The 60,948-nt window shown below is 56.5% G+C and overlaps 4 protein-coding genes and 1 long non-coding RNA gene across 8 annotated transcripts; all 5 read right to left on the bottom strand.

The window, feature by feature from the left end:
- Positions 1-4,023: 4,023 nt before the first annotated feature.
- On the bottom strand, positions 4,024-19,415 carry ZNF696 (zinc finger protein 696; the record flags this gene model as incomplete). The annotated part of the gene is made up of 6 exons (XM_079146829.1): positions 4,024-7,601; positions 8,447-8,542; positions 9,411-9,700; positions 12,828-13,227; positions 15,801-16,048; positions 19,339-19,415. The coding sequence occupies 6 exons, from the start codon at positions 19,413-19,415 to the stop codon at positions 6,541-6,543; spliced, it is 2,172 nt and encodes a 723-aa protein (XP_079002955.1). The 3' UTR covers positions 4,024-6,540.
- Positions 14,898-24,353, bottom strand: GLI4 (GLI family zinc finger 4). Its single transcript, XM_079118577.1, has 4 exons — positions 24,089-24,353; positions 23,147-23,296; positions 21,091-21,186; positions 14,898-20,425 (listed from the first exon to the last, which is right to left on the bottom strand). The coding sequence occupies exons 2-4, from the start codon at positions 23,265-23,267 to the stop codon at positions 19,506-19,508; spliced, it is 1,137 nt and encodes a 378-aa protein (XP_078974703.1). The 5' UTR covers positions 23,268-23,296; positions 24,089-24,353; the 3' UTR covers positions 14,898-19,505.
- A 6,597-nt stretch (positions 24,354-30,950) lies between these two features.
- Positions 30,951-42,661, bottom strand: ZFP41 (ZFP41 zinc finger protein). 2 transcript variants are annotated; one of them, XR_013766224.1, is made up of 2 exons: positions 38,237-41,157; positions 30,951-31,783 (listed from the first exon to the last, which is right to left on the bottom strand). XR_013766224.1 is itself a non-coding variant. In XM_079153970.1 (2 exons), exon 2 carries the CDS (start codon positions 39,514-39,516, stop codon positions 38,920-38,922), a length of 597 nt encoding a protein of 198 aa, XP_079010096.1. In that variant the 5' UTR covers positions 39,517-39,652; positions 42,242-42,661; the 3' UTR covers positions 37,172-38,919. The 2 variants fall into 2 exon arrangements, 1 of the variants encoding a protein (XP_079010096.1); XM_079153970.1 differs by lacking the exon at positions 30,951-31,783 and adding an exon at positions 42,242-42,661 and having other exon boundaries at positions 37,172-39,652.
- Positions 42,662-52,169: 9,508 nt separating this feature from the next.
- Positions 52,170-55,476, bottom strand: GPIHBP1 (glycosylphosphatidylinositol anchored high density lipoprotein binding protein 1). Of its 3 annotated transcripts, none has more exons than XM_079112803.1 (5): positions 55,162-55,476; positions 53,771-54,004; positions 53,280-53,396; positions 52,723-52,839; positions 52,170-52,642 (listed from the first exon to the last, which is right to left on the bottom strand). In XM_079112803.1, exons 2-5 carry the CDS (start codon positions 53,820-53,822, stop codon positions 52,272-52,274), a joined length of 657 nt encoding a protein of 218 aa, XP_078968929.1. In that variant the 5' UTR covers positions 53,823-54,004; positions 55,162-55,476; the 3' UTR covers positions 52,170-52,271. The 3 variants fall into 3 exon arrangements, with proteins under 3 accessions (XP_078968929.1, XP_078968930.1, XP_078968928.1); XM_079112804.1 differs by lacking the exon at positions 55,162-55,476 and adding an exon at positions 54,363-54,495; XM_079112802.1 differs by lacking the exon at positions 55,162-55,476 and having other exon boundaries at positions 53,771-54,472.
- A 362-nt stretch (positions 55,477-55,838) lies between these two features.
- LOC306644001 lies at positions 55,839-59,637 on the bottom strand. The gene is made up of 3 exons (XR_013759138.1): positions 57,802-59,637; positions 56,333-56,435; positions 55,839-56,228 (listed from the first exon to the last, which is right to left on the bottom strand). It is a non-coding gene; the product is annotated as an uncharacterized lncRNA (long non-coding RNA).
- Between the last annotated feature and the right edge of the window lie 1,311 nt (positions 59,638-60,948).

Below are 60,948 nucleotides of genomic sequence, written 5' to 3'. Positions count from 1 at the left end.
ACTAGGGATTGCACCAGGGCCTTGGGTCTGCTAGGCAGGCTCCCCACCACTGGGCTGCATCCCAGCCCTTTTTTCTTTTTGAGGCAGGGTCTTGCTAAGTTTCCCAGGCTGATCTTGAACCTGCAGCTGTCTTGAACCTGCCTCGGCCTCTCAAGCGGTTGAGAGGCTGCACCACGGTGTCTGGCCTGTTACCTGTTCTGTCAGGGCCACGTCTACGGCGGCTGTGCCTGACCTGATGCTGTGGGATTGATCTCTAAGTTCTCTCCTAAAAGGGCCGTCGTTTTGGCTCCTAGTGTAGGTTGCCCTGCATTGGTTGGGGCAGGTAGTCGAAGCATGGGTCCAGCCTCACTGAGCAAGGATGACCACATGTCCCAGGTCCTGCCAAGGGACGGTCCTTCCCCTGCTGAGTGGCCCTGGTGTTCTCGTTGGAAGTCAGTTGACTGCAAACCTGTGGATTATTTCTGGGTCTTGGTTTCGCTTGGTTCCCGATGTTCTGAACCTGCACCCTTAGTCCTGTGCTGTGTCCAGCATGGCCAAACTCAGTTCCAGCAAGGGATGAGGAGGAATTGGAAAATAAATATTCACAAACACAGATCTTGAAGATTAAGCTGGGATCAGGTGGAGCTCTGCCCTCTAATGGAGATGCAGATCTAAAGAGTGACACCAGCAATCTTTATTTATATATGTTTCATTATCAGGTTAAAGACTATGCAAGCTTTATTCTTTGTATTCAGGAAAGTTACAGTAACTAGAACATCTATGTAGCTTTTCTGAAGTTGCAATCCACAGTTGCAAAGTGCAATGTTAGGAGCTTTGTGTAGCTCTCAAGAAAGTCCACTGTTAAAAGTTACTATAGGGGCTGGGGCTCAGTGGTAGAGCACTTGCCTAGCATATGTGAGGCACTGGATTCGATCCTCAGCAACACATAAAAATAAAATAAAATAAAGGTATCATATCCACCTACAACAAAAAATATTTTTTAAAAAGTTACTCTAAAGCAGTCAGGAACCAGAGCTGCTGAAACATTGCAGTTGTCTAGCATAAGAGTTCCTTCCTTCCCAGGAGCTGTGTGCCTGAGATCAAGGTCTGAGCTGATAGGACTCTTGCACAGCCTCCTCCTGCAGGGCATTGCTACAGTAGCTAAGCATCCTGTGCCCTTGCACAGAAACATTCTCAGGCACCAGGCATGCCACCGTCATGAGGTCATCAGAGACCCCCAATCTCAGTCACTGCTGTCCCATCCTCCGTCACCACTCTCCACAGTTCTGATTACCCTAAGTTTGGAGGTCAGGAAGTGCAAGTCCTCTTTTTCTCTTCAAAGATTGCTTTGGCTCTTTGGGCTCCTTTGAAATTCCACGTGAACTTTAGGATCTCCTTCTCGGTTTCTGCAAGAGGGATAGGGTTGAGTCTGCAGGGCATCTGGAGGAGTGAGGCTATCCTGCAGTGGTGCAGCTATATACGAGGTCTTCATAACCTAAGACTTCTTTAATTTCCTCTAGCAAAGTTTTATAGTTTCTCAAGAAAAAGTTTTGCCCCCATTTTAAGGTTAAATTTTTTCAGAAGTGTTTTATTTTCTCATGCAGTTGTAAATGGGATTCTCTTTTTCATTTCCTTTTTGGATCATTCATCACTAGTTGTGTTGAGGTCCCTGAGACCACCCCAGGCTCCATGGTTCACCAGGGTCACAGGGTTCACTGTACGGTGTATTCATGGCTGAGGCTTATTATTCAGAGGACACAGAGCAAAAGCCAGGAAGGAGAAGGTGCTGGGCAGGGTCCAGAGGCAGCAGGTATAGCTGCAGAGCCTCCTGGAGCCTGGTAGGTGTGGCACGTGACTCCAGAGGCCGTCGCTGCCCTGCCACATTGTGTGGCTCTTCTCCTCCCTTGTTATGAAATCAGTGTCCACATTCAGAAGCATGACTTTGTGCTTCCCTGCTGGCCCCCTTTCTCCCCCTGGCCCTTCCTCTGAACTGCTGGATACAAGAGGGACAAAGCATCCTCGCTGAAGACTGGAATCCGGAAGTTGGCCCCGGTGGGAGGGGGCAGGTGAGGTCCTGCCGACTTGGGCAGTGGTGTCTGGCAGCCACGCTGCCTTCCCAGGGAGGCCGTCAGGCTGTCGCGCAAGGCTGCACACTGCTCCACACTGCTCCACGCCCACAGGCGCAGCCCCACAGGGAGGCCACTATGCCAAGGCAGTGCGCAGGACCACAGGCAGGACACTGTGGTCTCCGTCAGAAACACTCATGGTTCTGGAGGTTTCTATCTTCCTGCAGGTTTGTCACTAACTGATGTTGGTGTCCAGCTGTCTGTGGCATCGTCACTCTCTGTGTCTCCATGCTGATGTCCCCACTCTTGGTGACGAGTGTCCCGAGGTGCAGAGGCGTCTAACGGTGGTGTGTCTGTGGAGCAGAGGTCACAGTTAGACCCTGGGCCCTGGTGAGGAATGTGGCCGTTGCAAACCCTGGACTCTGTGCCCTTGTGACTCTCCCAGAAGTGCCCTGCCCGGCTGTGGCCACTGTCTGCTGGCACTGTGTCTCCGTCCAGGCTTTAGGGGCAGTGGCTCACACTGGCTGCAGCGCCTGGGCCGGCCCAGCTTCTGGTTCAGGTATTTGCAGCAGGGGGCGCGAGGTCGGCCAGGGGCGTGGTGCATCCGTGTGTCCCACCGTCGCGGCTGCTGGCAGCCTGGTGGTTAAGGTGAATGGAGCACTTGTCTTTTCAATCTGCTTTTAAGAGGCAGGAGGAAGGCTGAGCACCTTCTCAGACTCTGCTGCACCCAGCCCCCAGCACTGCCTCTCACTGCCGGCTCACGGCTCCTTCACCACCTTCCACGGAGCAGCCTGGGCAGTGTCCTTCCTCCCTCTGCAGGCGCCTTGGGGCTCAGGCAGCATCTGCTGGGGTCTGAGGTGGCAGTGGTGTCGGTGGGTGTGTGGTTGATTCTGGCCTTTGATCGTGACTGCTCTGTCCCCTGGCTCAGTGACTGGGAAGATGACAGGTGTGTGGGAAAGCAGGCTGCCACAGAGGTGGTAGCCGCAAGCGTGGGCTCTGCTGGCCCAGTGGCACCGAGGCCTCTCCTTCCCCACTTCCTAGAGTAGAAGCAGCATCTGCTGGAGAAACTGGAGGGGCAGCTGGCCCGGCTGAGCACCCAGGTCGCAAACAAGAACAAGCTGGAGGGCCTGCACGTCCACGCTCAAGTACCTGGACCCCAGGATCACATGGCTTGTCGTGTGGGCCTGAGGTCAGCGCCACACATGCTTGTTTTCCAGGAGGCCCAAACTTGGTCCCACTGAGGCCCCCACCTTGTCATCCCTGGTGGGCACAGGTTCTTCCTGTGACAGGAACCTACCTGACCAGATGTCCCTGAGGCTGAGTTCCGTCTTTCATCCGCTTCCTGAGCTCTGGGGTAGCTTGGGGCGAGGCTGGTAGTGGGTATGAAGTCACGAGGGTGCTCAGCCTACCCGTGGGAGAGGTGGCAAGGTCCAGGGCTCTCTGAGTGTCCTATTGCTGGATGCCTGGGCTGCAGCAGGTGCAGTCTTGGTGCCCTGGGGTGGGGGTGTGCCACTGGCTGGGGGTCCCAGGAGCAGCAGGCCTGGGCTATGCACAGTGACTCTGCCTCCCAGCTACAGAGACCACTGCCCTCTTACTAGACCTTGGTCTTGGAGGTGGACAGATGTTGGGCTGACGCTGTTTCCCCACAGGTGCAAGAGGTCTGGTTTGCGTGCGGTGAAGCCTACAAGATGCAGAGAACACGCCTGGGCCCTGGACATGGCAGGCGAAGACTGGGTTCTAGGCAGCTGTCTTTGTGGTTTGTCACTATTGAAGTAATACTGGGGGACTACGTACAATAAAGTGTCTCGTGTGAGCACTGGGCATGTGGTGATCTGGAACCAAGACCCAGACGCAAGACTGTGTCCATGCACTCTGAGGACAGGCCCTGTGAGCAGACGCGGTGCCTCCTCAAAGCCTACTGCCTCCCCTTGGTAGGGTCTCATCTTCACACACCTGGTCCTAAGGCCATAGACGTCTTGTCCCTGTGCCCAGTGGCGGGCTCCCATCTCCCTTGAGCTGCCCAGGCATCCTGCATGCCGCGCTCACTCTACCATGGAGCTGCCCCATGTCCCTGCACAGATGCCGACTCATGCTGCCTGCCTTAGTTTCCCAACACTGTGCTCTTCCAGGTCGCACCCACCCTCAGGGGCCTGTCAGCTTTGGGGTGCTGGCCCCTGTGTGTTCCGTGCTCTTCTCCTCGACTCTCTCAGCCATGTGCTTCCTCAGTGGTGCTCACCCTGGGGCTCTACCCACCCATGCTTAAGCTAGGATCCCAAGAAGGTGGGCTCCAGTTCCCTGTGTGAGCCCCTGGTCAGCCCAGGGGGACTCTTGGTGGCTGCCAGCAGTCTAGCTCCTCAGAGTCCCTGAGGCGAACCTGGCTCCTGTGGTGGTGACCACTCTAGGAGCCCGAGCTGCCTTACCCTCTCGTGGAGGGGCCTTCCTGTGCTTGGACCGAGTGCAGCTGCAGGAAAGGTGTTTCTGGATGGTGGAGGTGGTGAGGACATTGGCGTGGGACCAGGCCCTGCAAGAGGAGCCAGCATTGAGGGCAGGCCTGACCCGTCTCAGTCTGACCTCACAGCAGGGTCAGGCAGGCCCCTGCCTCCTGTACAGATGAGACTAACTTCACACTTGGAAATGAAGCCTAGAAGTTCCCGGCTTGAGTTTGCTCTGTTCTCCAGGATGTGTGGCTTGAGCCCGCCCAGGACAGTGGGTAAGGCTGTGGGTCAGCGGGAGGGCTCCAGGGCAGAGGCCAGGCCTTCTCCTGCAGGGTTACACACCCTGGAGGCTGTTCCTGTGGTCAAAGCCCATGTGCGCACCACCAAGGTTCACCTTGCAGCTGCAGTAACTGCACTTGCCTCTTTGGCCTGCCAAGCAGAGGCTGCCAACACGAGGTTTGATGGTGGATTGTTCCTCATCAAATGTTAACATAAAGCTGGTTCCAAAATTGGAACAGTACAGCTGTCTCCCCACATTCCTATGCTGAAGTCCCAATCCCTAACATGATGGCACCGAGAGGTGGGGATCTGGGGTGCTCATTAGACCGAGAGGTGGCCAGGAGGGTGGGGCTGAGGCTCTCTGGGAGGAGGAAGAGCTCCAGGACTTCCTCTCCACCAGCACGCTGAAGGGAAGGAAGGGCCTCTACCGGCCAGGAAGCAAGTGTCACCGGGACAATCTGCTGGCACCCTGACCCTGGACCGCCAGCCCCTAGAACTGGGAGAAATAAACGTCTGCTGCTTAAGTCACTCAGCCTGTGGATCCATCACAGCCAAGACAGGTGTGGAAAAAGCCAACACCCAAGTCTCACAGCAGAAGAAAGCCTGGGGAAACCAGGCTCTTTGCAGTAGCAAAGAGGTGGGGAAACACTGCTTTCAGTCACCTGGGATCCAGGAGACCGGTGTGCATGAGCAGAGTGTTGGAAGTGTTTCCACTGGTACAGGCTTCAAGGAGATGTGAGCTAGAGAAGGAACCAGAATAGCTTGCAACCAGAATATAGTGACAGAGCTAGAGTTGATATGCCTCAGAAACAACACCATTTTACATCTTGTCTCTGGTCAGCAAGACTCTTGAGGTCAAAGAAGCAAGGTTGTGCCATAACACTCTTTTTATAAGGCCTCAGAAAGGTTTCAGATACTTCCTAGTACAAACTCCCTGAGCTAGACAAGAGGGTTTCTAAGAACTTGAAGGATGTTGTCCACAGCATTCTAACACACCATGCAAAACAGGAAATATTTACTCAAAATTTAAAGTGCATTTTTGTCTAATGGAGTTGACTGTAATTCTCTACATAGGAGACATGATATTTTTAAGGGAGCTGTGTCAGTCTGAGTGAAAAGGGGCTGAGATAGTTCAAAATGAAAAGAGGTCTTTGGATCCCAATCTTTCTACAGGCAGTGAGCAGTGTGAAAAAGTATTCAATTACAAATGAGTCTGTTCATCTTAATTTTTTTTATCATCTATCTTTTTACTTTTTTTGAATTTTCCTTTAAAAATAATAATCTGTTGTTATTCAATGGTATGGTTTCCTTTCAAACTTCTGGGCTCGAATAATTGTCCCACGTCAACCTCCCAAGTAGCTGGGACAACAGGTGCCCCTATCACAGTGGACCTCCTCCTTCATTTCTCAGGATTATGACTTAAAATTGTTTCTCAGATATCTATGAGAAGCAGTCTGGGGACATGTGCTTTGCATTCGCATAAAAGAATGAAACTTAACTGGGAGTCATGAGGGCACAGGTGAGGCGGGAGACCCGAGAGTCCTGGCACAGGACTACACACAGTCCCCTCAAGTCTCCACCTTGGGGAAACCTGCGGTTCCCATCAGGGACACTGGCCTTTCCTATCCTCCTTCCCCCGCTGGGCACAGACAGATAGAGGCTTTCAGAGGCCGAAACCTTTATTGTTCTCCTCACTGCACACGAGTGAGAACAGACCTGCGATGTCGGCCCCTCCGATCCTTTCCGCCACGCTTTCTGCCCCAACTCACCCCATCACAGGCTCACTCGGCATCATGCACTCGCTGGTGCTGGATCAGATGAAAGCTGAGGCGGAAAGCCTTGCCGCATGCGAAGCAGCGGAACGGCTTCTCGCCCGTGTGCACCCTCTGGTGCCGGAAGAAGCCAGACAGCGCCCGGAAGGCGCGACCACACTGGCCGCACTCATAGGGCTTCTCGCCGGTGTGGATGCGGCGGTGCTCGCTGAGGAAGGAGCTGCGGCTGAAGGCGCGTCCGCAGTCCTGGCAGGCGTAGGGCCGCTCCCCGGTGTGGACCCTCTGGTGCTGGATGAGGTTGGAGCTCTGGCTGAAGGCCTTGCCACACTCCTTGCACTCGTACGGGTTCTCACCGTGGTGAATTCTCTGGTGCCGGACAACATTTGAACTGTGAATGAAGGTCTTGCCACATTCGCTGCACTCATACAGTCTCTCTCCAGTGTGGATTCTCCGATGCTTGGCAGCATCTGACCTCTGGCTAAAGGACTTGCCGCACTCGGCACACTCGTATGGCTTCTCCCCCGTGTGGATTCGCTGGTGTCTGATGAGGTTGAAGCTCTGGCTGAAGGCCTTGCCACACTCCGTGCACACGTAGGGCTTCTCCCCGTTGTGTGTCCTCTGGTGTCTGACCACGTGTGAACTGTGGATGAAGGCCTTCCCACAGTCGCTGCACTCGTAGGGCTTCCCCCCCGAGTGGATGCTTTGATGCTTCACCACATCTGAGTGGCACTTGAAGCTCCGGTCACAGGTGTCACACTGATAAGGCCGCCCTCTGCAGCTGCCTTGCTGATCTGTTCCGTGGCCTGAGTTTCGTGTGATGTCTGATCTGGACGCACCATGCTCACCACTGTTCTGCCCTCTAGTTTTCTCCCCAGGCCTCTGTGCAGCATCCATGTGTTCACAAAGGTCACGAGATCCTGGTGCTCGGGGAAGCCCCTGCAGCAACCCCGGCACAGCCTCTTCAAGGCATCCTCCTGCTCCTGAAGTCTCCTGCTGTGGTGTCAGCCCCACAGTCTGCACTGCCTGCCCAGCAGCCAGTGCAGCACACACTGGAAATGTACCTTTCACAGCTGGAAAAGAGATCAGACATGCACCAGTTCAGACACAAGAAAACTATCACCATAATACGTGTGAATCTGAGATGGCACTAGCAAGCTATGGCGATGACTGAGGAGTATCACTGAAGTCCTATGCGGTGGATACCTATTATTTTGCCTGTTTAGTTCTTGCTTTCTAACATTCATGGTCTGGGCTTAAGGGGTGGGTTCTGGACAGTGCATTTGGTACTCCCAGGAGAGATGGGCATCTGTGTGTGGACACATGGTTGCCTCTGAGTTCTTGGGAGGTATGGGTCTGGTGTGTTGAGTCTATGTGTGTTCTGGGGGCCGCAGTTGGTTGTTTTGACTCAGGCTTCCACTAATTAAGAATTGGCAAACTAAGTGTGCAGGGGCTTTGATGGTGCACACTTCCTTACCAAGGGAAGACAGCATCATTCTGAGCACTAATTATATAATGTAACAGGAGCAACAATAATAAAGTATGAGTCCTCAACTTTTATGGACTTCAGATGTGGCCTTGCATGTTAGGGACAGAGAGAGCTTAGAACCTAGAGCCTGACAGAACAGCTGGCCAATAAGCACCTCACCAGCACCTCCATTCATGGAACTCTCCCTGGTCACCTCCTGAACCTAGGCCAACTAGCAGGCAAGGAGCCAGAAAGAGAGCATGAGACATGATGTGTGGCCAGGAGAGCACCTGGCAGAGGTAGCAGGAAGATGAGGGGCAGGAAAGTGAGCCTTGGCCACATCCTAAGTGGTTGGGCAGATGGGTGGGTGGGGGGCAAATTCCTAAGCTGCCCCCTCTCCCAGCAGCTCCTCTGAACCTCACTGTGGGCATGTCCCTTCACACCTCTCACCTGTGGGGGTCTCCATTGGGGTGTCCCTCTCCTTGACGTTTGGAGAGCAGGCTTGGCAGCACCTTGCAGAACAACAGGAAAGGGAACAATTCTTGCCTGGGTAAAAGAAGTAAAAATCAAAATGACAGCGAGAGCAAGGTACAGGGGAGGGTGAGGTGAGGTCAGAATGCTTTCAGAAAAGAGCCTGGGAACAGGCCCTAGGGGGTCCCGCGGGGCAACCCCACACCCCTGAGCCCACTCCCATCACTGGCCCTCCAGCGGGTCCAGGCCAAATGGTCACTGCAGTCGGTGTTCTGCCGCTGGGCTACCTGGCCGTGCTCCAAGACGCAAAGCTGATGGGTTGCTGCGGTTTCTCGCTGCAGTGATGTGCCCAGAACATCAGTCAGCCCCGGGAGTCTAGAGAAATCTCCATGGGTCCTAGCATTTTCTTAGTAATCATAAAAACTTGAACATAAAAACCTAAAACCACAAAAGGTTCTACGGATGGTGCAGGTTCGGGTTGAGGAATGACTTCTCCAAGCCTGACACTCGGGGTAAGGCGAGCAGATCTAACTGGTCAGGACGCTGAACGTGCAAGAACGGAAGGGGGACCACCACCGGGCCGCAGGGAACTCCCAAGGCGGGGACTGCGGCCGAGCCGGGCGGACCTCCGCGCCCACCTGTCGACCCACGCCAGCGCACCGAGGCGGCGCTCCTCCGCGCTCCGCGCCAGCTGCCCCGCCCCAACCCGGCGCGCCGGAAGTGCCGTCACCAGGCCCCGCCCTGCGGGAACTTCCGGGGCGCTCTGGGGCGCGGGAGGACTGTCGCTCTATGTCCAGCCCCGCCATCGCCTTCAAGACCTCAGCAGCTCTGGCTCGCACGCGAGCCGCGCCTCTGCCCCAACTTGCTGCCGCAACCTGCGGTCGGGGCATCGCGCGGGGGCGCCCTGGGCCCCACCGGCCAGTGGGCGCTGCAGCCTACAGACCATCTCCGGGAGCGGAGGAGGCGGGGGAGCTGATCCGCACAGGGAACCGAGGAGACTGCGAGCGACGGCGAGGTAGGATCCCGGCTGGCGGGGACTGTGCCACGCAGGGCGTGGCACAAAGGCAGAGCTGGAGCCGAGCTTCCTTCAAGCACCGCCACTGCTGTGACGCGAACTTGACACCTGTCTTGTCCAGTGGTTTTGTAAAGGCTCTCTTGGAGCATAGAAGTACACAGTGCGTCCCGGGGTCGTCGGGCACGCAAGCCGCTGTGAAAGGCTTAGGAAAAGAGAATCTGCAAGAGAAATAAAAGGGTGCACTTTCCCCACGTGATGGGAACCAGTGATTTCTTCCTTCTCTCTACGCTTCATTTTCGTTTCTCTAAAGTACACAGTGCGTATTTAATAGGTAAAATGTGTTTTATCAAAAAAGTGAAGTCTTGATAAACGGGTAAAACACGACATTTATAAACTTGTAAAAGTGTGGGGATGCTGGGTGTGGTGTACACCTGTAATCCCAGCTATTCAGGAGGCTGAGGCAGGAAGATCAGTCTGGGCAATTTATTAAGACTGTCTCAAAATAAAATAAAAAGGAGCTAGACATGGTGATAATCCCAGCCACTGTGTGGCTGTGACATCAGGATTGTAAGTTTAAGGACAGCCTGGGCAGTTTAGCTTCAAATAAATAAATAGGTCAGGGTGTAGCTCAGTGGTAGAACACTCGCCTCACATTCTTGAGTATATTCAAGTACCACCATACTCAGTACCACAGAAAACAAACAAATCGTGAATTTTTATTTTTATTTATACTTATTTTTTTTTTGTGGTGCTGGGGATTGAACCCAGGGCCCTGTGCATGCGAGGCAAGTGCTCTACCAACTGACCTATATCCCCAGCCCCAAATCATTAATTCTTTACAAAAGAAGAGAGAGAAATTAATAAATACGGGGAAAAGCTGTTTCATGTCTAAGCCCCAGCAGAGTATGTTCTTGGATCAAAGGATAGTGGACACCAGGATGCCTGAGAGAATTTTCTTCAAATGTGCCCATTTTTCTGTCATGCAGATGTGTTGCTGACATTTGTTCATGAAGATGCACAAGGCAGATTCATCCATGGGATCTGTTTTGGATTTTCCTTCCCAACAGTTCAGAGATGCATCTGGGAACCTGTTATTGGTTCTGTTCTGGCCCCTTCCTCACACCACCTGAAAACAGCATCCCCTCCTGTCTGGGATGGGGAATGCTCCCCTTTTCCCACCAGATTTTTCTGGAACTCTGCCCCTGCTCGTACCCACCCAGGACGGGCCTTCTGCCAGCCTTTCCCCAGAGACTGGGAGAGAGGTCTCCATCCTCTGCGGCCCAGGAGTGAGATGCTGTCAGGCCTGCAGCAGCTGGGGACCAAGGCCAGACAGTTTTAGAGATGAGAGACCAGGTTGCATGAAGGCTCTGGCCCCAACCTGAGAACCTGAAGTTCCTGGGTTCCTGAAATTCCTCCTCAGATCCCATGTGCTGCCCAGTGATTCAGAGGACACTCTGACACTTGATCTTTGCTTTGGCAGGTCCACCTGACTCCATGAGTTCAGGTTCAGAACACTCAGAGCTGGCAAGTTCCTGGAAAGGAGGCTGCAGGAATGCCAGGCAGTACTTGCGGCATGCACACAGGGAGCCATGTGTTTGCTGACTGGTTTGTGTCTCCAACATGCCATGTGGGCTCTCTTCCTCCGCTAATTCAGACCTCAGGGGCTGTTACAGGCAGAGGGTCCTCGTCTTGGCTTCCAGCCACCACTCCCCTTCCACAGTCCATAGCCGCGGCCGTCATCTTTCAATATTAGTAACCCCGAGAGTCTGTTTTGTAGATGAGGGTTTTGAGAGGGAGGACTGCGGGGATACCCCTCCTCAGCCAGGCTTTGCTGTCCTGAGACAAGTGGCCAGAAACTGGAGGCCCACTTCTCATCCATAGCACCTGGGGTCAGCAGTTGGCAGGCTCTAAATGGCCCGTCATTCCAGATTCATTCTGACAGGACAGTGTAACCCCTTAGGACATCACCTGCTAATGTGGAGAAGCCACTCTGGCTCTTCCTGTGTCCCTCTTTTAACAGCTGGAGCAAGTCCCCAGCACAGTGAGTTCAATGAAACCAGACAGTGGGAAACTGCTGCAAGCTGGAGAGAGATAGCTAACAAGTCTTTTGGCTGCCATTTTGCCCATGGTGGTCAATGGCAGGCCACTCCTTGCCAGGATAGTTTTCTGGTTCAGAAATAGCTTCCGAATGCAAGCTTTGAAGAATGCAGACAATAGGCCTAGGACCACAGCAGGGGCAAAGGGCGCCACCTGTGGGGTACCTGCCCTGCTCACAGTTCCCGGGCACTCATCCCCAGTGCAGAAGCCTGGGTCAGCCCCAGGGTGGCTCTTAGCCACCTGCTGTCTGCTGCCCTGGAACTGGGCTCCTGTACCTGCCTCCCGCCATCCCTCACCATTGTGTGCTTTCTCATTGTCTGCTGCATCAATAAAAACATCTGTGCATGCACACCCACCACATGCTGCATATTTAATTGTAACAAATTATGCAGCATTACAAAACATATAAAATCAAAACATCTAAAAGGGATGATCTACAAAGTATAAAAGCCCTTTCCTCCCCTCTCCTCTCCATGGAACATCTTATATTCCTCCTCCCTGGCTAGCTATATCTTCTGTTTGATCTTGACTGTGGCTGGCTGAAGCTACTCACCACCCACTGGGCAAAGTCCAGGCCCCTTTCCCTGGGCAGGAGTCTCCTCTTTCCTGCTCAGCCCTCTCCTGCTCCCTCCACCATGCCCGGCACCGGGCCCCTTTCACATTCCATCTCTCCTGCACCAAGCTGTGTGGCCCAGAGCCCTGTGGGGCCAGGCCTTTCCTCTCTCCAACTGCCAGGACCCGGCAAACAGCCCCTCCGCCTGGCGTCCTGGCCCCTGGCTGGCCCAGCATGTTCCTGGTCATTCTTGCAAAGGGAAGTAAACATACTTACTGCAGATTAATTCCTTTTTCTTTTAACACTTCACTGATGTCAAAGCATGGTTCACAGGAGGCGGTTCAAAGTCAGGTCCCATCGTCTCTAGCCCAGCTGCTGGTCTACAGCATTGTCAAAGGCCACCTGGAGGGCACGGCGGGGGGCCGCGGAGCCTAATTTCGGTGCAGGCGTCTGGCGTCCACGCAGGGTCCTCGAGTCTCGCTGGGCCCGACCCTGCCACCCCCGCGTCTGTCCGCAACTACCCCACGCACCCGGCCAGCCTCAGATCCTCTCCGCGGGCTCTCTGCGCTGCGGACCCGCCCGTGCTGCAGGAGGTGGGAGCAGAGGCGGAAGGCCCTCTCGCCCGTGGGCACCTTCTGGTGCCGGAAGAAGCCGGGCAGCGCCCGGAAGGCGCGGCCACACCGCCCGCATCTCACCGGTGCGGATGCGGCGGTGCTCGCTGAGGGCGGAGCTGCGGCTGAAGGCGCGTCCGCAGTCCCGGCCCGCGTAGGACCGCTCCCGGGTGTGGACCCTGCGTGCTGGGCGAGGTCGGAGCGCTGGCTGAGGCCTGGCCGCACCCGGGGCACGCCGAGGGCTTCTCGGCCGGGTGGAAGCGCGGGTGCTTCACCGCATCCGACCTCCGGCGGACCGCCCGTCCGCACTCGCCGCTCGCGTGCGCCTGAGCCCGCAGGCGCAGCAGGAGGGCGCGGGGAGGCCTCGGCCGCCCGGCCGGCTGCGCGTGCCCCGGAGGCGCAGGCAGGGCTTCCCGCCGCGGGCGCCCCGGGGCGCTGCCCTCCAGGCCTCCCAGCTTCGGAGCCCGCTCCTTGCTCTGCGCTCCTTGGGCTCAGGGTCTGAAACCAGAAAGGGAGAGGGCGAAGTCACCGACTCTAGCGGGGCCCCAGCCGTGCGAAAGCAAGAGGGTCCGTTTTCGTGAGTGCAGGGAGAAGGGAAATTCGGAGCTTTCTCCTGGATGCGGAGGGGCGCGGATGGGAGCTATGGGGCCGGAAAGAGCCGGAGCCCTGCACCTCCAGATGCTGACCCCACACCTAAGTCACCGCAGCTTAGCACTCCTTAAAGGTGACTGCAGGTGCAGGTGGGCACAGGACACCACAGGCTGCCTGCTCCCAGAACTGTCCACGCTCCCCTCTGTGGGCCTGTCTGCCCACCACTGCTCTTGGCACCAACAAACATTCTGCCTAAGCTCCCTGCAGAGAGGCCCCTGTGTCTCATCTGTAGGGCATACATCCAGGCAGCTGTGGTTTCAGGGCCTGCCTCTTGCCCTCACTGTGCCGCTGTGGCAGTGTGTCCCTAACAACTTCTAGAATCTCCTTGTTTTTTTCTGAAAAATAAGTCACAGAAGATAAAGAGCAGATGGCATTGTGATGTGGTCCTGCTCTCTGGTAAGTCTGGGCTGGAGCTGGCTGGACACAGTGCCCGCTGGGCAGCCTCTGAGAAGAGGTGGAGAATGCCCCAGAGGCCTAGTCTGACCCAGGAAGGGTTGTCTGTAGGCGGGAGAGGTGAGGAAGGAGGGACATGGGGCCACAGCTTAGGGAAGATATGGCTTCTGTAAGGGACATGGCAGAACTGGCAACACAGCAACCAACTCTCCTGCCTGTCTCTTGGGACAGGCTGCCTGTGAGGCCTGAGAACCCAAGGGAAAGCCCTAATCTGCACCAAACCATACTGCTCATCTGTGGGCAAAGGACTTTGCCTGCCTAAGACTAAGTCAGAACTGGAAGTTACCCAGGGCAGATTACAAGCTTCTGAGTTCATCCCTGCTCCCAGGCACACATGTGGACCTCTGTCCCCACCTGCCTTCCCCCAAGCCATAGGGAACTATCTGGCTCTTGGGAGTCAGTGCTTTTATCTCAGCACGCCTGGGGCCAACATGCTGTATTGAATTAGAGAGTGGGTAATGGTGTACAGGACAAAGTGACCAACTGCTGGAACTCTGAAAGTGGCCCACAGAACCAGACTCTGCAGCATCCTCCTGACTTGGAGACCTGCCAAGACCAGCTGCACTGGAATGCATGAAGCACACTTTGGCAATGCTTGGGGCCAACTGCCCAAGCAGTGTCACTGGCCAAGCCCCACCCCCTGTGTGGGGACACAACACACTTAGGGATAGCTCTCTCACTGGGGGTAAAAACTCCCCCAAAGGAACATGCGTGGGCATTCCAGGACACTGAAGAGGAGCCTGGAGGATCCTGCATGCACCTCTGCCTGTCTGATCCCCATGCAGGCATCCTCCTGAAAACACACCGTCCACTTACAGTCACAGCAAACTGAGGGAGGACAGAGGGTGGTGGGTGGGAGTGCAGTGTGAGCCCCAGAGTCCCAGCCCTAGGTTCAGCACATGGCCGTGCACAGAGTCTCACTGTGCCCCCATCCCCACTGGAGCCCCTTACCAGGCAGGGGACAGGGCTCCCAGGACAGCTCCTGGTAAATCTGAGACCTCAAGTCAGGAGACTATCTTAGGGGCGAGTTAAGTGTTGAGTTTTCTTTAAAAAACTAAGAACTGACTGAAAATAGGGCAAACACCCCCAGACCACAAACAAAATACTATTGGGAAAAAGAAATTTGTTAAAAACATGCTTTGTTTTGGATCTGACTTCAACTTTCCTTCCCGAGGTCTGAGGCTGACCAGGTACCTCCCACCCACCCAGTGGGCAGCAGGCAAGGCTGGGTCCTGGCAGAGCCCATGGAGGCTGCGTGCTGAGATGAGAGACTGCAGTCAGGGCTGAGCTGAAGGCCGAAGACGGCGCTGGAGAGGGAAGTACCGTGCTCTGGGGTCCTGGCTGCTTGAGGAGGAGAGTCTGGCCGGTCTCCCTGGGCAGGTGAGGCGGAAGGCAAGGTCAGAGCAGGTGCCAGAGCTGCCACTGGCGGAGACGTACACTTCCTGGTCCTGGGACAGGTCCCGAGGATCACAGAAAGCACTAGCCCAGGTGCGCTCCGATCGGCCTGCAGGAGGCAGGCAGCAGCTAGCTGACTGGCCAACAGACCGTGTCCAGGCAAAGTCCAGGAGGGTGTGTCACTTCTGGCCTCAACAGCAGGGGCATCCTTTTCATCCTGACTGGTATGCAGGAGAAGCTGACAGGGTCGGACGATCGGCGATCCAGGCGGGCCACACTTAAAACGGTCTGTCCCAACATTCCAGAATGCTTCCTCTCAGAGAGGAACACGCAGCGCAGCCTTTTCCTTAGGACTCGTTCAGGGCGCCCCTGCGGTGCGGGTCCCTGGCTCGGTACAAAGGACACGCTCCCCACGGCCACGGCTCCAGCCGGCCTCAGCGCACCGGGCGGACCCGGGCCGGAGAGGCCCTGGAGAATGCGCGGCCGGGCCGGATCAGGCGCAAGAGGGGCGCTCCGCAGACCCCGGAGGCCCGAGGTTGGGGCCACGCCCCTCCTGGCCTGGCTCCAGGGGCGCGCGCCTCGCGAACGACCGAGACGGAAGCGCGGCCCGCAGGCCCCGCCCCATGCCACAGGCACTTCCGGGCACTCTGGGCAGCTCGGGTGCTGGCTTGGGGACCGCTGGGCCAAGGCTACGGTCCCAGGCGCCCTGAACGCGGCAGCGCAAAGGCTGGGTCTGCGCGCCTGGCGCTGTCCGAGGTGCTGGGTGGATGCGGTGGTGGGGCAGAGACTGGACGAGCAAGGGGACCCTAGAGGCCATGTGAAGGGCTTGGGTGAGTTGGGGGCGTCAAAGAGCTCTGTGTGCAGGTGGCAAGAAAAAGGGAGCCCAACCCTGGGTTGGGGCTGTGGTACAGGAGAGATGGCAGTGCTTGAGCACATTACCGTCCAGCACTGGACCCAGTCCAGCCACCCTCTCACCAGCCACCGGAGCCCAGGGCTTAGAAAAGAACAGCTGGGGTGAAGATGGACTGCCTTCCACAAAATGAGTCAGACGAGCCGCTAGGGGTCTGCCAGCATAGACGTAGCTCCCAGGTGAGGAAGCCTTGGTACAGGTCCACAGCTAAACTGAGGCCACGACCAGATGAAGGAAGTACCCCTGGACGGCAAGTGCTCAACAACCCCTGGCCTCCTCAATCCCCCTTTAGGGCAGGGTTGCAACTGCTTTAGGACTGAACTACCAACGTACCCAAGGGCTCTCAAAATACTGAAAGCCCAACTACACATTACTAACCAAGGAATAGGTCAAGAGAAACTAAAAATTCATTTTACAGAGATAAGAGCTGTCCTTAACGTTTCAAAATTGATCTTCTTACACATTGCACCACAGGGGTGTTTACGTAGAATAAAACCCTCATGTCCAACCAGTCTCCAAATCCAGGGTTGATTTTGTCTGTCACAACCACGTGTAACCTGCCCCTGTACCCAAAGCCCTGGGTACAGATTCAGCTTGACTACAGTCATCTGAGTCTAACCTCCATGATTGCCCCAGAGTAAACCTCATTGGTTTCTCCTGCATAATTCCCCAGAAAACTATAGTAGACAAAACCACAGAATCATACTGTTAGCAGTGGGCAGGTAGTTAGGGGCAAAGGCCTCTGCTTCCAGGCAGAAGGGGTGAAGCAGGCAGCTGCTGTGCTGGGTAGCTTAATGCTCCCGTTTTCAGACCCAACTCTGCAGAGCCACTTACAAGGAACAGGCCAAACTTATCAGTGTTTCTAGGTGGCTAGGAGTGAACTTTGCTCATTGTAATACTAAATTCTCTGCCCAGAGGCATCCCCAGCTGCTTTTTTTTTTTTAAGGCTGTGCTGTGTGACCTCAAACTGAACGTGCCGGGCAGTGTGCTGTGCCCGCCTCTACTTGTGGCCATGAGTCTCCTAGGGGAACATGCTCATGTTTCCCCAGTAAAAGCCTCTTGCCTTGTTTCTGAGGGACACAGTGTTTTCTTAACTGGCTGTAATAACCCTCTCTTCACTCTTTATCTCCGGGTTGTGCCTAGTGGCTTTGCACTCACCAAGTGGCAAACACTGCATGAGGTAGTCCTTGGAGATTTACAAACTGACCCTGACTCCAGGGATGACCCGACTCTTCCATATTAAGACAAATCAGGTACAGTTCAGCCAGAATGAAGTCACTTTGGTCCTAATCCATAAATATGCCCCCTTCTGATCCAAACTGTGAGACTCCAACTGGTCTTGTCACAACCTTGCTTTTGTCCGTGAGTCCCACAGTAAAATGCACTGTGTGACCCTGGATACATCTGCCTCTGGTCTCAGGGCACCCTGAGACAGATCCTCACACCCTAACCCAGTGGTTCCAGGACGCCATCTGACTTGTCAGCTCACGTTCCTCCCTCCCTCCCCTTGTCTGCAGCCCCTGAAAATTTCCTCACAAAACCTTTTTCCTGCAGCTCCAGGCACTGGAGGGCTTAGTGCCCCTCTCTAGGACCAAATGCAGACACCGTGCTCACAGAAACTGTCACTTTCGGTTCTGATGCAGCCATTTCCTTTCACATGCAGCCATTTTCCTGGGCCATGCTGGCTTCCTACCCAAGTCTTTCACCTCTGCTGTGCTCAACCTGGCTCAAGGTGTTATTTTGCTTCGATGGTGTCAGATGTCCACTCCCACCCTCCCTGGGTGCGGACAGCCACTGCAGGAGCCCTTCAGAGATACCTGCAAGAGCTAGCTTGGACAGGATGCCTCCTGCGATGGATGCAGAGAATAAGCGTGAGGAGAGATGGTGTCCAGGTGCCTCTAGGGCACAGGGGATAAGAGAGGTGCCCTGATCAAATGGATGCTGACAGGGATGGGCAAGCTAAGGGGAAAGGCCCTGAGGAGCCCATGCCCAACTCCTGCCAGATCACTCTGCATTTCCTGGAATGTAGAGTGGAATCAGGAGGAACAACTGGGAGTCTGCTGACTGCCAGGGCTTGAACAGGACACTGGGGGAGGTGCAAATTCCACTTCAGCCTGTGTTGGTGGGTCCTGCTCAACAAGGCACAACAGCAACCTTGCCCGGCAAGCGTTTAGACCCAGCACAGAGGAGCTGCACTGCCAGCCACCTGCACCCAGAACTAGTCCTGGGGCACCTGGTCCTGCCCCACAAAGTGCCTGAGGAGGCTGGGACGTCTGGAGCACCACAGGATCTCCCCTAGATGCTGCTAGGTCCATTACTGCCGATGGAGCCCCTCCGTGGGGAGGCTGCGGGGCCGCCCTGCAGAGCCTGGTGCTGCCCACACACTCCTGAGGGGAGGGGAGGCAGGCAACAGCTTGACCTCCAGCCCTGACCCCTAGATTGGCTCTCAGTTGGCATGGGGATGTAGGGTGGGGGTCAACCTTCCCCAAGGGACTGCATGGGGCTCTGTGACCCATCAGGAGACCTGCGGTTGGTCATTGCTTGTGACATGGAGCAGGCCATGAGTCACCTCAGAACTTCCATGTCCTCTAGAAAACAGGCTGGCTGGAGGCTGATGACACAGCCATGAAGTAGGCTACTGGATGCAGCAGGGAAGTACTTCACAGGCACCACAGGGACCTGGGGCCAGCTAGGAGCCCTGGAAAGTCCAGCAGTGGGAACGGGCTAGGGAGGTCACACTGTGGCACTGCAGTCTTGGGAGGGGCTTGCCTTCCCTAGCTGTCCTGGAGGCAGTGGCTGGGGCAGGAAAGGTGCCTGAAACCCTGGCTGCTGACAGCCTGCTTTCTTCACCAGCCCTGCCCTCCCGTTTTAGGACCCTCAGGGCAGATCTTCAGAGGACAAGAGCCCTAATCCTGTGCAGCAACCTGCGCCAGGCCAGCCCTGACAACCCAGGGCCACCTTCTCAGAGCAGGAACAGCATGGGAGGCCAGGCAGGGAGAACACAGGACACACAGGTCCTCCCATGGAAGCCTGCTGGCCTTGCAAACCCTAACTGCAAGAGCAAGGGGGCAAGGAGACGGACAGGTCTGAGGCTGTGCGGGGAGAACATGCTACAAGGGGATCCCATGCCCAAGGGGGAAGGCAGGACCTGGAAGGCAGCCCTGTCCTCCCGCTGTGGGTCTCCACCCGTTGGTCAGGTCTGACCAGCCCTTGGCGTGGCTCTGGAAGGGCTGGGACAGCTCCTGGCCTTGGGCCCTTCCCATGGCGGCCCTCAAGGTGGGAAGCAGCCCGCCTCTCCCAGCAGAAGCCAGCTCCTGTTTCCATCCAGAGAATTTATTGGGGCCGGGCTGTGGCTACTCGCGGTAGTGCACCCTCTGGTGCTGGATGAGTTGTGAGCTCTGGCCAAAGGCCTTGCCGCAGGCACTGCATGCAAAGGGCTTCTCACCCGTGTGAGTCCGCAGGTGCCTGAAGAAGTGCGAGCGGCCACGGAAGGCCTTGCCGCAGTCGGCGCACTCGTAGGGCTTCTCCCCGGTGTGGATACGCTGGTGCTCGATGAGCACGGAGCTCCAGATGAAGGCCTTGCCGCACTGGCTGCAGGCGTAGGGCTTCTCCCCGGTGTGCAGCCGCTGGTGGCGCACCAGGTTGGAGCTCTGGCTGAAGGCCTGGCCACACTCACCGCACTTGTAGGGCTTCTCGCCGTTGTGGATGCGCAGGTGCTGCGTGAAGTGCGAGCTGTGGCTGAAGGCGCGCCCGCACTGGCCGCACTCGTAGGGCTTCTCCCCGGTGTGGACGCGGTGGTGCTGGATGAAGCCTGACCAGCCCCGGAAGCGCTTACCACACTCGTGGCAGGCGTAGGGCTTCTCGCCTGTGTGGATGCGCTGGTGCTTCAGCAGCAGCGAGTTGTACTTGAAGCTCTTGCCGCAGGCTTCGCAGCGGTGTGGCGTGATGCCCCGTGCACTGGCCTGCCGTGGACCCGGGCCCAAGCTGCATCCCAGCTCTGGAGCCTGTTCAGGGCTGCCCTCCATCCCCGAGGCTCCCTGTGGCAGGAGTGCCAGGCGCCAGGCACCCCTCCTCTGGGGACAGGGCATGGCCACTGGAGGCTTGTCTGCTGGCTGCTCCAGGCTGGACTTCTGCCCAAAGCTGTGCCCACACTTGGGCCTATGGGGAAAGCTCCTCAGGAGGCCCTCCAGTGACCCTCCATCTGGGTCCACCCTGGCTTCAGAAACATGCTGGTGGGGAGATGACGGAGCCTGCTCAGGCTCTGGCTCGGAGTCTGAAAGGAGAACGATAGAAACAGATGGTGCCCAGCTCCCAGCCCCACACTGGCATTCTAGGGACTGGGACCAAGGGAGAGCAGAACCTGGTGGAAGGAAGGAGGAAAGGGGCAGTGGCTCAGGTGTTTCACCCCAAACAGCTGTGATGAAACACAAGGTGAGGAGCAGCAGGACCCTGTCCCTGTGTAGGGGCCTTTGGCTGGCTCTGAAGACACAGCGGTCACAGGACCTGCCTGTCCATCTCTGAGCTGAAGGAGCAGCCCCAGGGTTGACACTAAGGACTGGCAAGGATCTGGAACTTTGAGAACTCTCAAAACTGATCCCTCAGGCTAAAGAGCTGGGGAGGGAGGGGCCTCCCTCTCTAAGGGACAAGTCTCTCTTGAAGCCTGCCATGCCAGAAGGGTAGGATCTGATAAACCCATACCTGCTCCAGAGCTCCGTGGGGTGGCTGTGGCCTCAATAACAACTGCACTGTAGCCCAACTCCCTGGCCCACCCCAGAACCTCCTGGGGGCTGATCCATGTTGCCACCAGGAAGAAGGAGCCCCAGACAGCAGCTGTCACAGCAGTGGGAACGCCAGAGTCTGGTGCTCAGGAGCTCCAGGGAAATGGGAAATGTGCTCAGCATGCAGGGTGGGGTGGGAGTAGGTTGAGTCTTCACTCACCAAGCCAGGTGTCTCTGCCGGTCTCCACTTCCTCTACGTCTTGGAGATCCAGTTCTGATGGCTGGGAGAGTACCTCAGGGCTGGAGCGGGGACAGCCTAGGGGCAGGGGCTGTGGCTCAGGCCCCACTCTCCAGAGTGTACCTCACTTGCCCAGGCTGCCTATTGGGTGCCATGTGCTCCTGGGCCAAGCCCTTAACACACGGCCTCCGCCCCACCATGCACACACCTGCCCAGCACCTCCCTGTCACCCCTAGAAGAGCAGGTGAGCTTCTCTCAGTGCCACTGTCAGGAGCCCCCCAGTCAGGAGTGCCCTTTCTCCTCCTCCCCAGCTCGGTCGAGCTGTCCTAGGAAGCCCTCCTAGGACTGGCTTTGGGACTTACCCTCCCTTGCCCTGTAAGCAGACAAAAGCTGGGCAGTCTCTGGCTTGGTCTCCTTCCCATGCCATCATCTCTCACGGCTTCTGGCCCTGCCCTTGTTGGAAGGGCCCACTGCCCTACACTGCCCCTATATTGAGTACAACACACACTCTGAGCAGCTGTGTGAGATCCTCAGCACCCCAAAGCTGGCTATGGCTGTCCTATGTCTCTGTAGGGCCAGAGATGTCCTGGGAGAAGAACAACTATATCCTGCCCCGCTTCCTAGCCTGGCTTCTGCGTTGTTCTGTGCTCTAAGAGGCTGGGGCCGGCCAGGAGATGGTCTCAAGCCTGACGCTGGATCCCAGCCTGCTGGCCACAGGGACAGCTGAGCACCTTGCCTAATGCAGCTCCTGCATCCTCCATTCCTCCTCCGAGGACACCTCGGGCCCAGAACTGTGCCAGCTGGAGAGTCTTCTGGACTGACTCGTACGGGACGGGCTCTGAAGACTGCTGGGACTTGGGCCTCCTGGGTGGACCTCCCTGGAAACTCCTTCTGGCCCATCTCAGACTTTGGCCTTGGAGCTGGAAGGACTGGGCTCCAAGAAGTCCTGGCTTGAATCCTAACTGGAGGGAAACCCTGGGCAGGTTCCAGAAACACTGGAGTGTCTGTCAGGAATCTGTGGCCTCAGCACTCCTGAGGAAACAGACACCAAGGAGTTGAGCTCTGGGCTCTGAGAGGCAGGCCCAAGGACACGGGCTGGAGGCCCTGGAAGGTCCAGAAATCATCAGAGGGGACACAGATGGTGGTAGGGGTGAGCCTCCAAGGCTCAGCACAGAATGAAAACCTGGGCTGGTGTCTGGGACCCTTCCAGGCCCTCCACCTGGTTTATGGGGATGACAGCAAGTCGCTCCGAAGGTGTACTTCCTAGCACTCTTGTGGGGATGGGCAGGGGCCAAGGTGTCCCGCAGTCAGGAGCAGACAGCAGGGCTTGGGGCTCCCATCCTGGCCTGGGCTGACCTATGCTGCACCCTGTGATGTCCTGGCTCTGTCCTTATCTGTGAGTATGCGAAAGGCTGTGGCTGGCCTTTGACAAACTCGTCCTAGACCCTGGTACTGCAGTCACGCTCCACAAGCCTCAGTGTTACTATGCCGATAGCTGGAACAACAGGAACTGCCAAGAATGAACCCTGGGCACCGGGCAGGCTGTTTTCCTGGGCCTGGCACCAGCTCTCCAGAACAGGTGCAGGCTGCCAGGACACACCTTATGTGGCACCTTGTCTTTGCTGTCACTGGCTCAGGCTCTTAACAGCACCAAGGCTGGCTACCTGACACAGGGAGGAAGGCTCAGGACACCATGACCTGGGAGCCAGGTGTGCCAGGGGCCCTGTGGGACCTCTGAGGCCACACACTGGTGGGGAACCAAGACCAATGGCTCCATCCCTGCAGGTCCCACAGGGACCATGTCCAAAGCAGCCTAGCAACAACTCTGAGCTCAGAGAGCTTTTCTCTAGGACACCAGACATGGGTTGGGTTTGGCCCCCTCCCGCTGCCAAGTCCTGAGCCCAGCACTGCCCCTCAGGGCCCTGCCTCCAAGGAGCTGCACAACTGCTGCTGCCTTTCAACAGCTGGGTTGCTGGGTCAGATGGGGCTCCATGGCGTGGAGGCAGGGCAGAGGGAACACAGTGGGCCAGAGGAGTACCGTGTGGATGACCGTGGAGGTGGAGCTGTGCGATGTGGTGCTGGGCTCCAGGTGTCCCTGATGACAGACTGACGGGGGATGGGACAGGAAGGGCTTCCTCAACAGCCCCTAGCGCTGCCATCTTCCTGAGGCTTCCTGCGCACCTGGGACCTGAAGAAAATGAAAATCAAGGCAGGTGAGGGTGGTGGAGAGGTCTGTGGGGAGGGGAAAACACACCAGCTCTCAAGCAGCCCCATGTGACACGGTGCTCCTCACTCAGGAACATAAGGATGCCAAGAGGCAATGGCAGGTGAACCAGCGGGGCGGTGCCTGCTGTGGTAGGAGGTGATTCAGGGACCTGGGATGTTCGTTCAAAACGAAACCCTTATCAGGACGTCACCTGGGCAGCACCAAGCTCTTCAGCTTAGGATCCTGAATGTCCTTCCAACCCATGGTCTCACTCCCCCACACCCGTGGCTGATACTTCCAGAAAAACCTGCACCACACCCTGTGGTCCCCTGGCCCTGGGAGGGTGAAAAGCTGAACTGCCTGCTGGGGCATGGAGGTGCTGCCGGATTGGACCCTAGGAGGCTCTCCCTCCCATCCCGCGGAGCCCGAGGCCACGGCTGTGACCCCCACGTGCGGCCTGCGCCACCCGAGACCCACCTGGGGTCCAAGACCGTTCCTTAGCCTGGTTTGCAAGAACTGCTCGCGTGCAGCGTGAGGGCGTTTCGCTTTCGTACCGTGGCGCGGGAGAGGCCAGCAGCAACGCGCGTTCTGCAAGGTGCGGGCAGCGCGCCCAGCGGCCGGGCGGGCGCCGAGGGCAGCGTGCGTGGCCCGCCCGGCCCGCGCTCCCCCGTGCCCGACCCGGGCCGCTCCCCGCGCCGCCTCCGGCCCGTGCGCGGCGGTGGCCGCGGTCACCGCGCAGGGCGTCGCGGGCCGGGCGGACCGCCGCCCACTCACCTTCCGAACCCGAGGCTGCCGCCCGCGCCGGCCGGAACTGCCTCGCCGGCCGCCGGCGCGCTTCCGGGACGCTCTGGGCGCCGGAGGACCGCGCCTCGGTGGCCTCCCGCCGCCGCCCCTGGCGGGGAAGCGGTGCGCCCGCGGGTGCTGGGCGGCGGAGGGCCGGCCGCGGCGGGCGTCGCGGGCTCTCGGAGTCGCCCCGCGGCCCGCGAGGAAGCAGTCCTCGTGGGAGGGGGCTCGCGAGGGTGTCCGAGGGAAACGCGGCTCAGGGCGCCGCGCGGGAAGGCAGCTGCCCGGCCTCGACCCCGGGCCCGCGCAGGGGAGGCCGCCCTGGCAGTTCCGCGGAGGACCAGCGAGGGGCAGAAGCGCCCTGCCGGACACCTGACGCGAGGCAGGAGCCGAGCGGCCGAGCGGCGAGGACCGCAAGGGGCCCCCAGCCCTCCTGGCCGGCCGACCGCGCCAAGTCGGGGAGTCGGCTCAAGGGTGCACTCTGCCCTCGGCCCGAAGGCGACGCGCTGACTGTCGGGAGCGCGCTTTGCTTGAGCCGTACTTTACCTTCCCTCGTAATAAAATCCTCTTGCTTGACTTTTCGTGTCGACTTTGAATTTTCCTCCGACTCAAGAACTAGGTTTGGAGTCCCAGCTCGCCTGGGGTCAGCGCCACCTACTGGGCAGTATTCGAACTTCGCCTTGTTCGTCTGCCGGCTTGGCTGAGACGCTGTCCTGCCTGGCCTCTGCTGTCCTGCCTTCTCTGCCTTTTGCCTCGGATTTCTTAGGGTACTCTTTCTGTACGTCATCCCGTTGCTTTTGTTCAGCTTTTCGTGCATTCGGTGACTGCGGTGGCGACTTGTTTTTTCCAGCTGGTTCACAAACTCATCTGATACTTTTTTTTTTTTTTTGCGGGAGCGGTGTGGGGGGTTGGCTACCAGGAATTGAACTCAGGGGCACTCGGCCACTGAGCCCCAGCCCCAGCCCTATTTTGTATTTTTTGAGAGGGGCTCACTGAGTTGCTTAGGGCCTACCATGTTGCTGAGGCTGGCTTTGAACTTGTGATCCTCCTGCCTCAGCCTCCTGAGCCCCTGGGATTACAGGTATGTGCCCACCACACTCAGCTCTCTCTTGCTTTTTGCACCATCTTTTTGAGCAAAGTCACTGCAGAGGTAACAAGGCCATCTCCACATGTGGCTATTGTGTTTTGGCGTACACCTGATTCTTCATGATAACCGAGCATCATTACCATCTCCTTTTAGAGGCTGTGTCTGGAATCTGGAGGTGATCAGCTCACCATCTTTGTCTACTTACGAATCACTCATAATTACATTCTTGACTTTCTATGTCTGGCTTTAGATTTTCTTTCATCAGGACACAAGAACTGAGGTCTAGAGCTCTGGCTCCCTACTCTCCTGTGACAAGGTGATGACCAGGACAAGCGCTGGGAGAGAGACTGACCTGCAGCTGGGTAGAAGGTGCCCCAGGCCTGGGAAGAGCCCCCTGAAGAAAAGAGCCCCCAGGGTCAACTGAGCCCTAGGACAGCAAGCCTGGGACAATTCAAGATCCTTACTTGGGTTCAGTTCCTGAGCAGGAGAGTGGCTGCAGACTGCTCGTCCCCCTTGTTGATCCTGCTGAAGTCACACAGACTTCAGGACCCCTTCCTCTGGGGTCTATTCCCAGTGCTCCTGGTTCTGGGGGCTGCCCACTGTGCCTCACCAGGCCTGTGCTGCTGCAGTTGTGCACTGACTTTGGAGGTGGCAGACACTGCTGGTGGGCGAGAAAGTGGAGCAGGGGCGTCTGGGACCGAGTCCGGCAGTGGTTGGCCACAGCAGGTTTGGTGACTGCCAAGGTGGCACTGCAGGCTGAGTGGGGTTCTGGCCCCTGCTGTGCTCAGAGGGACACTGAACATCCATGACTATTGTGTTGCTGGTGCTGAGCAGGGCCCAGCACCAATGCAGGAACTCAGCCTTCCCAGCAGGGCACTAGCGTGGGGACTGCCAGGGCTGGCCTGAGCTTCCTGAGCCTGTGGGAGGTTCTGGGGCCAGATGGGAGCTCCTGGACACACACACTTGACCCTGGCCCCTCAGGTTGGAGGTGCCATCCAGGAAACACTGTTCCCACAACTCTACCATCTCTAAGGCGGGGGACAGGTGTTCGGGCATGGGCGAGCTGCTCCCAGTTCTTGAGGTGGGAAGGAGGAAGGTGGGAGAGGCCAACTCAGGAAGGTTTGAAGGTGAGCCAGAGCATAGTAAGTCTATATTTAATGGAGCTAGAGAATGCTGCACGCAGGACTCAGAGTTATTTCCTGGATAGTCAAAGTGATTGTAAGGCTCTTCTACACTAAAGGTGAAAAATCAGTGGCCCTGAACCCCGTTCAGCTTACAGCCACTGTTTGAGTTACAGAGTTTGGGTATTTTTTTTTAGTTGTTGATGGACCTTTATTTATTTGTATGTGGTGCTGAGAATTGAACCCAGTGCCTCGCACCTGCTAGGCAAGCGCTCTACCACTGAGCCACAACCCTAGCCCTGTTTTTTAAGAGAAACTATTTGAAATAGTCATAAACATTTAACTTGAAGATTATGCAAATCACATATCTAACAGAGGACTCATTCCTTATTTATTAAAAATACTCTCTAAACCCAACTGTAAGAAAATAGTTCATTCCAATTAGAAAATTGGCAAAAAGGATAGAAAATGGGCAAGAGATGACAACCAACCTTCAACCAGAGGCCAGGGATGCAGACAAGGCTGCCAGCCAGCAGGGAGCCCAGCTAAGGCCACCTGTTAGAACACCTGGCGAGCCACCCGCCCAGCATGCACGCCGGGCAAGGGTCGCGAGCAGCTGCGCACTCACAGGCTGCTGGTGGGAGCACAGGACGCGTCCTGCGGTGGGAGCTGGTATGCACCCTCTAGTCCGTGAGCGCACCCTCACGTGATGCAGCACCCTCCTGGGCTTTTGCCCCAGAGGTGTGGAGACTAGCGTCCACATGAATGTGCACTAAGCTCTGTGGTCACAGCCCAGAATGGTAAGTCGGTATGCCACGAGTTAGCCGGCAGGCTGCACCAGGACCAGGTCTCCTCGGAGCTATCTGGGGTTTGTCTTTGGTGTAGTTCTATCAGTCCAGCACCAGGCGGGCACATTGACACACACCTGTAATCCCCTTTACTTAGGAGGCTGAGGCAGAATCACAAGATCAAGGCCAGCCTCAGCAATTTAGTGAGACCCTGTCTTAAAATTTAATAAAATAAAGGGCTGGGGATGCTGCTCAGTGGTGAAGCACCCTGGGTTCAATCTCTGGTGCTGTCCATTGCAGCTGACCCGATAAGCCACGAGGATCCTCACCTCTGGATGGATCTTTAGTCTGGCTGGTTCACGGGAGTGACAGCAGAGGGACACACCCCACCTAGGGAGCAGGGCAAGAGGCTCTGGAGAGAATGCTGGTTTCTGACTCGACAGCCCCGTGCCCTCATTTCTGTGCCAGCAGCAAGCCTGACAGTCGCAGCCCCAGGGCTCTGCTCTTGGCTTCAGCGGGGTCGCACCCACGCTCTGGTATAGATAACAAGTTGGCTCCCTTGAAACCAACCTGGGAAGGGGCCACTGAGCCTCAGCAGCTGGGGGACTGAGCCGCAGACTCAGATGTGGGCCAGAGCCTGTGGGCCTGTTGCCTGGATTTGCCTTCTCCATGTACAGTGCAGACAAGGCCTCCACTGGATTCTTTTATTGAGATTAGAAAATCCACCCAGGATCCTGAACACCTGGCCTGCTTTAGCTGGTGCCATTGGGGAGTCTGTGGGGTGCAGCAGTCATCTCCATTGGTCCTGGCTTGCTCACAGTAACCATGTGAATCTTAGTTTCCCCAGGTGGGAGGGCTGGTTGTCAACCCAAGTCACTGAAGGATGAAGTGCTGAGAGCACTTCCCAGACCACATGGCTGGTAAGTGGCAGCCTGGAGAGTGGAGACAAGGGCAGCCAAGACAGCTTCCCTAAGGAGACAGCATTGAAGGTGATGGAGGTGAGGTGCCAAGCAGGCAACACTGCAAAGCAAAGGAGGAGCATGTGCAAAGGTCCTGTGGCCAAGGATTTGAGTCTGAAAGAGCAGGCAAACTCAAGTGTGGTAAGCAAGGGTAGAATGGAACGAGATGGGCAAGGAGCCTACCAAGCAGTCTTGAAAGAAGGGTCAGGAGCGGGGGTTTCATTTCAACGCCTCGAGCTCCTAAAGATCTGTGTGGGAAAGAAAAGATGATGTCCTTGCTGACTGTTGTGGCGCAGGGATGGGCATGCTAGAAAGCTTGCTGCTGAGCTGCACCCAGCTGCAGTGCGCTCTGTCTTCCCTCAACTTTTTTGCCATGGGGCTTTGATACGTTTCCCAGGCTTGTCTCACACTTGCAGGCTGAAGGGATCCTCCTGCCCTAGTCCCCCTGTGACAAGCATTTTGAGATCAGTTTTGGGGCTATGGGGAGACTGGACTAAAACAGGAGAATCATGCCAAGTAAAGTGAGTCAGACTTAGAAAGTGAGGGGTCAGATTTCTCCCCTCACATGCACAAGCTGGAGAGAAACATGGAATAAGAGAAAGGGGGTGGGCCTCGGGAAACAGAAGGGAAAACAGGTAGAGCAGAGAAGGGACGAGGGGGAGGAAGGGACAGAGGGGCTGCAGAGCCAAAGTGCCAAGCCGTGCCCTGCGCACGTGCCAATGTGACAGTGACCTCCACCTTCATGCACATCGCTCATGTACCAATTAAACAGCAGTACTTAACGGGAGGCCCAGGGGAGGATGGGGACGGGGGGAGGCAAAGGGGCGGGGAGGGGGATGCTGGGAACTGCAATGGAGCAGGCTGTTCCACTGCCCCGAGTGTGTCAGGATGAGCTCACCACCACGTGTAGGGACACCTGCTTTAAGTGTCCAGTGAGTTCTGACACAGGCAGACTATCTCTCTCTATGAAGTTCTCTTCTGCCTTTTCTCAGTCTTCCCACCCCACTGTCCCCAGGAATGACTGGTCTCCTTTCTGTTGCTTTATTTTAGATCTGTCTTTCCTAGAGTTCTATCAAAGGAGCTGTGTGGTTTGTTTCTTTCTTTCGGCACAGCTTTTTAGATTCACCCATTTTTATTAGGAATTTGTTCCTTTTTATGGCTGAGTTCTTGTTCAGAAGATGCTATCCTATGCTGTCTTCTACAAGATTTATTCTTTCACACTTAGCTCCAATATATCTGGTACTGATTTTTTTGTCTGTATTAAGGTAGAGGAAAGTTTCATATTCAATATAAATACCCAAAGTACATAACACTATTTACTAAATAAACTGCCCTTTACCCAAAAAAATAAAAAAGAAGAGCAGGAGAGATAGACATGATGGTTCAAGTCAGTTAACCCCAGAACTTGGAAGGCTGAGGCAGGAGAACCACCAAGTTCAAGGCCAGTCTGGCCAACCTGAGACCCGCAGAATAAAAAGCCCCGTGATAAGAAGCCCCTGGTTTGACTCCCAGCACCGAGACCATCATGCCATGACGCGGCCACTCCGTGCTGCTGGCTGGCCTGTGGACCGCCTCTCAGCCTGACCCAGCTCCTGCCCTTAGGGTGACCGTCCTTTGGGGCAGGCTGCTACTGTTAGTGGTCATAGGGGCTGGCGTGTATGCTGCAGGATGCTGGGCAGCATCCCTACCCTTTGTCCACCAGGTTCTCCCAGTTGTGACAATCAGAGTTGTCCCCACATTGCCAAGTGCCCCTGGTGATAGAACTGCCCCTTGCTGGGAACTACAGCCCTGCTGCATGAAGGATGCGCAAGCAAGGGCACGCAGGTCTGCATGTCACCTGGAACTCAGAACCTGGGGATGGCCTGCACAGGGTGCCAGGGAGGAGCCCAGGACGCCCCAGGCCTCCTTGAGGTCCTGACTACAGGTGTCACACAACTGACCCAACTCCGACTAGCTACCTGGAGCCGGAAGGGCAGGTGGGTGTTCCATCTCTGGAAAGGGGACACTCCCATCACATGGCAGTGATTGTTTTTCTGGGGCATGTGTCAGGCTCTGGTGACTTTGGTTAATGAAGCCTACTAAGGATCTTCAATGAAGGCAGTGGCCAGCTGGGGTCCTGCCCTGTAGTTGGGGGACCTAATGAGTGGCACCCACAGTTCCCTGGGGAAGCCAGTGGGCTCCTTGGGGGAATCTTGAGTGTACCCCAACAGAAGGAGGCACAATGGCACACAGCAGACGGGCTGGAAGCAGGTTTACTCCAGGAACGGACAGGTGTTCACAAGCAGCAGGGAACCCACCAGGCAGCCCTCAGGGTGAAGCACTGAAGCCGGGAGCAGTTTTATCCCAATGCTGACGACACCGAGGACTGAGCGTCAGTCACCGAGGACACCAGCTGAGCGACTGGCCAGCTGGAGAGCTGGATTTTTGGACAATACAAAACAACAGTGGGAAATAATGGACTAGGGACAGCATCTGCCATGACACAAGAGGCCAGAGGATGGCTGTTAACAGTAGTGCTCGCAACATACGGGTCACCACGACTCATGAGGACAGGAACACGAATGCAGAGAGTCCTGTGATACCTGTGTTCAGCTGCACCAGGCGCCCCACACGCAGGAAAGCAAAGGTGCCACACACAGACAAGCCTGAGGCTGAGGGAAGGCTGCATGAGGGCCTGGCCGGTGCTGCTGAGGCCCAGGAACCCTTGCTGGTGCTGGTGCTGGAGGCCCACTCCGTGCCCAGCACAAGTCCTGGGGATTGGTCAAGGTGGGGACAATGTGCCTCAGTGTGCTGAACGCGTAGCTGATGTTGGAGGATACAGGAGGTCACGGATGCTGAGTTCAAGGCGTGAGGGTCTGGAAGACCCTGCAGGCAGCTGTGGGCCTGGGCCCAGCTCCTCTTCATCCAGAGCCCAGCCCATCCTCCTGGGCACCTGGCTCTCCCCACCTCCAGCCTGGCCTTCCTCCGCAGTGCCTGGGTGTCTGAGCTCACTGGCACAGGAAGAAAACAAGCTTACCTTGTGCCCAAACTGGGTCAGATCTGAGAGCACAGGGAATGACACTCAAGTGCATTGGGGTCCTGCCTCCAGAGTGCAGGCCATGCTGCTGGCCAGCATACCCACCCGTGTGCAGCAGACAGTTGCATGAGGGCTCACTGCCTGACGAGGCTGCAGGGACAGAGAAGAGCCCTGGGTCTGGATTTGTGATGTCAGGTCCCTGGTGAAGGCTCTCTGAGCAAGGCCTAGCTGTGGGATGCAGTCCGCACTTTTCCTGCAGGTTTAGGACCCGGTGGGCAGTGCCTCCTGGACACAGTGGTCAGGGTAGTGCTACCTAGGTGGGCTCCCCTGGCTCCTGGAAGTCTTTGAGTGTCTTCCTGTGAGGGAAGCTGACATGAGGCTCAAGGACCGTCAGGACTCCTAGGACTCTTCTCTGACGTCCGGAAGGTTCTGAGCACAGAGCTGGTATGAAGAACACCCCTCCAGCGGCGTGCGGCTGAGCAGTCTGTGGTGTGACCAAGGGCCCTGCAGTGCTGTCGTGTTGGCAGGGCCTCTCTGCTTGCACCCACCTGGCCTGGCTTTCCTCCTGCACATCTCCAGTGGCCTCTGTGCTGAGCCCTCTGCAGTGGACAAGGCCTCCACCAGGACAGTCAGAGGGGCTGCATGTGGACACTGGTCCTCTCTACACCCCCTCTAAATGCAGGAACACCTCACTGGGATGATCCTCTCCGGCAGTCTGAAAAGGAAGAGAACTCACGTGAGCGAAGGAGAGGTGTGGTCACTGCCCTGTTCCCTGCCTGGGAGAGAGCAGGCTGAAGCCAGCAGAGGTGTTGGGCAAGGGCAAGCCAGGAGCGCTAGCAACCCCGGTGGTGGGGCCCAGGGAGGCCCGGGTGGGGAGGGCCGCGTGGGCCCAGAGCTGGCTGGCACACACTCACGCTGGAAGCGCCTGCTGCTTCTCAGACTTGAGGATGGGAGTGGCACAGACTTGACAGTGAGCCCACGCCCACTGCCAGCACCCTGCTGGGAGCTACCCAGGCCTCCTCCAGCTCCCATGCTCCACCACTCAGACCCACAGCACACCACGGCTTCTGGCTCACTTCCTCTGCCCAGGGTGCACCCTGCAGCTGCCTTGTTCCTGCAGAAGCTCCAGGGCTCACGATCACACACACCATGGCATCACTGGGGACACACAGGAATTTCTAGGTTCTGACACAGTACACCATGAACACCACTGCACACTATGACCATCTCCCTGGGGGCATGCCCAGTTTCTGGGGTGACGAGTAGGGGAAGTCTCCAGGTAGCAGGGTGCAGACCTTCAACTGGCAGGCAAGCGCTGGGCTGTTCCCCAGGTCGCAGGCCTTTGACTCCAACGTGGATGATCAGACTCAGGTTTTATTGAACCTGTGTCTTCTTGCTGTCCCATCTTCTATTCCTCAGTGAGAGCAAGCATCTTTTCACAGACTCGAGCTGTTCATGTTTGCTCTGTGAAATGCCCGTCTTCTGTCAGCTTTCTAACTGGCTACTTGTCTCTTTTTAGGGAAGACTCCTCTGAGCCCCCTGGCTTGGGAGTGTATCCCCTGTTGCAGCAGCAGTTGGGGTGCGTAACCTGGTGCTCCCAGAGGCTCCGGGCGGGTCCCCGCAGCCAGGGCTTGCTTCTCTCACCTCGAGGCTCTGGTTTGTGGCGGGGCAGGTTCTGTTCGCCACGCCTCCATCTGTCTGGCTAATAGGCTTTTCCACACACATTTCTGAACCGGCTTAGGGTTACAGTAACATCTAGCTGGAAATGTAATTAGGTTTGCATTCTAAATTAATTTGAAGAAGAAATAATGTCTTTAATTTTGGAACTGTCAATGATGTGATAAATCTTCCTAATTTATTTAGGTTATTTGTTTTAAGGACAATATAAAATTTCTACATGACTCACCCATTTTTATTACCTATCCGTCTCCCCTGGGTTGCTGTAAATGATGCTATCAATATTTGTGCAATGATTTCCATCTATATCTCTCCTTGCTATTCTCTTGGGTCTTATTCTCAACTGACTTTTGTACATTGATCTTCTACATGACCTTACACTCTTAATAATTTCAGTAGTTGTGTGATTATTTTCAGTTTTCTCTGTACACAGTAAGATCACCTGTCAATCATGATTAGGGTTTTTTTCTTTTGCAGTACTGGGGATAGAACCCAGGGCTTTACAAAAGCTAGGCATGCCCTCTACCACTGAACTACACTGCCAGTCCAACAACGTCAACCTTGAAACAAATCTGCCTTCCTGAAATAACCTGATTTGGTCATGCCATATTGTATGTTCCACTGAACTATTTGCTAGACTTCTGTGTCTATTATGTGACACCAACACAGAGCTGTAATTTGGATTTCAAAGTTATACCTCCATAAAACAAAGGGGTATTTCCTCCTCCTTTCTCTCTCTTTATTTTTGGTGTGTGTGCATGTAGTGCTGCAGATTGAATCCACGGGTGCTCTGCCACTGAGCAACATTTCCAGCCCTTTTATTTTTTATTTTGAGGCAGGGTCTTGCTAAGGCTGGCCCTGAACTCACAATCCTTCTGCCTCAGCCTTCCAAATTGCTGGGTTTTCAGGTGTGCACCTCACTATTTCCTGTTCTTTCATCACATATAATACTGGAGTTGCTGTCTCCTGAGCTTACCCATAAACCATCTGAACTTTGGTGTTCTTGGAAGAATGTAAGCCACTGGTACCGTCTCCTTAGGCACAGGGGGCCCTGCAGACTACACCTGCCTGAGCTGGCTGGGTGCACTGTCTTTGGACAGCCTGGCTGTTTCTCTGGCTCTGGCTTCGCTGAGTGGCGGTTCTCATCTTCCCTTCACTACTTGTTTTAGTCAGCTTTTTCACTGCTGTGACCAAAAGACCCAACAAGAATGATTTTGGAGGAGGAAAAGTTTATTCTGGGGCTCAGGGTTTGAAAGGTCTCAGTCTGTAGGTGGCTAACTCCATTCCTTGGGGCCTAAGATGACAGAAATCACGGCAGGAATGTGTGGCTAAGGAAAGCAGCTGGGAACCTGGCACCAGGAAGCAGAGAGCTCTGCTCAACAAGGACAGAACATAAACCCAAAGGCACGCCCCATGACCCACTCTCCCGCCACACCCACCCGCCTGCAGTCACCACCCAGTCCCTAAGGGGATGGACACTGACCGGGGTAAGGCTCTCGTAACCCAGCCGTTCCACCTTGAGGCCCGTCAGCTTCCGGGGACACCCCATATCTAAACTGAAACTCTACACATGCTTCGTTTGCTTCTGCTCCTCTTCTCAATGACTTCGCCAAAGGATGTCCACTTTATCATGCTTTCAAAGTCTTTCAGTTTCTCATGCTCTCAAAGCCTCTGTCCCCTCTGGCTTTCTTCCTCCATTCTGATCTGCTTCTGCTGTTCTTCCTATGCCTTGTGGAGCCAGGTGCTGGGCCCAGGCCCTGGGCTCTTCCTGCCAGCCCTCCAGTGGCTTCACTGCCGGGCTCTCAGCGGCACCCACAGAGCTCCAGGAGCTCTACCCTGTGCGCTGTTTTGTCTTTGACTTGGGTTATTTGGGCAACAAAACAGACCTGCAGGATCTGGCCTTGCTGCTTGGTGTTGTTCTGCAGCCTCAGAAGAAATGGGAAATGAGCTCACCTGTCTGTGAGAGAAAGATGGCAAGAGAAAGCTAATTTTGAAAAAAAAAAAAAAAAAAAAAAAAGAAAGCTAATTTTGGGTTGGCTGGGTGATTTATCTCATAGCCATGAACTGTAATAAAAACATATATATATGTACATATATTTATTTTAAAAACCCTCCAAAATTATCATTTGCTCTTTTCCATGGTGAGTTTTAAAATTCTGCTTCCATCTTTTTCTGGGAGAAGCATCTAGGGCCACTGGCTTGTATGGACACCTCTCCACACATATGAGTGTTCGGTCTCATTAAGAACACAAACATGTGAGAAGACCTAGTCTTTTTTTGTGGTTCCAGGGATTGAACCTAGGGGTGCCCTACCACTGAACTACATCCCAAGCCCCTTTTAAAATTTTTATTTTGAGACAGGGTCTTGCTAAGTTGCTGAGGCTAGCCTCAAACTTGTGATCCTTCTGCCTCAGCCTCCTGGGTAAGTGATTTCACAGTTGTGTGCCACTGTGCCTTCCTAAGAGTTAGCATTTGTTGACCCTTCAGTAGGCACCAGACCTATACTTAGACTTTCATGCATCAAATCACAGAATTCCTGGAGACCCTCGGGTTGAGCACATCAATTTCACACAGGAGGAAAACAAGGCACGAGGTGTTTCACTGACATGCCTGAAGCTCCACAGCCTTCTACGCTCTCCAGCACCTCCCTCCCTCACAGAGATCAAGGACACTGGGTTGAAATACATCTCTTCTCCCCTCACTGAACTGGCAAGGGTGAGAGCCCCACAGCTGCTGGAGGCAGGGGCAACCCTGCTGCCTGCACTGTTGCCGGTGTCTTTGGGCCGGGCCCAGGGGCAGGTGCAAGGCAGCACAGCACTCTGCGTCTGGAAAACAGCATTCACCGTGCCATCGCTTTTCTTGTCTTAGTTTTTCTCACCTTTTCTTGTCTTAGTTTATCTTTTTTTCCCTCATGAAATTATTTATAACAATGTAAGCAAAAATCTGTGTGCCCAGGTTAGGGAACAGTTAAGTCAGCTCTGATCTTCCTAGTCAACCGATCATAAGGCACTCATTAAAAAAGTCATGCTTGCCAATAACAGGAGGGAGAAATCACTGAAAAAGTACAAGAATTCAAATGAATCACAAAGCAGCTGGGCATGGTGGCACATGTGTATAATCCCACTGCTGCCTGGGAGGCTGAGGCAGGAGGATCACAAGTTCAAGTCCAAGTTCAGCCTGGGCAACTTAGTGAGACCCTGTCTCAAAATAAAATAAAAAGGGCTGGGGAGGTAGCTCAGTGGTAGAATGCCCAGGGTTCAATCCCCAGGACCAAAAGAGAAAAAAAGAAATCAAACCAAACACAGATGCCAGCGGGGACATGTGGGAGTCCCCTGGCCGCGATGGAGGTCTAAGGCCACTATCCTCCTGGCATAGCAAGCAGCAGAGGGCAGTGTAAGCAGCTCCCTGCCACCTTCTGGCTCCTGTGTATGACCTGTACCCAAGTCTCCTGACTTCCTGGCCAGCCTTTCATGGCCAACATCTAGTTCTGAAGGACTTAAAAGATCCATAGAAAGTTTGCAAAGAACAAGCCCGCAAGTTTTCTGTGGTCTGAATACCCTAACCCTGTACCACAGATAGGCAAAAGACAGCCATGACCTTTTCTACAGGGTCTGGCTGGCAGTCTTGCTTAACTGCTCCACGCCATCTCTACTGCTGTTGCACTACACAGTGACTGAGGTGCCATGATACAGACCGTGAGCCTGCAAAGGCAGGAACACTTGCTCTCTGGCCTTTCATAGGAGACATGTGCCAACCCCTGATCTAGTCACTCAACCAACACTGGTCAATCTGCTCTGCAGCTTGGTATGAACACACATTGTTGGCATTGTTTTTTGTTCAACATCTGAACGTAATGACACCTGAAATGATGCTGAGCCCCTGAAAACCTCTTATCTTTAATGACCAAGAGGTGGGCTAGGGAGCAGGCACCGCTTTGTTACCTGGTGGTTTCAAACATCCCAGCAATGTGGGCACTCTCCCAATCGAGGACCTCGTGCTGCATGTATGAGTACACACGTCTCCCACACCAACTTCGACACCTGCTTTCCTATATTCCTTTAATTCCATTTCATCAGATCTCCACTTCTGAGACTACAGGCTTCCTCTCAGGACTGAGGTGATCAAGCCTTGGCAGGACGGCCCCTGGGAACAACTAGTGAGGAGGTCCCAGGGTAGGAGGCTCCTCACCTGGAATCCTCTGCCTCATAGGGGTAGTACCAGCCAAGGTCCCCTGCATCACTAAGAGCTGTCCAGGTGGGCCACAGTTGCCCGGCACCCCAGGCCAAGAGCAGTGAGTTGGACGAAGCCCCAGGGAGCCTGGCCTCAGAGACTATTCCAGGGGTCTGTGAGGTGCTGTCCTGTGGGCCAAAAGCTGGCCACGGGCAGGTGACAGACTGAGTGCCAGGACCTGCCATCATAGATCAACTGGGCCATAAGCCAAACTCCTACGGCAGACTTTCACTTGGTTTTGGAATGTAGGTGGATTTTTCTTTTTTGGAGAGTGGCGATGGGGATTGAACACAGGGGTGCTCCACAACAGAGCCACACTCCAGTCCTTTTAACTGTGAGACAGGGTCTCACTAGGTTGCCCAGGCTGGCCTCGACTTGTGTTCTTCCTGCTGCAGCCTCCTGAGTAGCTGGGTTTAAAGGCACATGCTACTGTGCCCAGTTGATTTAGGTGAATTTTAAGCTAGTATGTGTGTGTAAAGCAGAGGGAGGCTGGTGCTAGTGACTTCAGCGTGAACCTTCAGAGGACTGGCTCAAGAGCCGGGGAGTCACGTACCCTCTGCATGGGGCAGCTGCTGGCCACACGCCAGCCCCAGGTGTCAGGCTCAAGTGGGCTCCTCAGGCCAGGGCAGCTAGCATGCACCAGCAGGAAGAAGTATGCTTTGTGAATACTGCACAGCGCTCTGCAAGTAGAACTGAGCACAGGGGCTGGAAGTGTGTTCAGAATGGCAGGCCACTCTGCAAAGATGGCAATGCCTGTGATGCCTCAGGGGATGGTGGCCACACAGTGGCACTGAGTGTCATAGCTGTTAGGGGACTCAAGAGCAAGAGCTGTTAACCTGGTAAAACATTCCTACTGGGAATGGGACCATCTCAATCATCTGGGGTGGTATCCCTTCCTTGGTTTCTGTGACTGCTTGATGGACACGCCATCTTCTGCTCTGGCTAGGAACCTTTCTTTCTGGGCAGAGTCTTCAAAGAACTCCATTAGGATATTATCAGTTTTTATATCTAGTTGAAAACATGGGTGCCAGCATTCTCTCAATGAAAAGCTTTCCTGCCTCTTGGTCGGCACTGCTCTGCTGCCACTAAGAGAACAGAGCCCCATCCAAATCACTCTTGGGACACCAAGGGCCCACACAGCCATGTGGACTTGAAAGACTTGGGGACAGGCAGGGAGTGGAGGGCCACCATGGGGGCAGGGCCACCACTATGTCTGAAGGCCAAGTGGATGGAAGCTGCAGGTAGCACCCTGGGGGCTTACCACAGGGCCAGGGCAGGAATCTCTCAAGGTGGCAGCATTCAAGAGCCTGAGGAGCCTCTGTCTGGGTGAGTCAGGCTGCCCATCTGGGAGCTGGCTAGGCCGGGAGGGCAGAGATGTGGCTCAGTTCCAGGGGCAGGGGCTGAACTTGGGGCCTGGAGCTCTAGCCCAGGTAAAGAAGCCAGAGCTGGCCACAGACCACTGTTCTCCAGCTTGGGGTCCCAGGTGATTGCTCAGCTCCTGGGACTAAGCATCCACAGATGGGAGTCTTCAAGGTGTTAGTGAAAAGGCCAGAGGAGAGTGACACATAGGCAGGACCACACAGGAACCGCTGGCCTTCACCAACAACAGTGTCACTCCTGCCGGGTGCCTTCAGGGGTCCCATGGATGGCACTTAACATGCCCGTTTGTTCTGTGCTGAGCACTGAGCAGCACGGAGTAACTGGAGAATGGCTGAAGCTGCGAGGGGCTTCCCTGCCTTCACTCTATCTCGATGCAGAGACTCCCTGAGGCAGAAGGCCCTTGTCCACTCATGTCTGATGGGCGGGCTTTTCTGGTGATGACAGGGATGGGCAACCAGAGGTACACCTAGCACACTGCACCGGAGCCCCAGGCCTCATCAGATGCTGAATGAGGGAGCTCTGGCGCCATGGCAGGAACTCTGTGACCTGTAGGCCACGCCCCACTCAATGCTTCTTCCGTGGGTGGCGTTTCCGGTGCCGGATAAGACAGGAGCTGTATGCAAAGGCTTTCCCACACTCTTGGCATTCATATGGCTTCTCTCCTGTGTGTGTTTTCTGGTGTTTCAGGAGGTTGGAGCCGCAGTTGAAGGCTTTCCCACACTCCCCACACTTAAAAGGCTTCTCACCAGTGTGAATCCGTTGATGTTTAGTGACGTCAGAGCTGTGCCGGAACGTTTTGCCACACTGATCACACTTAAAGGGCTTCTCCCCAGTGTGAACTCTCTGATGGCGAATGTGATCTGTCTTGTGCTTAAAGATTCGTCCGCATTCACTGCATTCATAGGGTTTCTTCCTCTGAAAAGGAACGAACACAGGGACACCCTCGAAGTCATCTTTAAATGAGGCATCGAAGGCATCAAAGAGCTGCGCCTCGTCCTCCGGGCTCAGACTCAGCTCCTTGCGATGCTCTCTGGGTGCCGCAGGCCTCTTGTTTGGCCTCGTGCCACCAGACACTTTCTCTCCTTTGAGAGTGGCCTTCTGTCCATCTGCCTCCACCTTCGAGGCTGGGGTCCTCCTTTTCCTGCCCGCAGATTTTTCCATACTGATCCTGGGAGAAGGCTTCTGGGAGCTGAGGGCTCCCCACTCCTCTTTGGCTCCACGCCCCTAGTGGTGGCGTCCCACTGTGTGCACAGCTCAGGCCCTGGGCCAGGAACACAGCGCCCCTGACCTCTTGTTGCTGGAAAGGCAAGATTGTGAACACCAGATCAAACATGCTTTCGGCGCCGTAAGCCCAACCCCAGTATTCTCAGAGCTCCGCCCCATCTCGCCCTTCCCAGCCTCCTCGTGCTGGGCAGGAGTCTCAAGTGTCCTCAAGGCTCCCTGCACACTGTGACCCGGTGACCACCATGTGATCATGTGGCTTTCTCTTCTCATGTCCCTATGTCCCTTTCTCATTCACCTGCCCACATGGGGACCAGCTATAGGCTACTGGGAGGTGCCTCCATCACATCTTGGTTCTGAGCTGGGTGAAACTTGGGTTGCCCCCTTGGTTCACAGCAGCCAGCAAATCCCATGCCTATCTCTGCTCAAATCCCCAAAGTCTTCCCTTCATACTAACAAGGCTTCTACACCCCTTGGGGCTTCCCTCCTCATGCCAGCTGGCTTTAGGTTCTCCAAACACACACCATCCTTCCTGCCTCAGGAGGTCTGCATGAGAATGGCCCCTTGCCCTTCATAGCTGCACTCCAGGGTCCCTTTCTCAAGAGTCCCACACACCTCTTCCCCCAAACAGCTCTAGTCTCTGTCTCTCCATACATGGATCAAGTTTTGCTTATTTTTTAACCAAATGTATGATTTTTCTAGTTCATACAGCCTCTTCCAGGGCTTTATGAAAGCTCCTGGCACACAGAAGTACCTCATTAACTGAGAGTACTGAAAACTGAAACAATATCCCTCTGGGAACATAGGGTCTATTCCAGACACTAATGACACTCATGCGCTGATCTCCACTGCCATCCCATTTGGCCTCCTAGGGGGATACTGCTCTGGTGACTCCTCCACTGCCTTCTTGCCTGAGCAACTGGCTGTTCTCATTCAGATTTGGGGCCAAAGCTGCAGGTAAACATCAACTAGGCCTGTGCCACCTGACAGAATCCCAACCTCAGCACCTGTTCGAACAAGAGTTAGTCAATCATAGCCACAGGAGCGCCAGGCAAGGCCCAGGTCTCTTCGAGGCAGCTATGCAGTTCATTTCATTTAAAACCTGCTCTAAAAGAAACTGGGGTGTGGTTTGGTGGTACAGCACTTGCCTAGTGTTCACTAGGCCTTGGGTTCAATCTCTTAAAAAATCCTGCTCCGTTTCTTCTGCGTATTGTTTCTGCCCCTCCATGCTAACTGACGCATTCCAGCACACCACCTTAAAAAACATCAGGCCCTCTGACATGCTGATGAAGACATCTCCATAAGATATGGGAAGCTCTCTTCTGCTTGCAGCTCCGAGGAGTATGGACTGAGTCCCGGAACCACTCTTGTAGAGTGTCCTTGGCAAAGCGTCTGTGTCCCAGGAGGGTCACTCTTGTCCACTAGGACATTCTCTTTGATAAGTCAAAGGGGATGCTTGGCCTTCCCTCTGAAGCCAGAATTGAGGACAGGCAGTTAATGCAGAATAAGGAATCTGGTCAAACAGGAATGAAGGCCATCTGAGTCTGAGAAGTCGGAGACTGTCCCTGGGAGGTTGGAATGTCAGTGTCTCCGGTGCCCTTTTAAAGTTACCTGCCTAGCTACCCCTTCCAAAATGCTGCAGGCAGGAATTGCTAATTAATGTCTCCTGGCCCCCTTCATTCGACCCTTTCCACTGCCATCTGTTTCTCACCTTTTTTGCCATGTCACTGGCAACTCCTGGGCCTCCTCACATAAGCAGGAAGGAGAAAGAACAGAACAAAGGACCCTAACCTATAAAAGATGTAGGGTGCACTCACTTCTTGGGATTCTAGAACTCAGTCATGCCCCTTTTCTCCCTCCCAGGAGAAATCTGTCTTACTACTTTCAAATAAAATCTGCTTAATATATGCTTGCCTTGGCGTGCTTCTCTGGTTGTTATACTTCAACACCTGAGGAAACAGAACTGGTCACCCGTAAACGGTGGTATCACCTCCACGAGGGGAGGTGGCACAAAGTGACCAGAATTCTACCTCACAAGGAGTCTGAGTGCTGTTTCCCAGATGGAACTGCTGAAATGATTCAGGTACAGGCCAGTATCACTATCCAGGCTCAGCCTGGAGATGCCTTCTGGGGGATGGTTCAGGGTCAGGTGGGTGATGAAGCTTAGGTGAAGGAAAGTCACGTGTGCTGGAAGACACTGAGAATAGGGCAGCACATCTAGGGAGGGCAGAGGCTCACAGCCCCAGGACACTCTGAGGCTGGGTACCAGCTTTAGTAGGAAGTAGGTGAAAACCAAGAACCACTGTGAGGTACCCTAAGCCTCACAGGAGACTGTACTCTCTGAAGTCCTCTGGGCTCCACAGCACTGTTTCCTCCACATGTGGCTTGTCTCCTAATGAGGTAGGGGTTCTTCAGAGCAGGGCTGTCTTTGTACCCTTAGGTCCTGTCAATGTCACGTCCTCTGCCATCCAGCTGGCAGGCGCTAAGGCAGGGACAGGGTTTGCTCACTTCTCTACCTGCTGCCCACACTGAGAAATAAAACCACCATTAAAAACGGGGCCCCTCACTTCACAGGTCTGTGGACACGCGCAGGTGTCCACTCAGTCCACACCGGCCTAGGCTGCGGCTCCCGGCCTGCTGTGCAACTTCGAGGTAGCTCCTTTACCTCCCTGGTGAAGCTTCTTGAAACTCTGGGCACCCAGCAGCAGGAAGGCCTCCCGGGAAGCCCGCCCAGCCGGCCCGGCTTTCGGGAACTTGGAACCTTCGCGGGCTGTAGAGTCCAAGGTGGACCGGCACCCACGGGGCCCGCCGGACCGCGCAGGCCTGCTGCAGGCCTCCGCAGCGGGCCCTCCGACGCCAGCGCCCGGCCCGGCCCTCCTCCTGCCCATCCCGCCGCGCGCGCGGCCCGGAGACGCCAAGCGCGAAAGCAGGAGGTACCTGGGGGAGGCCGGGGTGGCGAGGGCCTCCACCCCGAGGCGCAGACGCCCCGCCGAGCCCGGCTAGGGGCGGCCGGCCGCAAAGCACCGCTGCCTCGAACCAGCACGATTCTCCCCAGTCAACCACGCAGACTGGCGCCCGCAGGAAAACGCCCCCTCCTCTCTCCCGCTGGCACGCCCCTTCCGGTGCCGCTCTAGGCCGCCGCGCGGCCTCTTGGTGGTGCTGCGCGGCGTCCCGCCCACCCTGGCCCCGCCCCTTCCGGCGCCGCTCTAGGAGGTCTCGCGGCTTCTCGGTGCTGGTGCGCCGCGGAGTCTGTGGGGCCGCCTCTGCACAGAGCCTTGAAGGCTACGAGGAGGGCGGGAGAAGGCGCCCCTCCCCTGGGGGCCCCGAGCGCACTTTGCGCCGCCCTCCTGTCCTGAGCCGCTCACCCGCCCCCGCCGTCGTCGCCGCCCCCACTCCTTCCCGGCTTTTCCTTCCCAGTACTGCGGAATCTGGCTCCCTCTGAGCTGTTTTGACTTCCCGCCTCCAGCACTGAGGGCAGTGAACCTCTTTATGAAGGCCCGCCGCAGGCGTTTCGTCCGGCCACGGGAAAGCGTTCAGAGCTCCAACACTGGACTCTGCTGAGCCCGCTCAGCCTGTAGACTGAGTTCCTGCGCCTGCCATCCCTGGGTCTCCCCGCCTTCCCTTCCCCGGAGGCAGGAGGGCCACTGGGTCCCGGTCCGCGGTCCCTAGTGCTCAGGGTAGGCAACCTGTAAAGCGCCCACATGGTCCAGTCCAGCGAGGGCCACACCTGCAGTATTCTCTCCAGCAGAACTCTCTGAGACCGAATTTTTTTTTTAAATTTTTTTTGTTGTTGTTGTTGATGGTCCTTTATTTTATTCATTTATTTATATGCAGTGCTGAGGATCGAAGCCAGTGCCTCACAAATGCTAGGCCAGCGCTCTACCACTGAGCCACAACCCCAGCCTCGCTTTCTTTGCTTTTTAATTAAAACATTTAAAAAGATAATTGTGTATTCACACGAGGTTGTAAGAAATAATAGAGAGCCCTGCCCGGGGCACAAGCCTGTAATCCAGCTACTGTGGAGGCTGAGGTAGGAGGGGCCCGAGTTGCAGGAGAGTCTGGGCAATTTAGTGAGATGTCTCAAAATAAAGAATTGGGGGACGAGCACTTGCCTAGCATGCAGAGGCCTTGGGTTCCATGCCCAGTAACTGATGACCAGGATGATGATCTACGGAGGGGTCAATTGTATACGTTGCTGAGTTTCCTCCAAGAATGTCACTGCATGACTAGTACAATATCACGTTCAGATCCCCAGCAGTGCCAATATGAAATGCTGGGCGATGAAGTCGTCCAGTGTGCCCCCGGTGGAGCTTTCCTTTCTCCTGTCACTCTAGATATTGCCCCGACCCCTACCTCAGAGGGTCTCTCCTGCTTATGCTGAAGTGCTCCTCTGGTATGTGCACCATGGAGTGACTGAGACTTGGCACTGTTTCCCATTTTGGGTTGTAACAAAGTTGCTGTGAACATCCTTATGTAGGCTTTTGTGTGAACACCTTCACATTGCTGAGATCAGTGCCCAGGAGTGCAATGACTAGGTCGTGTGGTAGTTGCACATTTAGTTTTGTAAGAATCAACCACGCTCTTTTCTGGAGTGGCCACACCACTTCACCTTGCCACCAGCAGTGTGTGTGTGTATGTCCCTGTTTCTGTGCACCCACCCCAGTGTTTGTTGGTTCCACTGTTATTTTGGCTATTCTGTCTGACGTGTAGGGACATTTCCTTGTGGTTTTAATTTGTTTCTTCAGGGCTAGTGGTGATAGGTCTCTCCACAGGCCATCTGTGGTCTGCCTGTCCTCAGCGAGGGCCTCTTGCCCATCTTAGTTGGGTGGTTGTTCCCTGTTTAGATGGTCGGTAAATCACCATATATATGATCTTGCCCCATGTGTGGATTGCAGAGATTCTCCCACTCCTGTGTGTCTTTCTGTTCCTCCCTGGGTCTTTGGCAGAGCAGTTTCTATTTTAGTGTGGCCACCCTCTGTGGGCTTCCATGTCTGTGGGATAATTGGGCTGGAATGCACTGAACTCTGTGTGGTCTTAGCTTCTCTCTGCTGAACACCTGAGACACTGAAGCACCTTTTCCTGAGGGAGCCTCTGCCACTAAACTGGAGTATCAGACCTACTTCCCACATCCCTGACTTCCAGGAGCCCCCTTTGGACCACTTGGACCCCACCCCATCCTACAGTCTGGTGGGCAGGAGCTCTTTTATGTGCACAGCCTGAGGAGGTACTGTCTTCCATGACACCAAGCAGGCAATATTTCTGTTCTGCAAAGTTCCTGATAGTAGTTGTCTGTGTTGGGGACCAGGTTGCAGAGGAGAGGGTGGCCTTACTCTGCCTCTGGTGGCACCTGCCTGTTCCCATGTTCAGCAGCTTCTTCAAGCCCTGGTGGGCACCAGGCACTAATGACAAGTCTCCTTCCTCAGGAATTTCCTGCTCTGGGGACAGCGCCTGTCTCAGCGAGTTCTCACAGTCCAGCGTCAAGAGCACAAGGTGCTTGTGGACTGCTGCTTCCTGTCCAGGGAGGCAGGAAATCTCTAGGGAACCTCAGGGGGGTCAAGTCCCTGGCCTCTCTCTCCTCTCAGCAGAGCAGGGGCGGGTGGTGATCCTGGAGTAGACGTGGACACTCAGGATACACTTGATCTGGGGAGCCCTTGGGTTCTGTAGAAGAGTCATCCTCCCACACCTGTCCAGGGGGCCCCAAGGAGGTTCTGTGTACCCAGTAGAGCCCCCTCTGGACTCCCTAGAGCCAGTCAAGGGCACCCCACACTCTCCAGCCAGCAGGTCATGGTGGGCCCTGAGCAAGGAGGGAACACAATGTCTCGCTGGGCTTGCTCCCGGGCCACCACCCAGGGGCTGGTCTGTAGCCTGGGCCCTCTGCCTTCCCAGGCACCCCTGGCCCCTGGGGCAGACAGGTCACTCCTTATCGTAATAGCCCTGCAGACTGGCTTCTGCCAGAGCAAAGCCATGTGTCTCCAGCCTGGGTCTCCCTGCTGCCAATCCCAGGCCAGGGGGTGAGGGTCAGCTAAATGACCACGTGAGGACAGAGCTGGCACAAGGTAGCTCACAGTGGCCTACCCACCCCTCAGGCCTTAGGCAGAAGTCCACTTTCCCCAAGCTCCCTGTCATCTGCCGTCCTTGTGGCCGGCCAGAGGCCAGCGGGATGTGTGTGTACGTGTACACTGGGTGTGTGTGACAGGTGTGTGTAGGTAGCTGCTGAGCTTGTGGTCGGAGCTGCGGGCTCTGTGGAAGCACCCCCACCCACGCCTGCTGCTTTCCCAGTCTCTGGCCAAGTGCCATGAGCTTGCCTGACCATGTTCCCTCAGTCATATGCTGGACTGCTGTCCTTCATACCTCCCGGTGTGACTGCATTTGGAGAGGAAGGTTTTCACAGCAGTGTCTGAGGTAAGATGAGGTCACCAGGGAGAGCCCTGTGAGGACACTGGGAGAAGATGGTGTGCACGTGTCCAGGAGGAACCAGCCTGCTGTACCTCGATCTCAGACTCCGGCCCCCAGAGCTGAGCGGAGGGATTTTTCTGTCTACCCCTGCTCGGCGGCATTTGTTGGGCAGCCCAGGGCCCTCCCAGTGGGGCCTGGTTCTCTCTGGACCCCTTTTGTCTGCAGGGCTCCCCACGTTCTGGCTCTGACTCCCCCACCAGGGCGTGGAAGTGCAGCCTGCCAACAGTGCTCTTCCTGAGGAGCCCCACTCAGTTCCGGTCATGCCACTGCTTCTGTTTGCAGCGGAGGTGGCCCCAAGGCCCTTTCACCCTGGGTTCTGAGACAGAAGACCACAGCCTCGCAAAGACCTCTGTGGGCTGAACTTCCTCAGGAGCCACAGCTGTTCCCAGTCCCAGCCTGGGATCCGAAAAGATGAGTGGAAATGCCCCTTGTGCCCTACCAGACAGCAGGAGGCCATCTCCCAGGAATCTGTGCATGGACCATGCTCAGGAAGTTGGGGCAGGCCGGTGAGCTTAGGTGGCTCCAGAAGGAAAAGGGAGGGAAAAGATCATCACTGGACATCTGCCAAACATGGCCCTGGACTCCTGCCAGGTGTCGCCTCAATGATCCAAAGACCAAGTGGGAAAGTGCCTCGTCACAGGCGTATGTGGCTACGATCTCCCGGACAGAAAGTGGAGGCCAGGGCTTCCTGTATCAGATTGTGGGGTACGCGTGCGTTTTTCCAACAGGCCAGCCTCTCCACACCCCTCCTCTGGGTGTCCTTGGGCTGGCTGGGCTTGGTTCTGTGAACTCATTCCAGAGGTGACCTCTGCTGACCACACTTGTGCCTGAGGAGTCCTGCCCAGCCCCTCTGGGCCCTCGTCCTTCTGGCTTGGGGCCTCTGCAGTGATCTCAGCCCATGCTCATGCCCCTGCCTGGCACACTCAGCGCTGAGGCCTCAGGAAGGGAGGGGTGGTCTGTTTCCCACCTCTTGCCATGGCAGCAGCTGAACCAGGCTTTTGGGGTAGCAATAGCTGGAGGCAGAGATCCTCTGCCACCACCTGGTTGGGTCACACACTTGGGGATGTGCCAGGGAACCAACTCCGTAGATTCTGCAGTGAGGATTCAGGCACCTGCCCCAGGTGAGCTCCTGGTCCTCAGCACTGCCCTGGAGAAGGAAGGGCTGGAGAACCCAGGCTCTGGGCTCCCTGCTTCCAGGTTGGGTCTGTAGTTACCTTCACCCCAGGCAGGAAAGCCAGGGGTTTGCTGGGTTGATGTCTGAGTGTACACTGCAGGTCTGAGGGTCAGCAGAGCACCCTGTGCTGGACCTAAGGGGGGCCCTGGCAGTCACTGGAGTGGCCAAAGCAAGGGTGATGAACACTGGGCACCATGTGTGCCAAGTTCTCAGGAGAACAGGACTGAGGGCCAGGGGACAGAGAGGCAGCATCTGTAGCTCAGCTGTGATGGCCTACCTGTCCCAGGTGTGGGAAGATTGGCAGTCAGTGACTCTGGCACCTGCAGCCCTGTTCCCTGGCCAGGGTGCCTACAGGGCTCTGGTCTCAGGTATCTGGCCGCATCGTCTGCTGGAGCTGGGTCCTGGCCTTCAGGAAGAGGCCATGTTCTCAGACAGGTGTTCCCATGGTGACTTGGCTCCAAGCCTGAGCTCCCCTGCCCCCACTCCACGTCCCTAGGCTGACAGGGTGTGCCTGGGGTGACCAAGTCTCTTATCCAGTGAGTTCCTAGCCAGTGTCAAATTTTTCAGAAAGGAAACTGAGGCCTAGAGAGGGCAGGTGCAAGTCTCTGACCCTAATCAAGGACTACCCACTGTAGCATCCTTTCCTGATGTCTGGAGGCCTTGGGGACCACCCCAGGGTCCCTCCCCAGCGGCATGAGCATCTGAGGCCTTGGCTCAGGTACAGTGGCCCTCCCTCAGGTGCTAGGCAAGAGATAACTCCAGGGAGGTGGAGGCTCGGCAAGTGGCAGGAGAGCTCAGAGATCCATTGCTTTTCCTTGTATCTGTCTGCTGCAGCAGAAGCTGCTATCTGGATGTTGGGCCCTTCATGTGGAGGTGGGGTCATGCTTCCCTGGAGCTGTGGGGTGTGCCAAGGCCTGAACACAGAGAAGCAAGGCTGCAGGGAAGAGTGTGAGAGGATGCTGCTAATGGACTCCCTAGCCCCCTCGCCACAGTGGTGCATGTGTGTGATCCTAGCCCCTTGGGAGTCTAGAGCAGGAGGACAGCAAGTTCAGGATCAGCCTGGGTGACCTAGCAAGATCCTGCCTCAACAAATAAGAAGGACTGGAGGTGTAGCTCAGTGGTAGAGTGCTTGCCTGGCGTGTGCAAGGCACTGGATTCTTCTCTCTCTCTCTCTCTCTCTCTCTCTCTCTCTCACACACACACACACACACACACACACACACCCACACACACCCACGGCTCCTGGGCTTCCTGTGGGTGGAAGTCCTTTGTGTGCATAGCTGGGCCCCTCTGAGGGGTGAGGGGCCAGGCTTTTGCCTGGGGAGCTGTGTGGCACACTTCAGAGCTTTCAGGGACCCTGCTGAGCCACCATATCCCAGGCTCAGGAGGACATAGGTGCCCAGGCAGAGATGGGGCTCAGAGATTCTCCAGCCATCTGCTAGGCTGTTCCTGTGGTGTTGTGCACAGGCAGAACTGTGGAGTCAGAATCACGAGACCAAAAGCGGTCTCCAGGAGGAGCCCAATTACTCGCCGACGCCTGTGTCCTGTGCTGACAGCAGGTCTGCATCCTCTGCCAAGTGTCCGAGGCCCGGGGCCATTGACCTGGTGGGTGCTGGGCAGGTCCTGCTCTGTCTCTCCTGTACCCTCTCTGGTCCATGCACCCAGCCCCCCTGAGTCTCAGGGTCCTCGCTTTTACCTCCTGTTCTGCCACGGCGGTGAGCACAGGCTGTGGCCCCCCATGTGTGCCCGGTGTGTGGATGGTCAGGGCTCCAGGCAAGGGAGCTGTGTTTAGACGTCCCAGGAGTCCAGCATGCACCTGCTCTTCACAGCCAGGTGTTGACCTGGCCGTGCGTGGGCGTCCTGAGGAGCATAGACCTGTGCGTGAGGTGGCAAGGGGCCAGACCGGTCTGGACGCAGCTGGCTGTGCCTCTGTGGGGTGGGCCTGCTCATCCTCGATACTTTCCCCAACATGGCTGTAAAACATCCAGCTTTAAACCCCAGTCTTGAGGAGCCTGAATCTAGCAGTCTGCAAGGCCAGGGGTCCATGTCCTAGTCACCAGCAGCTCTACTAGGCTGTAGCGTTCTAGTCTGACTTCTGCACTGTGAGCAGCGTCCCAGGACGTGCCCCTTCCTGGTGGGCCACGCCTCCTCGGATCCTGTAATCAGGTGTTTTTTTCATATTTATATATATTTTAGTTGTCAATGGACCTTTAATTAATTAATTAATCGTATGTGGAGCTGAGGCTCGAACCCAGGGCCTCAGGCATGCCAGGCAAGTGCTCTACCCCTGAGCCACACCCAGCCCTGTGATCAGGCTTTCTCCATGGCTCCCAGCACACAGCCAGACACAGGGCTGGTGTCCAGGGAGGGTCTGAGGTCAGCCAGTAACAACCCCTCGTGTTTCTGGGCCCTAACCCTCTGGCTCTGCAGATGCTGCCTCTCTGGCAGGTGGGACGTGCAGGGTGACGGAGAGGAGGATCTGAGATGGGGTTGCTCTGGGTGAGCCAGGTGGGCCCTGAAGTGTCACGGGCTCCTGGAGAGAGGCAGAGGGCCCAGGAGCCAGCACCAGATTTTACACGTCTGGCCTTCAGCGCAGCATAGACTCGTGTTGTTCTCAGTCTGTGGTGATCTGCTACGATGGCCTTGGCACTGGTGGTGATATGGGTCCAGCCTTCCTCACCACTCTGCCACCTGGCTGGATGAGAGGGCGGCCCCCTCACATGGCCTCTGGTGTCCTGCTGTCTTCCTCAGGACTGACCTCCTGTGTCGGCTGCAACAGGACCTTGAGTGTCTGATTGTGGCCATCGCTGGCACGGCCAACCTGCCCAGGCTGTGGGACCCAGGAGCCTGGTTGGTGTCCTGCCCCCCCAGCCTCTGCTGCCATAGCTCAGGCCTCTTGGCGTCTCTGCCTGACAGCCTGTGGCTCCCCTGATTGACAGGAAGCTCAGGGACTGGGTCCTGGATGCACAGTTGCCCAGCCTGACTTTGAGCCAGAGCCTGGACTGTGGTCCTCTCTTGGCCAGGTGGCCTGACGGTGCCTGCTTTAGACTGTGCAGCATGGCCTACTCCCTTCTGCTTAGCTGTCCAATGGGTGCCAGGACAGGGTGTTTGGGTGAGTGGCAGCAGGTGGGCTTGGGGGCACTCAAGTGCCTCCTGCTCTGGCAACTCTGGGCAGGTCGGGTCCGAGCCTGAGTGGGGATAGGGACCCAGGGAGAAGAGACTCACTGAGGCAGAGCCCAAGGCCAGGACAGATCGCACAGCCAGTGGCTTGACCGAACCTTGAGCCTGGCTCCCTCCTCACAGCCTCAGAGGTCAGAGGTGGCGTGAGCAGGCAGGGTGGGCCAATCCACTGGGACCCCCACACAACTTGGTCAGTTCTGTGAACACAGGTAATAGTGCCCAGTGTTTCTCAGTTGGGTGTGGTTGCTGAGGTTTCTTTCAGTTAGGCATTGAGGTTTTGGGCTGGCACAGTAGGACACTTGCCACATCATGCACATGAAGCCACTCCATCAGAAGGCTGTCGGTAGTGACAGCTCACCGTTGCCTAGGGCTGGAGGCTGGCATGTGCCATGCCCGCAGATCCACTGCAGCCCTGCGAAGGGCTTCCTGTGCTCCTGTCCAACAGAGGAGGCCTAGCTGGAGACCAAGTGTTCTCAGAGGTCATGGGGCTGGTGAGGCAGCCTGAGCCCTGAGCTGTGCACACAGTAGGTCTGTGTGCTGTGAGCATGAGAGGGCATGCGTGTGTGCAAAGCAAGCAGCAGAAACCCCAGTAGGGGCTGGGCTGTGGCTCAGTGGTGGACACTTCCCTGGCATGCATGAGGCCCTGGGTTCCATCCTCAGCACCACATAAAATAAATAAAGGTACCATGTCCATCTACAACTTAAAGAAAAAAAGAAACCCAAAATAATTGGCTTCAACTTTCAACTCCCGGGGAGATCGGAGGCAGAGTGCAGAACCGTGACATGCCTTCTGGTCTGGAGTGTTCAGGCCCTCTCCTCTGTGTCTCCGTCCAGTGTGCTGCCTCGCGGAGCCGAGTGTCTGCTGTGTCCATTGTGTCAGGCAGCAGGACGGAGGAAGGGGAGAAAGTGCCACCTCCACCCAAAGACTTTGCTCCACCCCAGTTAGGTGTTGAGGTTTATTAATAAGGAAAAGGAAGGAGTGGCTGTGGAGGCCACCCCCTGCATGCTGGGAGAAACCTGGCAGCAGAAAGGGATTCTGCAGCACGGAGCTGGTAGGAGTCCAGGGGTCCTTTGAGCCTTGTGCCATAATGCTCAGATGGGAAACTGAGGCCCAAGTCAGTGACTGAGCTGTGGCCCAGGCCCGGCCTTCCCCGCACCCCGGTGCTCTGTCCGGCTTAACTACTGGCAGAGCAGAGCTTGGTGCCATCCAGGAAACCCAGCGCCCAGCAGCCAGAGGCAGCAGCCCAGCAGGGAAGGCCGGAGGAGCCCTGGACTGGGCACCTCTTGCTCAGGCAGGACCGACTCTGCTGCCCAGTCCTCCTGCCTCAGGAGCCCACGGACCCTTTCTGTCCTCCCCCCTCTTTGCTCCACCCCAGCCTCTACAGTCTCCCTGGGCCTCCCTCCAAAGCCTGTTCTGTCCAGTCAGGGCTGGGAGAAGGCAGGGCCTGGCCTAAGCAACAGCCGGGAGGGAGTAATGTCCTGCTGGGGAGCTAAGGGTAAGGAGGGGGGCCCCTAGATGCACTGCATTATCTTTGCCCACAGCTGGGCTGATGAACCTCTGGCGGCCACAGATCTTGGGGGCACGGGTTCTTATGTGGCCGTCCTGTGGCTCACAGGTGGGGAGTTAAGCATGCCTGATGGAGGAACTGCAGAGGGCTGGGGAGATAGCTCAGTTAGTAGAGTGCTTGCCTTGCAAGCACAGAGCCCTGGGTTCAATCCTCAGCACCCCCCAAAAAAAGAGGAACCACAGAAACACTGGCCAGGAGAGCCCCAGCTGGCTGGGTCATGAAGGACACTCCAGGTTTATTCTCAGGCTGGCGAGGGGGAGGGGAGGTGCTGGACAGAGGGCCGGGCCAGGGCGAGAGCAGTGGGGGAGGGTGGGTCTTCAGGCCCTCATTGCCCAAAGGCTGGTGAGGAGGCTGAGCAGGAGAGCTGTACCCACATTTTTGGGGCATCCTGGGGGGGCGCTGCTCCTTCCACCCTGGGGATGCCCAACCCTACCACCCTGGGGATGGCCATTTTTACTGTCCTGGGGGCTGCCTGCCCCACCTCCCTGGGGACGGCCAACTCCACCATCCTGGTGGCTGCCTGCCGCACCACCCAGAGGGTCCTGGATTTGGGGGCTCTGCCAGGGTGGGACATTGCACAAGGTGGACTGGCAGCAGGTCTTGGTCATCTGGGTCCCCTCTACTGTCTTGGTGATAGGCTGGCAGGTGTCCACACACCACATGGAGTAGGTGGTCAGAAGACCTGAGTCTGGGGAGGTGAACAGGTGCTGAGCAAAGGCGTGGAGCCGGCTCTGGCCTGCGGCTGCTGGGTGCACTCCTGTCACTCACCCGTGTTCCCGTGGGCGATCAGCATGGTGCAGGAGGCATGGCTCCCGGGGCAGCTCTGCATCTGGGTGCAGCTCTCCCCCCTGCGCAGCGACTGGCAGGCGTAGCACTGCAGGGGCACTGCGGGCAGGGCCACTCAGCCAGCACGGGGTCTGTAGGGCTGCCCAGCCCGCCCCTGTCCAGTGCCCTGAGCAGTTCCCGGGATGTGCCCCAGGGCCTGGATGAGGCATGGGGGCAGGCAGGTGGACCTTCTGTGCCTCGGTCACCTGCTCAGTGGCATTGACCAGGGAGCCAGAGGGTCTGGAGGTGCATCTGACAACTCTGGGCAGGCAGCCTGGCACTAGGGGGACAGAGAGGCCCCGAGTAGCCTGGGGCAGGCCGGGGCCTCCTGGTGTAGGGAGAAGGCAACACCTGGGGAGACCCAGTGGCAGCCATGGCCGTGCGGACCTGCTGGGGTCTCCTAGGAAGCGGCCGTGCTGGATGCCCTCGGGTGGAGGTGAGTCAGAGGCATGCTCCAGCCAGGCAGGGCAGACAGGGTTCTGGTGGGTGCTGCATGGTACCTGTGCCGGGGGCCACGTTGGTTTCCTCCTCATCCTCTTCGTCATCATCATCATAGCCATAGCTGTCCGGTCCCAAGTCCACGTTGTCATCGTCTTCCTCCTGTGCCTGTCCACTCCCTGGCCGCACAGGGACACCTATAAACCTCAGCTACCCGGGTACAGAGGACACACACTCGGGGTGGAATGCAGGCCCCACCCTCTATCCACCCTCCTCTCCACAGCTTGTCTGTTTTACAGAAGGGGAAGCAGACCAGAAGTGGAGGGGGGTCCCCAGCCCTGCATGCCGGAGAAGCCTGGCCTGGGGCTGGGGGAGGAGGGAGCCCCTGGTCCCAGCTGGGGCCGTGATGTTGGGGCCCAGGACAGCCTCACCCACTTCCCTCTGGCCTGGGGACACCCACCTCACCCCTCCTTCTCCCCAAACCCATGCCTTGTCCCTAGACTGGGTCCCTGGAGGTCCCAAGGCCAGGACGGCACCACCCCCAGACCCGCACCTGGCTGACCACACAGCAGCAGGACCAGGAGGGCAGCCCCGAGCACGTCCATCCTGCTGGATGCTGCTGCGTGTGCTCTGCTGGCCTCGCGCAGGGCTCCGAGTCTGTGCTTAAGTGGGACGAAGGGCACTGCTGGGGCTTCCCGTGGCCCCACCAGCTCCAGCTTCAAACAATGGGCCTCCCTGTTTGAAGGCACCAGGCCAGGGACACTGTTTCCCTCCAGGACCTCTGGGGCTGCAGGGGAAGGGGAAGTTGCTGTGTTGGTCTTGGGGCATCCTGTCCACCTGTGCTGCTGCTGCAGCCTGGGGAGGGGACTGCACATGGTGGGCGCAGGCAGGAGCCACCTGGCCCCTGGCCCCTGAGCTCTGCGATGCTCATCCTTGGCGTCTGCCCTGACATCGCAGCCCTCCAGCCCCTTGGAAGTGTCCCGCCAGGGTGAGGCTGCTCAGGGTAGTCCCCTGGTCTCCCTGTGCCAGAGCTGCAGGTGGCTGGGGAGAACCAGGGCAGCCTTTGGGACTGCTGGGACACCACCCTCCTCGGCCTCCTGCTCAGGAAGCCACCAGCCCCAGCCTCCCTGCAGGTGTCCCCATGCCTTTGGGGAGCTGTAGACTGCAGCTTGCAGTGCAGCAGCGACTGGACAGGAGCCCAGGTTGGGGTCCAGCCCCACTGGCTGCAGCAGCTTCCGGTAGGCCCTCTGGTCCAGACAGGCAGGATTGTGTTCCAGGAAGGCCCTGTGGGTTCCAGGACCCTATTAGGGAGCCAGGGTCCCCCACTCTGCTGCCTTTCATGGACCTGGGCCAGCTGAGCAGCCTCCCTCTGAGCCCAGCTCCTCCTCAGCCAGGTGCCAGCCCAGGCCCAGGCCAGAGCTCTTGAGAATGGCAGAGGGAAGACAGAAGCACTCAGCTTGCTGAAATCAGCCTTGGGTTAACTGCTCCTCCACAACTCCAGTGGGCAGCGGTGGGCCAGCCTTGCTGGACTGCAAGGACCTGGCTGAGCAGCAAGCTCCTTCTGGGCTCCGGCACACACACCCCTGCACACTCAGCACACACCGCTCCCTCTGCCTCACCCGGGAGAGGGTCAGGTTCAGCGCTCACAGTAGCTGACACCAGGCCAGGCCAGTGGCCACTCGGTCCCTGCCCTGACACCTGAATGGCAGACTCCTGTTCCCCAGCACTGCCCCCCCATCTGAAGGTCGCAATGCCAGCTCAGTGTGTGGAGCTTGGCCTGTTTCCACCCAGCCCTCCCTCCAGCTCCCCAGGGCATGGCCCTGTCCTCTCTGACCTCAGACAGGGTCCCTGCGGCTGCCAGCCAGGGCTGAGGGCGTGAGGCCCTGAGGACGGTCCTCAGGGGCCACTTTAGAGCCTCTGACCTCCCTCCCAGCCCGCACTTACCCGTGGCCACACCCGTGCCCCAAAGCGCCCTTCAGGAACAGCCTGGTCCGCTTGCCCCTGCCTGCAGACTCCTGTGCCTCTGGGCCCTGACCTTGCCTTGCTGCCTGGCTTGGCAGGGCTGTGGACGCTGTTGGTGTCTGGGTCCCTCCCCACAGGGGCCTGTGTGAGTCACATTGCTCCTCTGGCAGGAGTATCCTTAGGCTGAGAGCTCTGTGCTGGCTGTGGACAGGGGATGTCCAGCGTCGCCCTTTCTCCGGCCGGGCAGCTGGAGATGGTGTGGGGGTGCAGAGCGCAGGTCAGTGCTGGCATCGTGCTGAGAGGTTGCTGCAGGCCTTGCTGTTCTTGGGGGCTGCGTGGCCTGTCCTGGGCTCTGAGACCCTCCCCTCTGTCCCTGGCACCCGTGCTGACCTCTGGGGTACTGAGGAGTATCAGACCTGGGGGGTGTCAGGGAGGCCTTCCAGGGAAGGGCACACTGGAATGCGGGTGGAGTGGGCAGTGCCACTGGGGCATGGGCCTGGTCTTTGGATTGTGAGAGTGGGCCTTTTGGGCAAAAGTGGTCTGCAGGTGTGCCAGCCCTTGTGCATGTCTCCCTGCTCTTGGCTCCTTCTTCCCCTGGGTGGGCAGGGACAGGGAAAACCTCAGATAAATGAGTGGTGGACATGAGCAGGAAGGCCCAGCACCTGGGAGGCAGCCGTGGGTGGGAGGACCGGGGGCTTACTTCCTCACAAGGCTCCTGGCAGGGGGAGCAGAGGGGGATTCACTCAAAGGCTTTGGCTCCCAGGTGGGCTGGGAGGCTGGGAAGCAAGAGACCCGGGGGCTGTTCTGGTTCCAACTTCTCCCCATGGGGGTGGTTCGGGAGCGCCTTCACTGTGGGGCTCAGCAGATCAGAAAACACCTGCATGTGGCCAGCTTTTCAGGGGCACAGCTACTCAAGAGTCCGGGGCCGGGCACTCGTCACTGTCAGGTCCCTCACCGGCCGAGCCGTCTCCCAGGAAGAATGGTATCGGGCTGCACAGTCCCCCAGAGACGCATCTAAGCCCTCGCCCTCAGAGCCTGCAAATGTGGCCCTACTGGGAAAAACGGTGTTTGCAGATGTAACTGAGTTAAGGATTTTGAGATGCAGTCATCCTAGATTAGGGTAAGTCCTAGATTCAGCGACAGGTGTGCTTACAGAGTGGGAAGCTCTTCTCAGCAGTGGGGGCTGCTGGGCGTCCAGCACCCGAGGTCTGAGGCCGGCAGGCTCAGCAGTAATTTGCAGTGGACATCAGCTGTCCCTGGGGCAGAGGAAAGATGGAGCAGGGCTTCGTGCAGGTCTACTGGTCACCAGGAGAAAGGGAACTGAGGGTGCTGACCAGGGCTGAAGGGAGCAGGCAGGAGAGAGACCCGGGGTGACCGCAGGAGGAGCAGCGAGGTGAGCGGGGAGAGGACCTGAGAGCGGGGTGTCAACTGAGTCCACCTGGCTGTGCAGCATCCACGTGCACTGTGAGGCGTTCACACCCACTACGGGGCAGGGTGTCTACACTGGCTGGGGATGAGTGAAACTGAAGACTTTGGATCTCTGTGCCCCTGTCCTCAGTGTGAGGAGAGTGAACTGACCACAGGGGACAGAGATCGGCAGGAGTGTGGAGGGTCAGGGCCTGGGTGTGTGTGGAGGCTGGAAGGGGACTCTCTGGAAGGGGCTTCAAAACAGGCAGGCAGGCGAGGGCATGTGGTCTCAGCAGGACTGGATCAGAGCTCTGCTGCCTGGGACGGACCGAAGGCGGCCCAGAAAGTCTCCACCGGGAGTGCCAGCCCAGTGTGTCCTGTTCACAGACATCCACATGTTCCCTGAGAGCGAAGGCACCCAGTGCCACCCCAAGAACAGGAGTGGCTGTTTCACCAGCAGACACAGGGCCTGGCAGGCAAATATAAACACCAGAGATAAAGAAGGCCACTTCACAATGGCGAGTTCAATCCAGCAGGAATTGGTCTTCAATAAACATTAGGAAAGATTAATCAGCAGAGATCCATCTATCTCAGGAAGTCAGAGAAAGAGCAATGTAAATCCAGAGAAAGGAGGAACTAAAGATAACTGCAGAGTTTAACAGAACGGGAGGCCGACTAGCCGTGGAGGAAGTTCCAGACTGGCTCTGTGCATGCTGCTGACACCACAGTCCAAGGCCCGGGGGTTCAGGAGAGACTGGTTGAGGGCTGAGTGTCTCAGCTGCTTGGTGGACATCAGGGACCTGGTTTCCCCCACTGCACACTCTATCTTCCATCCTGTTGGTTCATGGGGAGCCTTGCTCCTGTGGACTGCCTTGGGTCGCACTAGCCCGCTGTTTCCCAAAGATCTCAGAAGGCCCCATGCAAGGGGGTCCTCGCACCTCAGTGAGCTGGACCTTCCCTGGCCCTGAGCCCAAGAAGGTAATGAGGACAATCTCAGACCCCAAACTTCCCCAGTGCCCAGATGGGCAGGGGTTAAGTACTGAGCTAAGTTCTTAGCCCTTTTTATTTTTTATTTTGAGACAGGGTCTCTCTAAGTTGCTGAGGCTGGCTTTGAACCCCTCGGTCTCCAGGGCTGCTGGGATTATGCCACTGCACGAGGCTCATTCAGTTGTGTTTCCAATGGCTCCTCTGACAAGTGACAGCCTCAGTTACTACCTGGACTTCCGTGTCCCTGGGAAGGTCCTCCAGGCTCTGGGGAGGCACTGGCACGTCAGCCCTGGCGTTGGGGAGGGTCCCTGGCTCTGCTGACCTATTGCAGCTCAGCAAGCAGGACCCTGGCCTCAGCCTCCGAGACTGCCTGGAGTCCAGGGGCTCGAGTGCCAGCCGCCTGTGTGGGAGAAACGCCTGGGGCCACAACCAGGGAAATGGCAGGTGCAGGGTGCCCCCAGCCCAGGAGCTTCTTCTGGGGCACTATCAGGACCTCGCCACCCCGAGGCCTGCGGGTGTCAGACTCTGCTCTCTGGGACTAGCGTCCTCTGGAGTGTGTGCTGCCCCAAGTTCATCAGCTGGGCTTCTCTCGCCCACTGTTGCCTCCCGCTCCCAGGGAGCTCTCAGGGGCCTTCCCCAGGCCTAGCCACGTCACCCACACCCAGGATGCAGCAGAAACGTCACCTCCCAGAGTCTTCATCTTGGCCACAGCCCCTACAGGAAATCTGGCCACCCTCTGGTGTATCCCCCCTGACCACCTGGAGGACTCAAAGGCACTGCCCCTGTGCTCCTTCACAAGCTTGCCTTGGCTCTCTGTGCCTTGTAGAGGGGTCCTAACGCCAGGACTGGAGAAGGCCCTGGGTCCAGTTCTTCCTTCCTGGATGTTGCCTGATCCAGGTGTTTGCAGGCAGGTACTGAACAGGCAAACCTGTGGACTCTGCACTGGTGCTGGGCACCTGAGTGGCACCACAGGGACACCTACGAGGTCCTGGGGTCTGGAGGAAAGGTGGGTGGGGCACGTGTAACTGGTGGAGCCTCACTGTGGGGGAGGAACTGCATGCTGCAGACCCAGGCCAAGGCCATCCAGGCTCCCAGGCCTCTTGAGGCTAGGGAAAGCTGCAAACAAGGAGGGCAGGAACTTGGGGGTCCCCACAGCTCCAACACTGAGCAGGGGCTCTCCCTTGCAGCCTCTGGCACCAGGCAGGCCCCCTTTGCCAAGCAGAGGAGCAAAACATGCAGACTGCACAGCCTCGACAAGTCAGCCAAGGGCACCCACGAGGGAGGTGTCTCAGTGCCCGGGGTACCTGCCCACCCCCTCACACACAGTGGGAGGAAGCCCTGCCACAGAGGAAAAAGGGGCATGACACTGTGGTGACCACTCAGGAAAGACAGAGAGAGGACAGAAGAGAAGAGGGAGGAAGAAAGGAGGGGGAAAGGGAGTGGAGGTGTGGGCTTGTAACTCAGAAGACAAAGGGCTAATTTCCCTGAATACATAAGGAGCTCCTAAAAGCCTAGGGGAGGAGAACAGAAAAATTGGAAAACATATGAATGGACAGTTTCCAGAAAAATCCAAACAAATATCTCTTAGCTCCGTGAGAAGTAGCTCAACTATCTTCATATTCAGAAAAATGCCAATTAAACTTGCACTGAGGTACTATTTCTCGCCCACTGCACAGACCAGGGCAGCATCTCTGCCATCAACAGGTGCAGGTGACAGAGGCCTGTGGGAATGGAGGACTCCACTGCCTCCGGGGAGAGACTTCTGTCAGTGCCCCACCCGCAGCTGTCCCAGAGGTGTGCTCCACTCACACCAAGTGACAGGCACAGAGTCCTCACTGTAGCATCATTCAGAACACAGGTCGGAAACTTCCCAAGGGCCGGTGCCGCGTGACTGTGAGTACCTTGGCGGTACCTCCTGTGGTACCTCCAAGAACAAGGTGAACTGCAAAGAAACCCTGGACTAAACGCCCAGACTTACTTGTCATCACATTAGTGCGTTCATTTTAAAACGGCTAAATGTGCCTCACAGAATACAACAGTAAATTGTTAGTGTTATTAGGAATGAAGCCTTCCCAGCATAAGAGGAAAGAGATGGAGGCTTTTAAAAATCAAAGAAGTTGAGTAAAAACCTGAAATCCTAAATTTGAAGTGAGAAGAGGATGAGTATGTGACTTATTCCTTTTGAGTAAGGATACTTATTTTCTAATTCCCCAAGTGCAGGGACCTGGAGCAAGGAAAGCCCTGTGCCACGGTTGGATGTGGTTTGCCTTCCAACGGTCCCTCTGCTACAGACCCAGTCCCTAGGGTGGTGCTGGGGTGGTGGGGCTGCTAAAAGGTGGTGGGTTCCTGGGCTCCACATCTGCAGGAACCTCTGGAGCAGGTCAGGTCTGCTGGGGCTGGGTCAGTCCAGCGAGAGCAGCTGTGACAAAGCCAGTTCGGTCTTCCTGCTCCGCCGCCCTGCTTCCGCTCGGCCTGATCTCTGCACATGCTCCTTTTCCCTTCTGCTTCTCCACCACGTTCTGGGGTAGCTGGGGAGGGCCCTTGCCAGAGGCAGGAGATGTGCTGTTTGGACTTTCCAGCCACTAGAATTGTGAGCCAAATCAACCTCTTTTCTTGTTAGGTCAACCAATGTCAGGGTGTTCCTATACAAAATGGACGAAGACACCCAAAATGAGCCACGTCTAGACTACGGGCTTCAAGTATTGTCACCACTGAAAGAGAAAGGGTTACCGAGTAACTGGTGGGGTGCCAGGGGTGCCAGCTGGGGAGGTGGCAGGATGGCCTGGGATATAGTGCAGCCCCTGGCACCTGCATCCTGTGGGACATCTGTGACCAGCACACTTGGCTCAGGGAGTAGAGGATGGCCCCACCACTCTGGGAAGAGTCTGGCAATTTCTTATCAAAGTTAACATTTACCTGTCCACTGTACCTGGTGACTCCACACCCAGCGACTGACCTGAGAGAACAGGAAGCTCATGTCCACACCAAGGCCTGGTTCCTAGGAGCCACAGCTGACATCCGGCAACAGAACTGGTAGACAAAGCCTGGGATGTTCACCCCGCTGAACACTGCCTCGCAAAGCAAAGGAGTCCATCCGGCAGAAAGCCAGATAGGACTCGGAGGACAGTGAACATGGGAACACTTCAGCAGGTGCTGTTTTTGGCGAGGGGAGGAAGTAGGGGTTGCCTGGGAGGGGCAGGAGCAGATGTCGGGGTGATGGTAACGTGAGCATCTGGGTTGCATGGTTACGTGCATTTTTCAGACTTTGGAGGGCATGCTCAGGATTCACAGACCTCACTGAATGCAATCTTGCCTCAAATCCCAGTAAGCAAAGTGCTGATAGTTGATGATGTGCATGCCAAGTCCAGGGACAGG

This window comes from Sciurus vulgaris, assembly GCF_902686455.1.
Source record: "Sciurus vulgaris genome assembly, chromosome: 1".
NCBI classification, from domain to species: domain Eukaryota; kingdom Metazoa; phylum Chordata; class Mammalia; order Rodentia; family Sciuridae; genus Sciurus; species Sciurus vulgaris.
Note: the sequence above shows the minus strand (reverse complement) of the source record. Positions and strands in the feature narration are given on the sequence as shown.

What these genes read in the sequence shown, in the direction of transcription:
- ZFP41 (XM_079153970.1), bottom strand. Translation starts at nt 39,516, where the DNA reads ATGGAAAAATCTGCGGGCAGGAAAAGGAGGACCCCAGCCTCGAAGGTG.
- GPIHBP1 (XM_079112802.1), bottom strand. Translation starts at nt 54,092, where the DNA reads ATGTGCAGTCCCCTCCCCAGGCTGCAGCAGCAGCACAGGTGGACAGGA. An exon ending in CAACGTGGCCCCCGGCACAG is followed by an intron (nt 52,840 to 53,279) that starts GTACCATGCAGC and finishes CCCTGCCCGCAG; the next exon opens with TGCCCCTGCAGTGCTACGCC. An exon ending in GATCGCCCACGGGAACACGG is followed by an intron (nt 52,643 to 52,722) that starts GTGAGTGACAGG and finishes TCACCTCCCCAG; the next exon opens with ACTCAGGTCTTCTGACCACC.
- GLI4 (XM_079118577.1), bottom strand. Translation starts at nt 23,267, where the DNA reads ATGGCAGCGCTAGGGGCTGTTGAGGAAGCCCTTCCTGTCCCATCCCCC. An exon ending in CCTCCACGGTCATCCACACG is followed by an intron (nt 21,187 to 23,146) that starts GTACTCCTCTGG and finishes CCCTGCCCCTAG; the next exon opens with GCTGTCCCCGCTCCAGCCCT. An exon ending in CGGCAGAGACACCTGGCTTG is followed by an intron (nt 20,426 to 21,090) that starts GTGAGTGAAGAC and finishes TTCTCCTTTCAG; the next exon opens with ACTCCGAGCCAGAGCCTGAG.